The following is a 72,089-nucleotide window of genomic DNA, read 5'->3' as shown; positions in this document are numbered from 1 at the left end:
TGCATGTGTGCTTGCTTTTGATTTCAAAAAAGCGTTTGATTTAGTGTCGCATGACTACCTGTTTGAGGTGCTAAAGGCATATGGATTCAGTGATAAATTTATTCATATTTTGAAAGGTTTCTATCAACCGGCAACATCTCGGATAATGGTCAATGGATTCCTGTCGTCCCCAATAAATATAACAAGATGAATTCGGCAAGAATGTCGGCTAAGTATGCTCTTGTTTGCTTTAACCCTGAATCCTTTGCTGCAATATACCAGGAAAACTACTCCCGACGAGATACACGCCTTTGAAGAAATCCAAGTGTTTGCTTTCGTAAATGATCTATCTGCTTGTTTCACCACAAACGAGCAAATGCAAAAAATGATGGCAGCGATACATATATACTGCCGTGCTAGTGGAGCCAAAATAAATAATGAAAAATCAAAGGCGCTGATGGAAGCGGCCCCTGCGCCCACCCAGCGTCGAATAACATGGGTACTGGGGGAAACCCTGGGGGGTAAAGGCGGTCAGGGGCGTGATGCTGATCACATCAACCCCACTCACGACCGAATCAAGAAAGTGTGAGGCGTTACCCCCACACCCCCTATACGCCTTTATGGCGTGGTGCTATGCACAGGGGAACACTTTACTTTACTTTACTTTTACTTTGGCACATGGGCTCAAAAATATCCAGATATAGGGATCCCATATGTACAGGAAATTAAAATATTAGGAATATTTTTTCGCAGGGATGAGGAACAAATGTTAGAATCCAATTGGCAAAAGATAGCGAGAACCATTCGCATACAATGTTATCAAATGCGCAGAAGACAGTTGAACATGATACAACGGGTGTGGTTTTTGCAAACATATATGTTTAGTAAATTAAACTATACGGCCCAAGTGATCCCAATCAATCAAAAATACCTCAGAATAATGAATTCAGGAATTGGTTGGTTTATGTGGAATGGACATTTTTTTCCAATACCACTATCAAATCTATGGCAAATGAAACTAAAAGGAGGATTGGAGCTCACAAATATTGAGATCAAATGCAAATCCCTATTCCTGGCAAGATCCTATAGGCTCTATGGCATTGAAGACTCCATTACATCATTATGGATACAGTTATGGACGGAGGAATTTCCACCCCAAAATCCGCCAGATCTACGCAGATTAAAAAAAGGACCGTTATATCTCCGAAGTTTGATGCAAGAATTCAGTTATGTGGTGCTTCCGCCAAAAGGCGAAGATGTAAAGCTCTCTCAACACTTATATACACTGTTTCACGAACAGTTGCAGATACCGATTCACCGCATTGAAACACATTTTCCCAATAACAGATGGCAAAATATTTGGAAAAATTGAAATAAGAAATTTCTAGATACAACAGTGTATAGTGTTTGGTACACTGTAATACATGATATTATACCAACTAATGAACGCTTTCATAATATCAATAGACTAACAACTAATAAATGCCACATATGCGGAGAAATAGACACCACTGGACATAGAATAGTAACATGTATAGGAGTACAAAGAATTTGGAAATGCCTAACGACATATCTAGGACAAATATGTCGAACAGCACCCCAGTACTTTCACCCGTCGATGTGAACAAGACCAGATTTCAATTATTTTCCAGAAAAGAGAAACAATGCAGTAATTTGGTTAATAGGTAATACAATATATTATGTATTTTGTAAAAAGTATGGAAGCAATAGCATTTTGTTCACAAAGTATTTAAAAAGAACTAGATGGAAATAGTTACAATATCCAAAAATGTATGAGTATTTTGGAAACTACCTCAGTGTTGTTTAGACAACAATAATTGTATAATTGTGGTGTGAAAGTCTAAAAAAATATTTAATATATGAAGAAACGTATATTTGTATTACAGGTACAACTGCATGTTTAAGCCAAAAATCTGGTATCAGATAAAGAAATGGGACTCTTATTAATTTACTTAATATGTTAAAAATTCTATACAATACTTTTAACAGAATTTATGTAAGAAAGCAGATCTATTTTGTATATATGCTGACAAAATAATAGTTTGTTAAAAATATAAAAAAATAGTCGGTAACGCGTCTGATTACAATGCTAAAGGTCCCGAGTTCGATCCCCGGCCGGTTCAAATCCGGGAACTTTTCTAACGTTGGAACCGTCCCCGGCGCCCACCCAGCGTCGAATAACATGGGTACCTGGGGGAAACCCGGGGGGGGGGGGGTAAAGGCGACCAGGGGCGTGATGCTGATCACCTCACCCCCACTCACGACCGGATCAAGAAAGTGTGGGGCGTTACCCCCACACCCCCTATACGCCTTCATGGCATGGTGTTATGCACAGGGGAGCACCTTTCTTTACTTAGTAGTCAGAGCAAGAGACCTTATCAATAAAGCATAAATTATAATCAAAGCTATCTTTTCATTCTTTTGGTTTATTACAATCAACGTATTAACATTAAATATTAGAACCAGTAACAACAATTTTAACATCAGTCATGTATACACGGTGAACATAAACTATAGGGACAAACTTCAGGATGTGATTCCTGGCAGGCAAAGGAACAAAAAAGTTCATATCAATATATGTCCGGAAATGGACGGTGAGTCTGCAATAAAGCAAATAGTACCGGTACACATTACATGGCATGACTTTCATACATGTACCAACAGGTGTTCTAGGTGGCCTCCATGGGATGCAATGTAAGCGTCCACACGTCGCATCAAATATTGTCTCACTCGATCGAATATTCTATCATGTATCCGAATAGCATCACAGGCTACATGCAAGCTGTTCAAGGGTCTTGCAACGTTCGTGCCGGAGCACTGCAGTGCACACTACTAGCTTTTTAGCCAGCCGAAGACATGAACTCAATGTATCTCAGGGCTTGCGGGGTTTAGTATGGAAAGGTCAAAGTCAACTAGTAAAATTTATTTATATTTATACACGCATGTAAATAACCAGTTTAGCACATACGCTCATACTTCCTCTCAGTGAGGTACCTGGGCAGTATTAGTAACATTATCTAATTTAGTGGTACCCAACTAGTGCAGGTAACCAACAGGGACCTTGGTAGTCGCCCCTTGCCACGCCGTCTGGGGACAACATGCGAAAGCGTCCAATCAATTGCGAGAGACGGGCCAAGAGTCCCACGGTTTCACAAATGTGTTGGTATGAAAGGACGCCGCAAAGTCAATCCAGCTACTGGAAGGGAACGGTTCGGTCCCTTGGTATGTGCAGTCAGTAGCAAGAGACGGCAAGGTACAAAGGGAAGGTCTGGAAGCACCCAGGAGACTTGTGCTTGGGCCGTCACGACGTAAGGGTAGCACACCAAGCTCGTATGGGGCAGACCAGGTAGGTAGGTAATCTGCTTTTCTTATTCTCCTCCTTCCTACTTGTTGCTTAGCTATTGGATCCTGGTAGGAGAAACTTCCCTACTAAATCTGGGAACCAGGTCTTTCGCAGCCGGCATCTGGCAGTCGACTGAGCTCCGGGGCGGTACTGGGCGGTAATTTTACAGTAGTTTCAAGTTTATTTTACTACAATTTTATTTCACAAGTACAATGGGAATAGACATTCTGGTTTCCCCTTTCCCCCCCGCACTAAATGGCGAAGTCGTAAGAAAGGGGGGAACCATTTTTACAGCAATGGCACACCCCCAGCGAGCCCTCCCGCAACTGTGGCAAGACAGGGTCAGGAAACAATTATAACATTAATACAGACGAGCACAAGAAAACACATGGTACCCTAAGGTGCCAGGGCGTCGACGAGTCGGTTAAGTTCCGTTCGCCGAGTCGAGCGATCCGGTGCTGCCCGGATGGTTTGGAGTCCCTGTACGAGCTGTGGCAGTCCAGGGATGACATCAGGCTGCGCCAGTAGCCGGAGTAATTCCAGTAAGGATGCGTGGTCCACCTGGGTATCTGGTGTCGAATTCTCAGCTTGGCTGGTAGTCCGTCTCGCTGCAGGAGGAAGTTGGGCTCCCCTGCGTGGTGTCGGCTTCTGATTGGCCGGTCTAGAAGTAAAGCGCGGACGGTATTCCCGGGCGGGTGTCTTGACGGGAACGTCTGGTCGAATGGTCCTCGGTGGTACTGGGCGTTGTAGGTGAGATTGGGTCCTAACCTCTTCCTTGATTCGTTTAAATAGGGCACATCCCCTATAACTGGCATAATGTTGCATGCTACAATTAGCACACTTGGGTGGTGAGTCCAGATCCTTCTCTGGACAATCAACAAACTTGTGCGGCCCCGCACACTTGACGCAGCGGGGCGTAGTAAAGCAGTGCCGCTGTCCGTGCCCGACCCGCTGGCACGCGTGGCACTGCAGAATCTGGTGGGAGCGGTATTTTTCCACTCGGGTCAAATATGGGCCGATGCAGTCGATTTTAAAAATCTGTCGAGATTGCGGAACATTAGGCAAGACGACCATTATTAAGGGTAGTGGTCGCCTGGTCGTGCTATGACTCGAACTCTCGTTGGCTTGATTCTGCCGGTTCCGATTTCTGGTAGTAAGTCTGCTCACACTATGGACAGGAACTCCAAGTGTTTTCGTCAAAAATGCTTGCAGTTTCGTGAAATCTATGTCGATCGGGAGGTCTCGAAGGACAACCTTCAGTTTCTCCGCTGCGGATGATCCATAAGCGAATCCAATGTGTTGTTCGCGGAGGAAGTCACATACTTTAGTGAATGCCTCCTGGTCGCGGGCAGTGACTCTACAACTCCCTCGAGTGTATCGGTAGTGACACCCGTTATTGGTGAGCGCACGGAGCATATTAGATATCTCTGCGCTGGTCGTATTGAAGATAGTTATGCAGGGGAGCCTGCGTGTCTTCTTGGGCGGGGAGGTAACTAGCTCGTTACCACTAGTCTTACTTCCATGCTGGCTGCTGTGTTGCGACGCGGGCTGGCGGTCGCTGTCTGGCTCGCTACTAGTGGCTGCATCCACCTCTAAGGCGATGTAACGTGGTTCTTTGCGGGCTCTCTTCGTCCGTTTCCCCTGATCCATGACTGGGGCGTTCGAAATCGTACCTTCCCCTGTCTACCACGGCGTATGCAAACGTCCGAGGTCTTTACTCCTCGGCATCTCTGGAAGGGATGGAGCTCCGGGACTCGCTGCATCGTTTATATACTGTTTGGTGGCAGCACTGAATCGGGTGGAGAAGATCGGAACTAAGCCGGCTGCAGCGTTGCAAACTCCTTCACTTCACGAGATGCAACTCATGCGTTATGAAATTTTCACATTTTACATTGTAAAAATTACTAACATAAGAAGTTACTAATAGCACATGGTAATACAATCTTAACAACTATTGTGTGTGAAACAACAATTACAGAAATGTTCATAAGATTAGATAAAAGAAAAACTAAATGTGTATGCCTCGCAGGACATTTTGCATGTTTTATTTACCAAAACATTGTTAACAAAATATTTCAAATAATATGGTGACCACGTAGGATCGTTAAGTGTGGCGACTACACAGGGTCGCAAAATGTGTAGATCACGCAGGGTCGTTACATATGCCCCTCTCTCGGCCAAAAAATTTCATGAAATTATAAAGTTTAAATTTCAGAAAAAAAATTGTAAACCAGAGTCTTTATCTCTTTTACTCTTCAATCACTAAGTCTGTTCTTCTTTCACTATTTCTCCTCTCAGTTCGGAGGAACACCTGAAAAGTCGTAGGTTGTCGAAGTTCATTCTGTCGACTGGGTTCTTGGTAGTCGGGTTCAACAGCAGGGCAGTGCTGCTTCGAACAATCCGTGGCGACGTAGGGGCCAATGTGTACCTCAAACAATTTGGCGATAGTCCTATTCTTTCTGGATCTTAAGTTGTGATTCCTGACATGAATCAAGTCACCTTCTTCTAATTGAATAGCGTTTCTTTACATCTTAATTCTTCTTTTCTTACTTTGGTGTTTTCCTTAGTCCTCGTCATGATTAGTTTCTGATTCCAATGAGATATTTGGGAATCCTTCATTGATGGGCCAGTTGAAGTGGTCCAAAACTTCATTAGGCACAGGTCTGTTAAAGAACAACTCGGAGAGAGCATCACCTGTCGTGTAGGAAACAGAGTTGTCTAAAAGCCAAGATATTTCGGTTAGGTATTTAGACCAGGACTGGTGCTCTCGATGACAGAATAACCGTAGTAATCTTAATATCTCCTGATTCATCCGCTCGATGGTGTTGCTGCTAGGATGATAAGCGGTTTTGAAATACTACTTTATTCCCTTTTTATCCAGATATTCTTTCCATGAGCCTGACGTGAACTGCGTTCCTCTGTCTGATAGGATGGCTCTTACTTTTTGAAAGTGGGAAAAAATATCCTTTCTCCATCACATTAATGATCTCTCTGGCCGTGCCTCGCCTCAGGGGATAGACGGAGACAAACTTCGTTCCTACATCAACCAAAGTGAAGATACATTGATACCCTAAAGACATAGGTAACTTTCGAATTAAGTCTATGGACAAAATTTCATGCGGGTCTTTCTGGTTAATATGTAATTTGTCCTTTATGATCCCAAGTTTATCCATCTTGGTCTTCCCACAGGTCAGGCAATCTCTAACATGTCTGGCTACGTCTTGCTTTAATTTAGGTCAAACATATCTTTTACTAACTCTTTTCAAAGTTTTAGTCATGCCAAAATGTCTTAACTCATCATGGTTCTCACGCAAAAACCTTCTCTTTTAATTTCTGAGGAACACACAATTTCCAGGAGACTTCGTCGACAGTAGTTTTTCTAAACAGGAGATTTCCGTACAACTGATACAACCTTGTCATCTTAGACTCAGCAGGGGATTCTTCATCGTCCTTCTGTCTCAGCACTTTCAAAATGGAAAAGCAGAAAGAATCCTGCTCTTGAGCTTGGACCCAGTTCTCAACATTTTCTACTTCTCCCCTTTCCTGCCAAATACAGGGTGTCCACGCTAGAGGGATCGAGAAATAAGTGATAATTTTTAGTGAACAGAATGTATTGGTAAGATAAACTTTTACTTTTACTTGATACAAAACTCACCGAATTTCAGATGATGTTCAATGCAACTCGATATGTGCACCTTTGGTGTCTCTGCACACATCTAAACGGTATTCAACTTCCCGCCAAGTGTTCTCTAGCATTTGGGGAGTCACAAGCGCTACGGCATTTGTGATGCGGCCCCTCAGTTCCTGCAAATTTCTTGGTCTGTCTCCTTGATAAACAACGTCCTTAACATATCGCCAGAAAAAAAAATCCAAAGGGACCAAATCGGGTGACCTGGGTGGCCAGGCAAGGGGTCCTTCTCTTCCGATCCACATATCGGGGAAACGTTCATCCAAGAAGTCACGCACCTTTCGATGATAATGGGCCGGTGCTCCATCTAGCTAGAAAATCGATCCTGGGGGAAGTTGGTCTCTGGCGAAGTTCTGCAACATCTCCAGATACACATGTCCTGTGACTGTAGCCTCTAAGAAGAAGAATGGTCCAATGACAGAGTTCCTCGTCAATCCACACCAGACATTCACTTTAGGCGTGCCTCTCTCATGTTCGTGAATAAGATGGGGAATCTCTAAACCCCATATCCGGCAGTTGTGCCTATTGATTTTGCCGCATAAATGAAAGTTGCTTCATCCGAGAAAACAATCTTGTCCAGATACGAGTTGTCATTTTCAATTTTCATTTCAGCTGCAAAATGTGCCCTAAGCGGACGATCATTTGGCTTTATGTGGTGATGAAGGTCGATCTTGTAAGCAGTCAAATGGAGTCGCTTGTGTAAGACCTTGTGAATAGTCGATTTAAGAATTTGAAGTTCGGAACTAGCTCTTCGGATAGACTTCCTTGGACTCCTTGCAAATGCCGTTCTCACACGTTCGATTGTTGCCTCATTTACAGACACTTTCGCGTGTTTGCCGGTTTGCGGTACAAAAAAAAAACCTGTTTCTCGGAGTGTTCTGTCCCATTGGAGAATCGCTTTATGACCAGGTGGATCCACATTCCACGTACGACGAACACGGCGTTGAACCCGAGTAACAGATTTTTCTTCTGCTAGCCATAACACGCACTGAACTTTCTGTTGCGGTGTCCACATGTTTTCCACTGCGCGATCGACTACTGAATGGCGCCAGGCTTCCTTTCGAGACAAAAGTTATTGACGCGCATGCGCGACCGTGTAGCTGTCTGAAAACAGTGTTGCACAATCTCGGAGGGTTTCCCTTTCCTGTCATATGAAAAATTCATCAATATCCTTATCTGGTTTTAAATGGCGAGCATTTATTTCTCGATCCCTCTAGCGTGGACACGCTGTATAGTTAACATGGAAAAATTTTGCTTCCTCATCTTCCTTACTGACTTTTGCAGGATAACGACTGAGTACATCTGGAACCACGTTTTCCTTCCCCTGTATATAGATAATTTCGAAAGAGTAGGATTGTAATTTGAGAGACCTCCTAGTGAGGCGACAATTACAATTTCTAGAATTTTGAAGCCAGACCAAACCCCGGTGAACTGTATATATCTTGAAATGCCTTCCTCGGAGATAAATCTCAAATTTACTTACAGCAAAAGTATGGCCAGGCATTCCAGCTTGTGGATGGAGTAATGAACTTCATTATTTTTCAGTTTCATGCTGGCATACTGGATTACAGCCTTATCTTAATCTAGTTCCTGAAACAGGACACATCCTAATCCCTTGGTAGAAGCATTGCGCTGTATGCAAAACTCTTGATTTAAATATGGCTGAGCTAGGGTAGGAGCGGTTGCTAATTCTTGCTTGAGCAGGTCGAAAGCTAATTTTTGAAACGTGCTCCAATTTCACTTAACACTTTTGGAAAGCAATTTCAGCAAAGGTTCTGTTTTAGCCGAAAAATCCTTTATAAATATTAGCCTCCAATTGGCAAATCCTAAAACGTTTCAGATATCCTTCTTGTTCTTTGGCAAGGGAAAATTCAAGATGGCTTCATTCTTTTTCGGGTCTATTTTTATCTGGTCACCCGAGATCACATGTCCTAAATACACTAGTTTACTCTTTACAAAATTACACTTTCGAAGTTTTACGTTTTAGTCCTACTTCTTCTAGTCTGAGTAATACTGCTTTTACATGTTGAAGGTGGTTTCTGAAATCCGCATCAAAGATTTGAAGATCATCTATGTAAACTGTCAAGTAATTTTGTGTTTCAGCACCAAAAACTTGATGCATGACAGATACGAAAGTATACAGCGTTAGATAAACCATACAGCATCTTCAAAAACTCGTATTGGCGCCCTTCGTATGAAAATGCAGTGTACTTTCGGCATTCTGGTTTCAAAGGAATTTGCAAATAGCCAGAGGTCAGGTCCAAACTCGTGAAATAGTTCTGTAAGGATTCATCAATGGGTGGAACCGAACTTTTGGTAACTATCATTAATGCATTCAATTGTCGAAAATCCAGGCATGGTCTCACACTTCCATCAGGTTTGTCCACGACTAGCAATGGATTCAAGTAGTGTGATACAGATGGTTGAATACTGTTCCTGGTCTTCCATAAGCTGAGCTCTTCCTCTAGAGCTGTCCACTTTGAAAGCGGTACTGGATACGGCGTACGATGAACTGGCTCGTTACTCTTCGGAAGGATTTCACACTCTGCACCCTCCATGGTTCCGGGCTTCTCTGAGAATACTTCCAAAAATTGAATCAGCACGTTTAACAACTCCTGCTTATGGGAATCTTTTATAATATCTACTGTGTCGACCATCTCCCTGAGATCCGAGGGTATTGAACTTGTGAGGTATATCCAAAATGTCCAAGAGAGAGACAAGAAATGGATGTACAGGTTGTTCCAAAATGAATATCGGGGTTTAAATGAAGTTTATCTTCTATTACATATACATTACAGAAATGAAACATACCTTAAAAGGAAGAGTAACTCAAACAGTTTTTGTTTCTACTTCGCAGGTGATGTTTCGTAAATCCGCGGCAGCACGGCGCTAGTAGTAAAGATGGAGATGACTCCTGAGCGTAAGGCCTTCTGTGGAATCCGCAAGGTGTAACTCAGCAATTGGAGTGCAACGTGCTTTTCGGCGGGAATATGAATGTGATCCCCCATCGGATAACAGCCAATTTAAGAATACGGGATGCCTGAGCAAAGGGAAGAGCTCCGGAAGACCACGTCTACCAGATGAGCAAGTGGGACAGGTCAGAGCAAGTTTCGGTCGAAGTCCCAGGAAATCTGTAAGGCGGGCGAGTCGAGAACTGTCGGTGCCGTCCACGACTATTCGGAGGGTGTTACGAAATAGACTGCATGTGAGGCGTACCGTCTACATCTGTTACAGTCTCTAAAGCCTGAAGATAAAGTGACCCGTGCCAACTTCTGAGAAAATGTGCTGGACATGGAAGATGATTTTCTTACACGTGTGATCTTTAGTGATGAAGCCTCATTCCATCTTAGTGGACGAGTGAATACGCATAATGCGCGTATTTGGGGGGTCTGAAAATCCACACCAAACAGTGTAGCACATGAGGGATTCGCCAAAAGTGAATGTATTTTGTGCTCTATCCAAAGAACAAGTGTATGGACCTTTCTTCTTTGTGGAAAACACTATCACTGGTACTGCTTATTTGGACATACCCCAGCAATGGTTCTACCCTCAACTGGAACGTGAGCAAAAAAGGAACATCATCTCCAACAAGACGGCGCACCCCCTCACTTTCATCTTGAAGTACGGAATTGCTTGAATACTTTTTTTTCGTAAACGATGGATCGGTCGTCATTGTGACGATGACGTGGCCATTCTGCAATGCCCCCAAGATCTCCCGACCTCACTCCCTGCGATTTCTTTTTGTGGGGGTATGTAAAGGATAGTGCATACGTGCCATCGCTACCTGCCGACCTCCCTGAATTGCGACGCAGGATTGATGCAGCTGTGGAGTCTGTACACCAGATATGCTAGCTTCAGTGTGGGAAGAAATTGCCTACAGATTAGATGTGTGCCGTGTCACAAGGGGATCCCACATTGAACACTTGTAACTTGTGACAAAAGAACTGTTTGAGTTACCCTTCCTTTTAAGGTATGTTTCATTTCTGTATTGTGAATGTAATAGAATATACACTTAATTAAAACCCCGATATTCATTTTGGAACACCCTGTACATCCATTTCTTGTCTCTCTCTTGGACATTTTGGATATACCTCACAAGTTCAATATCCAGTGGATTCCCTTCCTCATGTTCAGAAGTTTTCCCGAATTTCAGCTTCACAGAGTTTTTCCTCAAATTTATCCCTGCCTCGTGATGCCTCAAAAATGGCAAGCTCAAAAGAAGATCCGTACTAAATCCCTTCAATATAAATACCTCAGTACTGAAAGTCATTCCGCCAATTTCCAGCTCCACTCGCCTACTTTTAAAGATTTACTTCCTGTGGGTACCAGAGAAATCAACTAATGTTATGTCTGGAACCTTTTGTACCTGAATGCCTGGTATTTGGTCCTTCAGCTAAGTCCAGATCTTATGACGTAGAATCGAACACTCGCTCCCGGTGTCAATTACACAATTTATTGGATTTTCCATTAATCTCGCATACACTGCTGGTGATTTATAACTTGTTTTTGATGCTCGTGCAGATTTCAGATCACTTTGCAAATTTATTTCCTCTGTTTCGGACAATTGAAAATTTACATTTTGTTCCTGGATAGATCTTAATGGCCTCTCCTCCGAGGTCCCTTGCCTAAATGGGAACGAAGAACCTAGACAAGGCTCTAGTTTGTTTGACTAGACTCTGACCTTTGGTTATGCAGGAAGTCCTGGGTTGTCTCTAGCGCTTCCTTCTGCTCAGAGGTTAAGTCTTCTCTTGTTGGTGACTGCCTTCTAGTCTGTTCTTCATCCCGAGGTGAGTATCGTCTAGAGGAACTGGGACTGCTTCCATCCTCATAATTCCTTATATCAGGAAAGCTTTGACCTCTTTCTGGATTTGGTCGAATAAAATTCCTCTTTCCATCCTGTTGGCTGCGGTCCGCTCCTCTCTAGCCTTGTCTTCTATAAAACTTTGGAGTCCTCGCAACATTCATTTCTCTACCGCTAGTTCTGGTCTCCATGTTGCGGACGTTGAATCTCTTATTATTGATACCAGGCTGGGTCTTCCTTATTTCTCCAGTCGTTTGGATCGTCATTGATGTCAAAGTCCTTGAGAAGGCTAGTCAATTTGTATACTGATCTCGGAGCATGAGCAAGGCAGAGGTTCCGGATACTATACGGAAGCTGTCCTATTATTAGATTCAGCACTTCACTTTCGCCGAAAGTGTCACTCAAGTTTCGATAGGCAGCGTAGATGCTCCAAGCGACGCTCTCCATATTCTCGTGGACTGGGCGAAAATGTCGTCGATTTCTTACGGCAGTTAACTGTCTCTGTTTGGATTTCTCAGAGGAAAAATCCTCCTTAAATCTCACGCAAAACTCGGCATAGTTTACAAAACTATCTATGTTTCCCGCCAGCTAATGTTCAGCCTTGCCTGCAAATACTCAAGGAAGTAACTCAAGTCTATAGTGCTCAGGTATCTGCATAAGTTCGAAACTGACATTGAGCTCTCTAAGCTACTTCTCTGTCGATTTGGCCTCGATATCGCCTTTGAATGTTGGTATGTGGGCGATGTCAGCCATCCTAGGCGTCTTGAAATCCGTTCTACGTATAGGAGGAGATCCATCAGAATTGTCTCAAACTCTAGGTCGCTTGCGTATATCTCTTGGAACGGTTCTCTCGACGAAACATGGACTCTGCATCCCTCTAGGAGGTTCAAAAGAGATCCCCTCCGGGTTTAAGCTTCCTCCCCGTTTAATAGAATCCGGGATTACGTCGGAAGTGGCTTCGGTTGTCAACTGCAATCCTTGGAACTTATCTTGCACCTCACCAACTCTTCTAATTATAGTCCCAGTCTGTTCATGCATCTCCCTTCGAAGGAACACTTCCAGTCTCTTGGTCTCTTCACAGAGAGAGTTCACCTTTTCTCCTGCTGTTGTTACAACTTCAGCCCGGAGATTCCTTGTCACTGCTCCAGGATCGTTTTCTCCACCCGCTCGGTCCTTGCACCAAGGGTTTTTACTACTGATCTCATTGCTTCAACAGAGACTTCTATCTGTTTAAACCTCTCGGGTTCTTCACTTTCAGTTTCTTTCCTACACTGGACCAGTTCTAAGCAGGTATCTAGGTCTCTCTTCATCTGTTCCTGCTCTTGTTCTATCTCTCCACGCCACTCAGCTAAGGGCTCTAGTTGTTCTCCTACCACCCTTACTACCTTCTGTTGGCAAGAAATCTGGATTTTCTCCATCTTTTCTCTAACACTTTCTAGTTGGTCAGCGTTAAGTTGAGAGAAAAGTGCTCGCAACCCTTCTCTACTTGTCTAAGCTTCTAGCTGCGTCTTTTCATTTTCCTCATCTTCCTCTTTCATTCTATTTTCTTCAAGGCTTTCTACCAGTGCCCGGAGAACTTCTAACTCCCTTTCTCATGTCTCTTCAGCTTCTCGCTTTTCAATCTCCCTTTTCTCTTCAAGAGAAGAGTCCTAAACTCTTGTACTTCTTCTTTTCTTTTAGCTTCTTATTCTGCTTTCTCTCTTGCCCTTCTAGCTTCTTCTTCTGATTTCCCTCCTCTAATACGGGCTGTCTCTTCTTCCATCTCAAGGAGTCTACTCTCCTCCATGGATTCGACCACCTGTCTCAGCTCGATCAATTCTATCTTCCGAGGTCTCTCTAATTGAGCCATGTCTTTTCTCCGTAGCTTTTCATCAATCTGTCTAAGCTCTTCTTCTTCTTTCTTTTTTTTCTTACGCTCCTCTTTATCTTTCATCAACCACTCCAGCAGCCAGTGGTCAGATTGGGTCTTACTCGGAAGACTTGGTTCAAGCAGAGACGCTACCAAGTGGAAGCTGATGAGCATGTTTTACACATTGCCTCTGCATCAGTCTCTGAGGTCTCTTCTTACCAATCACATCGCCAATGGAATTTTTGGAGACACTGGCAACACTAAAAGTACTCCATGTCGGTTCCAGGATCATCACAGCATCTGAACCCAGTCTCACCTTCCATGTCCTCTGCTCCGTAGACTCATTCCGTAAGTTTCTTTTTTCCATTTTGTCACACTCGTTTATGTCACAACACTTTACCTTCGTGAATTCTATATGGTTTCTCCAAAAACACTTTACCTTCACCACCTTCGTGAATTCAATAGACGAACACTGTCTCTAACACTTGCACTTCAACCAGTGAGCCATTTGTAGTCCACATACGGCTTCACTATGTAACCAATCTGTCCCCACGTTTTACATGTCGAGCCCTGTGTTTTTGCAAATCGTGCGCCACGTTTTACAGGTCCAGCCCTATGTTTCTGCAAATCGTGCCCAAGTTGGGCGCCAAAAACTTTTGCAACGTTCGTGCCGGAGCATTGCACACTACACCATGAAGCGGTGCAAAAGTATACCCATATATGCTAGCTCGTAGCCAGCCGAAGATATGAATTCAAAGTATCTCGGGCTCTTTCGGGGTTTAGTATGGAAAGGTCAAAGTCAACTAGTAAAAGTTCATTTATATTTATACACGCATGTAAATAACCAGTTTCGCACATACGCTCTTATTTCCTCTCAGTGAAGTACCTGGGCAGTGTTAGTAACCTTACTTAATTTAGGGGGAACCAACTAGTGCAGGTAACCAATAGAAAACTTGGTAGTCGTTACATGCCACGTCGTCTGGAGACAACATGCGAAAGCGTCCAATCAATTGCGAGAGACGGGCCAAGAGGATCGTGGTTTTGCAAATGTCTTGCGGAAAGTCAATTCAGCTACTGCAAGGGTATAACGGTCAAATATTGAGTAACAGGTAATTAATCTAATTGCCCTTTATTAAGAATTAATTACAATTGGTAACATTAACATCCGTCGCTAATAAAGGTGTCTAGCGACTGCCTTAGCCAATGCGAGCTTACTCAACCACCGTTTTTCGCCCGAATCCGGATTTACATGCATTCATATGGGGAATACCAGGAATAGAGCAATTTCTAAACCAATGGACCGAATTCACATCATGAAAGTACAGATTCCAGAATTTCAGCCTAATCAGAACAAAACTACGGGAGTTATGAATTATTAATGATATATCGCTGGATACAATGAAGACGATATCCTGTGGAGATGGACCTTGCTGAACGTGTCGAACACAATAGCCGAGGATTTAGCCTAATCTCTGCACGAGGGGCTGCTACCGGAGGTTAAGAACCGGACTGAGCGTTGACCAGAATAGGGGGACAACGGTCAAAGCACCAGAAACAATAAATAGACATATAAACACAGAGGCTAGAGCGTCACCACGTTCAAATCTTGAATAAAAGGGATGATTCGGAATAGCGAGACACAGTTTGCCTAGAATCGCCACCGGAGTGTGAGCAACGCGCTACCTAGCTCCGAGTCGCTATCAGACCCGTGGTCTGGATTTGTCTTTTGACTCGAGTGAGTGTTTAGAGCCATGGAGTAGAGCAGAGTAGACACAGGGGGTCGTTTCCCCTTCGCCGTCAACGCATCCGTGCACATACGTGTGGTTATGTGAGGATAACGCCAGACACGTCCACCTGTGTCGATCGTCCGAAACAACGTCCTAAGTTAGCAGAAGTTAATAACGATTGATAGCAAAGTTAATACCGAAGTGCATAACAGCCAATACTAAAGTTAATAACATTTAATATCCATGTGTGTCCATGTGAAACCACTAATGGCTTATTGCGTATGTTCGTCTCATCGCCCAAGCCACGTATCTCTACGTACGAGTGACCGCAAAGGGCTGACGTATTGCTGCGCTAGTTGTCGTATGGAGTCGACAGTGTACGTGTACTGTCATGGACGTGCCAGTGAAGTGGACGAGTAAAGCCAGGATCCAATGATGCCATACGGAACTGCCGGGAGATACATTTTCGCCAACCAGGCTAACCGCGAAGTACAACACTGGAGTGCGGACGTCTTCCAAAACTGTAGGACCACTTTCACCCTACCCAGGTCAGAGGGAATGCAGCGAAGGTAAGATCCAACCATGTGCGTGTGTGAGAGAGATGACGCAAATCTACCGCTAATCTGCGTAAATCAAATCATTGCATAACTTAAATCAGTGCTATGGTATAACTAGACATCCTTATTCCGTCGGACTAATCAACGTTATAGATCAGAGTTTATGTCAACAGCCAAACAGTAGTACATTGAAATATATTTGTACCTTCAGAAAAGGTAAAAGGGTTTGCACAAATAACAATTATTCACATTATACTTAAAACTCTAAACGGTAAATTGTAAAAGGCAAGGTAGCCAAGAAATAGCATGAGTATAGTCAAAGTATTACTTAATCTAACCTTTGTAATTGCCATATTGTCACAATATGCCATGGAAGGTGTGTATGAATGAGAGATCGAGTGAAAGAGGGCAAGATGTACTGTATATTTATCTGTGCTTTAATATATGTGTATATTCAGAACCACCGTAGTATTATGTCACGTCATTTCAGGTGCATGAATCAAATCCTCCTAGGTTTATTCTCTGTAACTCCGACTGTAGGCACTTATCCTAACCGTATTATAATTCATGTAATGTTTAATCCGCGTGACAGGTGTCACGGGGAGCGATTCTGCGTTGTTGCGTTGCTTTGTCGTCGTTGCTTAGTTTAGTTAGTCAGTTTGTTAATTAAGCACGTAACCAGGGAACGGTTCGGTCCCTTGTTATGTCCAGTCAGTAGCAAGAGACCGCAAGGTACAAAGGGAAGGTCTGGGAGCACCCAGAAGACTTGGACTTGGGTCGTCACGACGTAAGGGTAGCACAGCAAGCTCTTATGGGGCAGACCAGGTAGGTAGGTAATCTGCATTTCTTATTCTCCTCCTTCCTTCTCAAGGAAGCTATTGGATCCTAGTAGGGGAAACTTCCGTACTAGATCTGGGAACGAGGTCTTTCGCAGCCGGCATCTGGCAGTCGACTGAGCTCCGGGACTCGCTGCATCGTTTATATACTGTTTGGTGGCAGCACTGAATCGGGTGGAGAAGATCGGAACTAAGCCGGCTGCAGCGTTACAAACTCCTTCCCTTCAAGAGATGCAACTCATGCGTTATGAAATTTTCACATTTTACATTGTAAAAATCACTAACATAAAAAGTTACTAATAGCACATGGTAATACAATGTTAACAACTATTGTGTGCTAAACAACAATTACAGAAATGTGCATAAGATTAGATAAAATAAAAACTAAATGTGTATGACTCGCAGAATATTTTGCATGTTTTCTTTAACAAAACATTGTTAACAAAATATTTCAAATTATATGGTGACCACGTAGGATCGTTAAGTGTGGCGACCACAGAGTGTCGCTAAATGTGGCGATCACGAAGGGTCGTTACAGTCTGCACATCAGGAACTGGCTCAGCATACAGAACACTTTTCAGATGTCCTCTCAATTAAAAATCAGGAGGGTTTAAGTCCGGTGATCGAACGGGCCATGCCACAGGCCCTCCTCGCCCGATCCATCTTCTGGGAAAGATGTTGTTGAGGTGTTTACAAATAATACTGCGAAAGTGTGCTGGCGCTCCATCATGCATGAGCCGCATTACCTGTCGTATTGCCAAAGGGACATGCTGAGGCAAAGGAGGCAGAGTGTTCTGCAGGAATTCCAGATACGTCTGTCCGTTAAGGCGTTGTGGAAGAACAAATGGTCCAAGTAGGTTGTCGCAAATAATCCCTGCCTAAACATTTATGCTGAACCGTTGCTGATGAGACGATTCAACCATTCCCTGAGGATTGGCTTTACCCCACAGATGACGATTGAGAATGTTGACGATGTCATCTCTACAAAGGTCGCTTCATCGGTGAAGAGGACTGACGACAGAAATCCTAACATGGTGGTGGCCTGTTTAAAAAACCAGCGACAAAACAGTTCCCTTGGATGAATATCCGCTGGTGATAATCTCTGCGCACGTTGCAGGTGATTGGAATAGTAGCAGTTTTCATGCAGGATACACAACACCGTCACTTGACTTACACCATGCTGGCGGGCCACTTGCCTGGACCTTATACTGGGCTTGTTCTCAATATCGTGCAGCACATGTTCCTCCAGGTCTGGTGTACGCACATGCAGCGGCCGCCTTCCATATTCCTGTATGAAAGGACCCATGCTATCAACAAACGCCCAAAATGGCTGTAAAGGTTTTGTCGTTTGTGTGGTGATGTCTGTCCGGGTACGTGGCTCGATAAATCCGTTTCCATCTGCTTGACCGTATACGAAGACCATCTCGGCTTGCTACTGGTATGAATAACAGACCATTGTGCTTCGACGTAGCTCCAATCACACAATCTGCAACACAAAAAAGCACCGTGAGTGTTTTTATCAGAGGAGGACGTCGTTCTTGAGTGCCATCTACCTTGACAAATATGCGTTTTCGGACATATGTTTGATATGAACTTTTTTTTTCCTTTACCTGTCAGGAATCACCTCCTGTAGTTTGTCCCTATACTTTCTGTTCACCCTGTATTTACCTATCCAGTAAATATCCTTGAACAATTGTCACCTAGATATAGTGTTCCCCGCGTGTGTATGTTAAAATAGATCGATATTAATTCTTGCATTAATACCCGTACTGTTATCGGCCATACAAATCTATGAAATTTTAATTTAAAAAAAAATAATTCTAAACCCCCAAATTAATTTCGTATGTTAATTTTAGCCCTAATGGCCGATAAGCTGACTAAAGCGGTTTACGTTATTAATAAATTCATGTTTTTTTTTTCAGATACTTAACTACAGTGAAACTTTTCCCCAGTGTAACTTCGCACCCCAAGACCAAGTGGGCGAGCGATTCTTCTGGATCGTACAAGAGGCCTCGATATTACGTAACGTGACGTCATACCATCTGTACTTCAGAGATCGTACTGTATAGTGAACCTTTTATGTTGTACTGTTAGTATACGAAAATTGTTTTCAATCCATTTACTTATTTGTAGTGTACAGTGGTGGAAAAAAGTTCTTTCCCATAAGACTTTAATGGCAGGAAATAATGCCGGAAATGCAACACACATTGCACTTTTAGGTGATCGGGTGATTCTATCTGTCTCAAGGAGCAACTCGTCTTTCATGAAATATCCAACAGACACAAGAAATGTAGGAAAGTCACGTGACTTGTCAGGTGGAATGTTGTTCGTCATAAAATCGCCTTTTCTCAAGCCAGGTCACAGAACCGACAAGAGTTATAGCCCATGTCCGAAAATGATTCCCCTAAAACCGTTGAACGAAACGCTAAAATAATTCTTGCCTTAATTACAAAGGCTACTATACTATATGTGCCGCAGTAGCTCGGTCGTTAGGGAGTTTGATTACCATGCGAGAGATCTGAGTTCGATCCCCGACTGGGGAGAATTGGAATTTTGTCCACCTGTTCAAGTGGCTCCGGCGCCCACCCAGCGTCGTATAAAATAGGTACCTGTAGGAAACTTGGTGGGAGGGCAGGTAGAGGCGGCCAGGGGTGTGGTTCTGATCACATTATCCACACTTTCGGCCGTAACAAGAAAGTGTGGGACCCTAACTCCGCACCCCCTACACGCCTTCATGGCTTGGTTCAAAGCACAAGGTAGCACTTTGCTTTTTCATTTACTATACGTCCCGATTTTGTCGGAACAGAACTTTCTAATTTCTACGTGGACTTTCATCCAAGTTCCGTAGGGATGTGAATAGGCTCCAGTTTTTCTTGACACAATTCATCCATGTTATATTTCGTTAGAAAAACCACGCCCGATATCCTGTGTGTGGGGCTGGGAGGGTGCGCTATAATTCAAACATGTGAAGTGATATTTTTCTCACTACTCCATTCTCCGATTCTTCGTATCAAAAATGAATCTTAATTCCACACACTGAAAATGTAGCACTTCCTACACCTTAACATGCAAACATCTAGCAGCAAAATAATGTGTAGGCACATAGTAGTTCGGATACCACTTTAAAATTTAGGTGCATTTGCGATTAGTCTTACTGTGCATAAAGTGGACTTAGACACCAAATCAACCAACCAACACAATATCTTATTGTCCAGATTATCGAAACCAGAAGCTTTGTCGCGAATAACATAACCAGGAAGACAATGTGAAATTACCGAACAGAAACAGAACATAAAACCTAGAACGGCTACATTGGATTAAATCGACGATACAGCACGCGTTCTGAAATGAAGAAGAATACGAAAGTTGAAGGACCTCGATACACACACACACTTTTCCTCCCCTCAATGGTAAAATATCTTTCTTGCAGAGAAGCCTTTACGTAGGCCTTCAAGGCCACGACGAGAAAGTGTTCTACATGCAATGACGGGACCAAAACATACGTCTAGTTTGATATGAAAGCTGTGTTCCTCCTTATTTCGTACGTTATTGATAACAGGAACACGGGCCTCGTCTGCTAACCATAGTTTCGTAGAGCAGACGCATGTTTGCCACCCTTTGGTTCAGTGACCTTCGCTCGTAGTTAGCAAGAGTGAATGACTCACCAGATACCTGTTGCCTGTGAGCTTATACAAGAATAGATATTTCGTTAGGGTCTGCAAGCATTGTTTCATCTGCAGTTATGTCAGTTAACGTTCGAATTGTTTCCTAATAGTTATGTTATTTATAAATTAGTTCTCGAGAGTGAGCTTTCTATCTATTTGCACGGAGGGGGGAGGTATACAGCCTGCATGTATTATTTTTTTCCTGAAACAAGAAGAAATTCCAAGACAAAAAAGAGTTGTAGAAGAGTAGTTAACAAAAAAGGAAGAAGAAAACGAAAATGTAAATTTTTAAATATATTATTGTATAGATCGAGTGAATAATATTTTCTCACGGGGCCTCCACGATGGCGTAATGATGACGTCGACACCTTATAATCAAGGAATCCCGGGTACGATACACGGTGAATGCACGTAGTAGTTCGTATGCCATTTTAAACTGAAGGTCTAGTTAAGATTAGGTTATCTGTGCAGAAAAACTAAAAAAAGAAATTGTCACAGTGTATGATAATTTCATGTTCAACCACATACAAAAGGGAATAATTTATTCCATGTTGGAGTTCACATTTATAGCATCTAACCAACACACGTGCATGATAAAATAACAGAAGTTGAGGAAAGAGAAAGCCAAGCAAAACACAGATGCTTTCTCCAGAGTTTCAAATCTCGTTACGTAAGGTTCTGGGTTGAAGTCCCGGGCAGGCATGACTTTCTTGTTCTTGCCGTTTTATCTGCTTTATATCACCATAAATTGTCGTTATGGTTTACCTACAGGGGAAGAATAATGACAATTGCCAATACAAAACCAATTAAACAGAACAATACAGTAGCTTACGCAGGATTTCATCAAGGGGGTAGGTTATATCTAAAACTTTCTCCAAATTCACATTACCATTGTTTTATTATACTTTCATTAAATAATAATTCTCATAATTAATTAATAATACTTATAATTAATTAGTTGAATTACTACTAATAAAGTAGTGTAATAGTATATAATACTGGGGCGAGAAAGTATGAGGTCTTGCCTGTACTAAAATTAGGCTATGATGCCTATAAAAACTTATTGCTCAAGTGTCCTCCTCTATCAAATTTAAGATTTTTGTACAGAAAAAGTTTTTGAGAAAGTATGACCCCCCTCTTAGATTTATTTGGCTACTACTGTATCTGTCAGATTGTTATTCATAATCTTGTTAAAAATATGTCCCTCTCAACACTATTTTGAGCTTCACTTAAAACTAATCCAATAAGCTCATAAGAGCTTTTTGATTACACAGTAGTACACTGTAATATAATCTTAAATACTTGTTTAAAATATTTTTGTACTATTATGTTAATATGTTGACCTGGAATGTTCTGAATATTTTAATTTAGGACCGGGCTTAACTGATATATCTAATACTAAGACAATGCATTGTGCAGAGGTCTTCTAGAATTGCTCTGTTTGGTTTTGCGTAGGTATTTTTATTTTGTTGAGTCTCTCAGTTTCGTAGATACAGCGTGTGGGTATTTTTATTTGTTGAGTCTTTATTGCCCTATTTTGTTAGGTATAAGTTGTATTTATATTTTTACTTATCACCGAGTGCACATTAGAAAACAGCAAACAGAATTTGATAAGCGACAACAAGAGAGCCATCTATGTACAAATGTCTGAACTCGATGAATGCTTGAGGGGGACAAGTTATTTTATTTTTCAGTACGTCAATATTTTTAACTCTTCTCGCTAGTGAATGGGTCAGGTGACTTGCAACGATGAAGGCCTTCTAGCAATACGAACTTAGCTTAAGCCGGCGTAATTTGCTAAAATATCTTGAAATTTGCATATTTCTCATGCCGCCGTATCTTGCTCTATTAGACCTCTTCAACAAAATTTCCAATTAGTGGCACAACAGGTCCTAATAGGGGGCAAGCATACAGTGATATGGGGATATAGTAGTAATGCACCCGCGTTCGGGTCGATAAATCAATTGATTGGAAAAGATCGATAAAAGATCAATTGATGACGCAGCAGTTTTTTTTTTTTTTTTTTTTTTTTTTTTTTTTTTTTTTTTTTTTTTTTTATGACGTCATAAAAGGGGCGGGGCTTATTTTGTAAGGATGAATTTGATTGGTCGTGACGTCATAAATGGGCGGGGCTTATTTTGTAAGGAGGGTTCTGATTGGTTGGAGGAATTCGGGTTTCTCCCGCGGGAGTTTCCGGCGTCTGAAAACAGATGGCGTTGATGTGTCAGAAAGTCTGGAGGAGGAAAAGTACGGGGTGACGGTTGGTTTTCTCGGAATTGGAGTACGTGTTTTCGGGGTCTGAAAACAGATGGCGTTGATGAGTCACGGGTTTTTCCAGTGACGGTTGGTCGGTAGTTTCCGGTGTCTGAAAACAGATGGCGTTGATGAGTCAGAAAGTCTGGGGTGGGGAGGAGGAAAAGTAGGCGACGCGGTGACGGTTGGTTTTCTCGGAATTGGAGTACGTGTTTTCGGAGTCTGAAAACAGATGGCGTTGATGAGTCACGGGTTTTTCCAGTGACGGTTGGTCGGTAGTTTCCGGTGTCTGAAAACAGATGGCGTTGATGAGTCAGAAAGTCTGGGTTGGGAGGAGGAAAAGTTTTTGTTATGTTATTTTGGCATGTGACGTCATATATAAATTGGAGTACGTGTTTCCGGTGTTTGAAAACAGATGGCGTTGATGAGTCATTCTAGGGAATTCCAGGAATTGGGCGTGTCTGTTTTCTGTCTGAAAGGAACATGTTCGAACATGTTTTAGGTTGATGAGCCATTCTTGGAAATTCTTGGAATCGGGTGTGGTTATTTTCTGTCTGAAAGGAACATGTTCGAACATGTTTTAGGCTCGGTCTTCTAGAGGACTATTTGAAGTGTGTTTAACAGAAATCGTGACGTAGAAAAAAGAAGGTATAAATAGAAGGGATACATGATAATAGCGTCATGCGAGGATGGATGTGTGCGGTACAAGACTGTCTGATAATGGCGTGAATTTCTACGAGGTTAGCTACGAGGAGTTCTGGGAACTTGTTCGATCTTGCGGCGACCTGGACAACGATCGAACGGCCCTGCATCGGGTGCTGAGTTATTTCCCGTTTATGTATGTAGCGATACCTGAATCTCCCTGGTGTGGATGTTACCTGTTCAACGGATTAGGAAAAGGAGTCCATCATCACTGCGAGACGTTGAAGGAGATAGAAGAGAGGAAAAGAAGAGCGGACGAGAGAACAGGATTTCCAAGTCACAGGTGTATGTGCGAACTACGTCGCAGGAAGGAAGAGGATAAGATCGGTGAAGCTTTGAAGGAGAGAGTGAAAGAGTGGCTGTCTTTGTTGGCGAACAGAAATTCCTTGTGGTGTTCTGGCTGTGATCGTCCTTTGTTACGTAAATTAGAAGGACATCCCTGTTTCCCTGTGGTTCCTGCAGAAGGTTTCGGTGTCCGCAGACGTCTGTTCCCCGACGATCCTCTGGCTGTTCCTTTATCGCCGATACCTGGGACGCCGTCACCTACAGTATCCGATTACTTCACCTTTTATGACGTATGAAAGTGTTTACTTATCACGTCTGCAGGACTCACGCCGAGCCGTATGTTATCAATTACTTATCAGTGAATTCGAGATACAGAACATACAGAAAGTGGCCTATAGGATTACGTCAGACTCCGGAAGAATTAGTGACTGCAGGATTTTACTATTCAGGCTTTAGCGACAGAGTATTATGTTTTCATTTTTCGTACGGACTTTGCGATTGGACATCCAAAGATTGTCCGATTCTAGGACATTACATGTTGGTACCCCAGTGTCCTTTTATACAGAGTGTTGCGGCGTTACATCGTAACTCCAAGAGCTGCAAGTATTGCGACAGTATAGAGACTCTTGAGAAAACGTCCGATAAACCTAGTGTGGATTCTGTGTGCAAAATATGTTTTGAGAATCCTAGCAGTGTTGTAATTCTCCCGTGTCGACATTTTGTTTCCTGCGGATCCTGTGCTTCCCAATTGGACAAGTGCGCCGTATGCCGGGGTAGCATTGAAGATACGTTGACAGTTTTCACCTGATGAACAAAATGGATGTCTGTTTTTTGGACGTTCAAGGTCTTCGAGGAGCAGGAGGAGAATTTGTGTGGAAAGAAGTCGGAATTTTAAAATTTCCTTTTGACAATGCATTTGATTGTTTAGTGAAATCTCCATATGGTTTACACTGTTTGAGTGAAAAGTATCGCCGAGTGAATTACTGGCTCCGTGCCAACAAACACGGTCTCAACTGGGGAGATGGATGGCTGCCGTATGAGAAATTAGGAGATCTGTTATATGTTGTGCTTGTGAATCAAATAGTGTACGTTAAAGGTACGGAGAAAGTGAAATGGTTTGAAAAATTACTTGGAAAAAAAGGTAAAAATAAAATATCCGTACGTAACATCGAAGAACTTGAATGTCCAAAATTGAATAGTGTGAAAAACATTTCAGGAAGATGCAAAGAACATAGCAAATGTGAAAATGTAAAAAAAACCTGTGCAGTTGAAAATGTCTGGAAGATGTACAGTTTCTATTGTAATAAGTACAAGAAATAAAAGAGTTTTTTAAAATATACAAATGTTTTATTTACAATCGGTAATATGGGTTTAAATACATAGCATAACACAAATGTTGTATTTACATTTGAATATGAAAGGTTTACAATACCTGAAGGGTTATATTACAATACATAAAATAACAGCGGTTGATGTACAATACATAAAAGAACAATGATTCATTTACAATGGCTACTTACAACATCAGATACATGAAAGTAACAGAACTTATTTACAATGTCAATGTCTGCCCAAGATTGTTCTCAAGATATATTTCAATCATCAGTTCGTTGTACCAAAGAATATAAAAATAGTTCACTAAATTGGGCACTTCTTTTTTTTCTGAAACCATATTTTTCTTGATGCAATATACAAAAGCCTCCATTTCGGGTTGCAATTTATGATAACGTTCGTTCTTTAATTTCTGCAGAGGCCAAAAAAGGTTACACAAAAATAAGTGTAGTTCAGAGGCTGTGAAAATAAAAGCATCGGATGAATGATGCTGATACATCGAGATACAACGTTTCCCGAAAAAATTTACAGCACTGACGGTGATATTTCCTGTAACCAAGTAATTGAATCGACGACCTGTTTCGACGTAATTCAGTAAGTCAGATTTCAAAGCCCACAGTTCTCTAATCTGCTTAGAATCGATGCGTACGGGTGATCTCCCCTGTTGCGAAAACTCCCACACCAAATTGAAAGGGGATTGCTTTTCGAATCCTATTGCCACGAACTTGTTTTTTTCCTTGTTCAGAAAATATGTGTTAGCAAGATAGAGATCTAAACACGCCTCTACGTTGTGTAGTCCAGGACATTCGATTGTATCTGGGGAAAAGCCGATCTCCCTACGACGTTTCATGAAATCACAGTCTGTAGTCACATCTACCCCCTCGTCCATCGGTTCGTTCTTGATAGGGACAGTTTCGATTTTGAGGGGCTGCACACGTTTGCGGGTTTTACGTTTGGAAGCATCATCCTGATGGGTCATGCGTTTCACTAGTTTATTGTGTTTTTCCATTGTAGAATCCTTAGTAGGCTCCATGATGTTTTCACTAGAGCTGTCTCGACGACACTGAGAGAAAGCTACAGCAGCACACATTTATATAGCTTTTTGCATAACACGACACCGGATCGTGTGGATGGAGCAACACGATTGATCCCCTCTCGGGCACTTGGAATGGGGTAAACATTTGAAGATCTGACGAAAACGGTGTAGGATATATCCATCTTTACTGACACCGGGCGGAAATGCTTGAATGAAATCCTTGGTCGTAACATGGCGTGCTTTGTAATAAGCATACACGCAACAGTAATGTCCGCACGTCGTGGCCAATACCCCCTGTAAGGGAATGTTGTTGTAAGTCCAGACCGAGGAATGACGATTCAGGAAAGTTACGAATTCTGGATAGAAAGGATGAAATCCGTATGAATCGAAATATTCAGCAATATTGTTTTTGCCAAAATAGAAGGCCACCCAGTGTGTACCCTGGAAGTTGGAAGTGTCAGTGTTTGCGATTATCAAAGCAGGGGTAGGAAACGTCCGAGGTAAAAGATCTCTCGAGTAAACACCGTAGAAAATGTTCTTGGTGGAACAGTTTTGAGATAGAATCTCCCTGATCTGCGACGTGTTCATGCTGCCTATGTTTCCGAAAACGTAAAATGAGAGTAAGATGATATTCTTCTAATATTTTGGGGGACGGTTGCGTGTCAACAGGTTTGGCGGACAGTACTTCCGAAGAATCACTATTATAAATATCATCACAGGTTAACAGTTCGATGAGTTTTCCCATCTCACGTTACATATGTTTTCATATGTTTATAATAATATTTCTGTCTTTGGTTATTTCTATGCTCCCAGGGCTGTTGTCAAGTAGTTCGGGAAACGATTGTATGTTCACAGGTTTTGAAGTTGTCACTTTCGAAGAAACACTACTATGCTTAATAGTACGGGTTATCACTTTGGTAGGTTTCTCCATCACAGGTAGTATAATGTCTACGTCAGAACTGTCTCGATAACACTGCGAGCCAGAAACACAAGCACACATATTTATAGACAATTCGGTCTCACTGATGGAGGATAACACTTCTGTCTTTTGTTATATCTACTGCACATTCGAATTCAGCATACAGAAGGCATGTTATATTTTCCGACAGCTGGGGAGAAAATTGCATCTCGGCTCCGATGATACCTTGTTCCTGGAGACTGGTGTGCGTGTCGTTTCCTGAAGAGTCAGGTGTTATGTCGAAAATCAGGAAAAAGGATCCGTTCTCGAACATTTTCCTTGTGATCTGGTGTCCGTAATTGGCGTGGTGAATGCCTGTACCGGAAAATAGAGTTTGATAGGCACGTGTTATCAATCCTCCGTTTCCTCCTGTGGTGACCCGCAAGGGTTCGTAAGGTACGAGTTCTCCATTTTTCACAAGATGGAAAGAAGATAGATTGAAACTTCTAAAGTCGAACGGATTTTTCTTAGAGTCTCCGAGAAAGCTGGCGGTGGATACCATAGCAAAAAGAACAACATTCGGAAAAGCACCTTGAAAAGCATTATCGATCGAAATCTGCTGCGTTCCGGCAACGTAAGAATAAGCTTTGATGACGCTTCTGGTGAACGGATAATGGGCTGGAGCGTAAGAGAGTGCTCTGTCTATGGCCAAACTGGTGGTAGGAGTAGGAATGATGTGATTTATTTCGAGAACAGCCTTTAAAATTTTTATTCTGGTGGTTGGTGAAGTCTGATCTCCCCAGATGTAAAAAGCATCACGTGACCTGGCTAGATCGATACGTACTTCAACGCCGTTGACCAGGTATTTAGGCTGGTGGAAAAAATCTATGTGCAGTTTTCCCATAAGTTCGACTACGGCAGACACTTCCGTAGGACTTCCGGTTGTCGGAACGTGCTGGAAAAAGTCTTTTCTGGTGGTGAAACCTTTGTTGTCGGCTGTGATTGCATCTTGATGTCCAGGTGTGTCCAAGTACCACAAGGCATTTGTAAGATGCGTGTTCGCAGCATCGCTGCCGTAATTGATTTCTGCTTCGAAGATTGATTTATATGCGTAATTGTTATCGGCAACTGTTACAGCGATACCGTTGAGAGCCACTGTAACTTGTGAAAAAAGTGAATGGAGAGGATAATTTACGACCCCGCAGTTTTTTGTGAGGGCGTTGGAAGGTTCGGAAGCACTCATGGGAGACCCATCTTGATTGACCATCTGCGTTAGCAGACGGAGATAGGCAGATGAAAGATCTAGAAAATCTGTTCCTGCCGGCGGAACGGCAAATTGAAGTATGTTCTGATTATCGATGGAAGTGATAGGCTTGTAGGCGACCGTGTAAGTTTTTTCGACATTTTGCTGAATAGGTTTTTTGCTGAAAAGATCGAACTGTGAGATCATGCAAGTTTTATTCTCCATCATTATCCAAAAATATCTTTTCCTGCCACCTTCTGATTAATTTTCCTTTTGCGTGTTGTCCTAGATTTTGTGGATGTTTTTCTCCGCTTTTTGGATGCGCTTTTTTTACGGATCGCAGATGTTCTAATACGGGTGGCTGAACGTTTTAACATCGACTGAGCAATTTTTGTTGCAGGTTTTGTTCTTATACCGGAACCTACCAGAGAGTCGATTTTCCGTTGTGCTTTACTTTGAAGATTTTGACCCGCTTCACGTACACGTTGACGAACGATAGTTCTTGGAGTTTGCTGGCTTGTTGCAATGTCGGTGACAATGTTAGCGCCTGTTTTCAAAGCTTCTTTTCCGATCGCTTTTGCACCACTCCAGAGTAGAGGTTTCACCATTCTAAAGAGTCCTGCGAAGAGAGACCCCAATCCTCTCCCTTTTTGAATTCTAGTTGAACGATAGATGGGTCCAATTCCCCCACGGATCTGATTACTGTAATATTCGGTCTGCGAATTCATGGTGATTCATCAGCTTTTCGACATAGACTGAGCAAAATGATTCCTTACTGTTTTTTAAAAGGACTTTGCTTTCCTACGAAAATGTAAAACAGCTATTGTAGGTACGGAGCCGTTTCTCAAAGGCAGAAAATATCCTTTTCTATCATACATCGCAATTTCTATTGTTTCGAAAGAACCTTTATCCAGAGAAACGTAATGAATCGGATTAAATGTATGATGGGCTACGGGTACTGTGCAAGATGATTCTGTTTCCGAATACTGTTTTCGGGCAAGACGTAAAAGACGTAGCATTTCTCCTCCGACCAATTGCTGTTTCACGAGATCGGAATAAATGAATATGTAGGGGTTTTTATCCACGACGTTATTGGACACTACGTGCGTAGAATAAATAGATTTCAATACGTCATATCGAAATTTAGCGTAGTCATCAGTTTCGTCTATGGGTGTAACAGTATTTGTTGGAACACCTTCCAATTCAGGATCGGGAACCCCTATCACGGACAGATGTTTGTTCACAGCCTCTTTAAAGAAAAATCTGAGATGAGTAGGAACAACGGCGTTAGCAGGGTTTGTTTTCAGGAACTGAATGAACTCCTCTATTGTATATGTTGTTGCAGGAAAATAAAATGGCTGCTCGTTAATATAGAGTGTATTATCCGTAGAAACAGAAGATCCCGATGCGTCCCATTGCGCTTCCAACAGAAAATGCCAGAATTGCTTAAGAACGTTTCTCCGTATTTCAAGGTCGTTGGGGAGGGATTCTTCGATGGTAGAGATCCTCAGCACTTGCATACGTCCGAACAGGAAAGGTTACCGTTCCGTAATCTGTTTCCAAAACATTGTCGTATAGAGTTGAATAATGCAGTTCTGCTAATCCGACTTCCCACAATTCTGGAGACAGATCAATCCGTTTTGCAAGTTTTACGTTGAAATGGGTCAGCGTGTTGTTCGGAAAATAATTCTCCGATGCAGATGACGGAAGGTAAACATAGAAATTATCGTCCATTCTCGTCGAACACAAAGAATTCACTGGATCGTGGTGACGATATATTTTGATATAAATATGTTTTGGAAATTATTTTTCTGATAACTGTTTTACGGAAGATGCCTTGATCCACGAATCGAAACTAGGTGGATATCCGAGCCAGCGAACCAGGTATTCCAAATTTTTACCTTTTCCCCGGCTGTTCAAAATCTTATCAATTTTATACTCTTCGTCAGGATCCGAATAAACTTTTTGCAGTTCATGTTTGTAAAATGTACCTTTTACAGGTTCTTCATTTAAATCGTCTAATATGTATACAGGTACAGGTGATCGCTGAACAAGGGAGTGGATTTTGAAAAGTTCTCGTGACCACGATTGTTCGTATCCCTTCTCGAAATGTCCTTTGACGACGGAAATTCGTACGATATCACCAACATTCAGATCTGAAGATGGCTGTGAAATATGTTTGTCAGCTTTGTTGAGACGTTTCCACACGATGTAAACGTTAGACTCGTTCACATCTCGAGGTGCCATTCCTATGGAACTGTGGATAGTTGTATTGTAACCTTCGAGAAGTTGCGGTAAAATGTCTACGTAACGTCTTGTTTGTTTCGACGTGAAATATTTCCACATTCGTTCTTTCAATGTTCTGTTGAATCGTTCCACTACACTTGCTTTCACAGGATAATTTGAAGCGATCGAAAAATTTACATCTTCATTGTTTAAGAACTTCTGGAATGTAGAATTCGTGAATTCCGTTCCTTGGTCGGTCTGTAGTGTGACGGGTTTTCGTCTGCTTCGTCCGAAAATAGTTTTGAAAGCTTCGGTTACCGAATTGCTTGTTTTATTTTTTAGCGGTAATGCAAAGGCATATTTTGAGAATACATCGATCACTGTCAGAAGATATCTGTATCCATCGTTATGTTTTTGTATCGAAGTCATATCGTTGAGATCAGCTTCCCAAAGCATGTCTATGTTCCACACATTGTAATGATTCCGCAGGAACCTTTTTCTCGCAGGTTTGTGGAGAGTGTACGTTTCCTGGTGCATCAACCATTTTTTAACCGTATTGCGGGATATATTTTTATCCCGTACCGCGTTCCATAAACGATCTACAGATGAGAATGAAGCCCGGTGTCGGGGATCGTAATATATTTTGGTGAGGATTTTATCGTGTTTTAACTTAGGGACTCCCATGACTGATCTCTCTGTCTACGGCTTTTTCTCAAAGGAACCAGCTTGTATGCGTCAGGTGTTCTCAGAAAAGGTGTAGTTTTTCAGGAAACACGGACAGCCACTTTCTTCTTCTTTTTCTGTTTCTGTCGATGAGACGGTCCAGGGCTTTCCGTTGACGACGCTGAGAAGTTCAACGTCTTCGGATTAGGAAGTGTTTTTTCCTGACGTTCGTCTATCAAATGTTGAGCCGTAGATTGGTACTCGTCGATGATATTTTGTAACTGATGACGTGTATTACGAGGTAACGTCTCTGCTAGGTTCGGAGGAAAATACGTCGATCCTGGCGAAATAGTAGAAGAACCGTCGTTATCTTGAACAATAGGAATTTGTAATGGTTCTTGGGATTTTCGACTCAGATATAAATACTCGTCCAGTTCTTTTCTGTAAAGCCGCCATTTTTGATCGTCTGTTATATTTTTCATTTTCAGAATATCATTCATTTTCTTATCCAGAACGGATAATTTTTGAGTTACGGACAAGTCGGAACCGCGAATACGTGCTAGTTGTTCCGGTGAAAGGACGATCATCTTTTTGTACGAAGATGCCATTTTTCAATGAGGAATGAGAGTACCGAGAAGACGCGATAACAAAGACCCTAGAAGTAAGGGTAGAAATCCTCCTTTCTGCACAAGAAGTTTTCTTCTTTTTTCGATGTTCACTTTCGGTTTCACGAGATTGCGTAAGACCGTCTTGTAAGGTGCCAGACGACGTTTTGTGGACGGTTTAATCTTCACGTTTCCTTTTAAAACGTTCAGGCAGCATTCGCTGATGAAACGGATTGTCTTCTTCGGAGCACTTTTCAATAATGATTTACGGATTTTGGTCGGTGAATTTTTCAACACGTGCAAGAAAGGTGAATGTTTCTTGAAAGAAGACGAATGTCTATTCCTGTTAGAACGTGATTTGGTACGTGTCTTCCTCGTTCTCCTCATCTCGATGTTTTAAACATTCCTGAGGTAGATATGCAGTTGAGTAATTCTGGTTAAAAATGTCTGTCTGATAACGTAAAGGATCCGGTGTTGACTGTGAAAGATCAATATACAAATAACTGAAAGGTTGAGTGGTAGCATCTATATATACTTTTTCGAGTTCCTTCATGCGGTGAGGATGAAGTTGTCGTGCAAACACTGTGAATTGGTTCATATCTCGCGGATTTTTAAAAATAACAAAATGCTTCACGTTCAGCGAAATGTCTCTGCAATTTTTCCCTTGATGAAAAAGATTCTGTGTTATGAACACCACCGAAATGTTTTTGTGATGACTGCCTTTTGTGAAAAGGTCGGCGACTTTTTCTCCTTGAGCAACCATCATAAGATCATCCAGGATTATGAGAGTAGGGGTTTTTCCGTTCCACGTCTGCCAATCGCCGATCCCTTTATGATATTGTATATCTCGAAGATTTTGCGGAATACTGTTTTCCTGATCGTAACACCATACGATTTTCTTGACGGGTCCTTCGACAAGATGAACGATGGAGTCGACCATATTTGGCACAAAAGTAGTTTTTCCACTTCCTGATGCTCCGCAGACCATCATGGTGAAAGGATGGGAAAGTTTAGGAAACATGTTTTATACTGGAGATTTGAAGAAAAATGAAGATCTGGCACATTGTAAACACATTTTATACACTGACTGTCCGAGGAAGGGTTCAAACTCTGGACCGCTACAGACATATTTTAGTCAGCACAGTATCCGAAGGGATACGATAAATGTTCATCGTCGAAACGTCGTTTCAACAGTACCGGCTGAAACAGCTTTTTTTCATATGTACTGATTACTTGGAACTGTTTTGTTCTTCTGATCCTGAAAATATTTTCGACCATAACTTCAGGTTGCTCATTGTTTATCATGTCGCACATGGTATCAAAATTGACCAATTCCGATGTGGAGGTATTCAATGTGATTCCTTTCACTTTACATATATATTGCGGTTCGGAGAACGGTTTTGTTATTTTCATGCTGTAACTTTTCGGTCCCGTTGAAACAAACTGTTCACAAACTGCATCGGGTCCGAAATCTGCCAATTCATCGGTGAGTTCTCCTAGTGCGTCACCTGTCTGGGGATGATATTCCATTTCAGGACTATCTACGTAAATTACAGAATCTGTATCACAATAACATATCCTGTCATTCAATTTTTCGAGAAGTTCATACAGTTTCAGACGAGCATGGCATGTTGTGAAGGCTCCGATAGGAACATTTACTTTCCTGTTCAGACTGACAGCCTCTTCAACATATTTCCAGTTCACTAAAACGGTGTCCTGATTGATGAATACGACTCCTCCAATCATTATATTTGGATCAGTCATTTTATCGAGAAAATCTTTCGATTCCTTGATGATGGTCGTCTGGGAAAGGTTGTCCCGTTGACAGAACTTGCCCCATAAAGAATTAAGGCAAAGTTTAGCCAGAGTACGTTTACCAGGATTGACTTCGATACTGTTTTCTTCCAATAGAATACCCTCCTTATCGAAATATTTCTGTATGTACTTCTTCTTATCCTCGTCGTTCTGACACCATGAAGGCCAACCGCTCGCTTCCTGTTTTATTTTCAAGAAGGTGTTGACATAACCAGCAAAAAGTCCTCCAGTTTTTGTGACAGGGTCGTACTTCGATGTTTCATACTTCCACACTTCCGACACTGACAGTACTCTGTAGCCTAAACTGTACGCTTTACGCACCTCGGCGATGACCCAAGTCCCCGAAAGTGTGCGTTGTTCATCGGAATGGCTGCATGTACCTTCACATTTTAATCTGATAGCACATTCGTTACACAAGACAAACATCAGTTATCCATGCATTTTTGTAGGTAGAACAGGATGTAAAAGGGCTTTTGGTGGCAGAATAGTACATTTTATGAGCCCCTCCATGTTCAGAACCTCATTTACCGAAGGAATAGAAGTTCCTAAAAATATGGTAGGATGTCCGACAGGATAGGCACAGTATTTGTTCACATAAGGGTACAAACTTGTAAAATCATAGTACTGTAATTTTTCATTTTCCTTGATTTTGTAATACGTCCTGACTGTTTCAACTCTTCCTCCATATAAGGCGTCTCGTGGATTTAAAGGAATGCAGCAAACGATAGGATGCGTCGATAGATGTCTATCGAGTTCAGGATCGGCTTTCAATGTTTTGTTAAAATCACATTCCCACATTGTAACGACACGGTATCCTTCAGAACGTAGAGCCTCAAGTTTACGGCATGTTGTCTCGTATCTGAAGGCTGCTGTGTTCAACATGTCGTTATATTTCTGACTGTTACTATCCTGACCTGTTTCTTCTTCGTCGTCGTTTTTCGGATACATATCTCTGTTAATTGATATGCAGCGTTGACAACCATGCCAGTAGCATCCAAGCGCCTCGTACACTGTCTGCGTCTCCTCGTGATAGCCGTCCACTTTGTAACGCCCTCCTATGACATATTTTTCACGAGTACGTCCACCGTGAAGAATTATTAGATGATTCTGTTCTTCCACGTAGGTTAACCATTTCAATGCGAACTTGGACATCTGATCTGCATGATGGAAACCTCCTTTAGGGATTATTCCAATAGTGTTAGACGGCATAAATTTCTGTCTGTAAATTAATGAACAGACAGATGCTATCGTGATGCAGTCCCTGAAAATGTCTATTTTGCATATGTCTAGAAAATTCTGTCTCAACTTTAGACATCCTTGTCTCAACAGGGTCACATCCTTGATACAATATTGGAGAAGTTCGTTTTTGTTGTTAAAAGGTATATTTTTTTCACATTCATTGTTGTACCAGGACATGAAACGGTGTTGATCTTCAACCGTTTTCATATATTCATATCCGTATGCAGAAGGAGGAGGTGGTGGTCCTATGTAATTTCTATTCTTGTAAGTGTTCCACAAATGCGGATAATGTCCTTTCTGCACAGGTAAACCAAACAGTTTTGAAAATCCTGCAAGATTTGACTGAACATAGTTGAGACTGTCTACAAAATGGAGATTTTCGTATGTCATGCAGACAATTTTGGTACCATCTAAGATAACACGAGGTTTCATTTCTCTTTCCAACATTCTCCGTAATAGAAATGTACAATCGTAACCTCGTGCATTGTGTGCACAGATGGTTATGTTGGAAAACTTATGTTGCAATTCCAGGTAGGACAGGAATGTATCTACAGGGTCATCCCAGAATATAAACTGCCTTGTTCCACAAACAGAACATGGAGCTGTTAAATCCTCTTTTTTGTGACATGCGTGACAGGCTGTTTGCACCACGATAAGATTCGGAACATGAAGAAAAGTTTTTTCTTTGTCAGAATAAGGAATATCGGTGTAGCATTCGAAATCGTAAAACACAAATAGAAATTTTGAGTTCTGTTTAGGTTTCGGTATAGGCATGTAGCAGAAATGATTTACAGGTTTCACACAATTACACACAGTACAATATTTCATGTTGCATCTATGTACTTTCTCATATCTATTGTTTGTGAGAATAATTCTGAAACATCGGGGACACTGTTGGATTTCGCTACAGACAGTACCGTTTCGGAATGGTGTAGAAACATGATTTGTGAAACACTGTTCATTTCTGAAATTTCGGTGACATGTCTGACATGTTCTACGGACACCTGGTTCAGGTACACACGGTGGAGTTGCACGGCACATACAACATAATTGCTTACACATGTGACTATGAGGTTTACCAAATATGAGCTGGTTACACCCATGACATTCTTGCTTTGCTGCAAATGCTCCAACACGGTTCACTATCACATCATAATGTTGTCTGGTATTATCATACAGAAGGTATATAAATTTTGAAACATGTTCAACCTGTCCTTCAAACAGAACATCTTTAGCATCATGAAGATTGTTGTATACAATAATTTTATGATCTGTGAGAACTTGCTGAAATTTTCTCAGTTCAGGAATTCCGCTTCCGGCACACGCATTGTCTGTCAGATCTACTTCTGCTTTCCGCATAAGTTCGAAAACAGGTTTAAGAAGATTTCTATTTCTTCGATACTGTGAATAGGACGGATCATTATCAGCATGGGCTTTTCCTATTACCAAAGCTTCAGCTAAACAGAGTGGTTTTTTCCTATTCGGCACACCGACGATGCTCTTTTTTTGCGTGCTTAACATGTAATTAGGTAAACAATATGTTCGTTTACCTCCACCACCTCCGACAGGTATATCGACATGGTCGGCTCGCAAAATTAACCGATCTGTAGCCGTGAATGTTTTCGCACTCTGCAATATTTTATACATGATGTTCCACACCATATCACTGTGTAACTGGTCGCTTCTGTGCCACCCGATATAAATATCTTTCACGGTTGGGTCAGATATGTTAGAGAGAGTTAAACCTATCTTGTCTTCATCCTTGGTATCTTTCTTAACGTAGGTGAGAAGATTTTCAACACCTTCACGGATCCATGTGTGAGGATCGACATTTTCTGGAGGGTGCGAGAAACTGAATTCCACACGACGTCCTTTGGAACGGAATTTGGGATATTCACGTTCTTGAATGTTATGTAATATTATGTTCCCTATTTGTTCACGAGGCACTGTATCACGTTTTCTTTTCTTACCTCTTCTATCTGATACAGAAGCACTTTGGGATAACGGTCTCCATGACGGTCCTGGTAAAGGTTCCGGGTCTGATCCGGATGCGGTGTTTCTGGAAGTTCCTGGTGATGTGACGGCTAAATGCTTCTCCTCGGCAACTCTGGATACAGGATCAGGTGTCGATGACAGGGCTGGCGACTCTTCGGAAATATCTCTCCATCCTTCTCCGGTAAGATCGGGTACCAATGATGTCACGGTCTGTAGTAGACGGTCATACTCCTCTACTAGGGAGATACTTTCTCCCGCGATGATTTTTTGCGCGATGATCGTCAACACTTCCCGCAACTGTCCATGTGTTGTGTAATATCCATCACGATAACGTGCTAACAGATCGTCAGCGGATAACTGTACATCCATGATCGTACGATGACTGTTTCACGAACACTGTGTTGTGGAGAGAACGCCTTTCTTTATATACGCAAGCATGACAAAGCAGTTATTTCCGTTCCTAACGGTTCTACTGCGGCTAGTTAACCGTCTTCACCAGATGGTTTCCTGGGAGATATGACAACTCATGTAAAATCCTCAGAAATCGTCAAACGTCTTCAGCAGATGTTTTTCTGACTGATACGAAGGCTCATGTAAATTCTCGGAATCAATTAACCGTCTTTACAAGATGGTTTTTAGCAGTGACACATTCTGTTATTCAACGCAGATGTCTTCCTGACTCATATGAGTTGCAAAAACCGAAACGTCGAGACCTTTCGTTAGAGAGGTCGGAAGGTGGGTCTACGGTTGAAAATAAAGAAAGTAGGAAACCGCCGGTCCTAGAACAATGAAACCTGGTTCACCGGGAAGAGGACTTCACTCCGAGTCCAACAAGCTATGAATCATCCTCCTAGCTCAATTAGGAGGCGAGATACAGCTATTTTAAGTTTTAGCAAAAAAAAAAAAAAAAAAAAAAAAAAAAGGAGTAAAAAAAGTCGAAATTTTCAAATCGCTCTAGCTCCTGCCCTAATTGACGTAGAGCGAATCTGATTTCATATTCGTAATCTGCACGTCGAGACCTTTCAGTAGAGTGGTCGGAAGGTGGGTCTACGATTGCAAATAAAGAAATTAGGAAACCGCGTTGCAAAAAATGATACCAGATGTCCGTCTCTATAAGGAAGTCTTGTTCGTAGAACATGTGCTGACACGGAACAAGGAACTTCTGTGAAATTCATCAAGGAACTGTTGTGCCTCACAAAAACGTCGTGATCTCATATGCAGACTTCTAACGTACGTTGCAAAAAATAATTGCAGATGTGTGTCTCTATAAGGAAGTGGATAGAATTCCTTCTGCAGGCATCCTTCCCTCCAGTTAATCTCCTTTTCATCTGGGCCGCGTTGCAAGAAATGATACCAGATGTCCGTCTCTATAAGGAAGTCTTGTTCGAAGAACATGTGCTGACACGGAACAAGGAACTTCTGTGAAAATTATCAAGGAACTGTTGTGCCTCACAAAAACGTCGTGATCTCATATGCAGACTTCTAACGTACGTTGCAAAAAATAATTACAGATGTGTGTCTCTATAAGGAAGTGGATAGAATTCCTTCTGTAGGCATCCTTCCCTCCAGTTCATCTCCTTTTCATCTGGGCAGCAACATGGATGGCCAAGATTTATTACATGTTGTAAGTACTCTTTTACATTTCACAACCATACCTGAGCAGAATCAAACATGTTTTTAGGGAACCTTAGTTAATTGCAGGATTCGAATCCAGGGTCTCCGTCGAAATTCGCAACCATACCTGAGTGGGATTCGAATCCGGGTTTTCTTTATGCAAACATTGGCAATTCCAGGATTCGAACCATGTCCGGAGAGTTTCGAATCCGGTACCTCTTTTATCAAAACATAGTTAATTTTAGGATTTGTGGTACTTTTTTCATTAAACTTTTAGGGTTTGTATCCTGTCTTAGGTATTCTAATATAATACTATTTATATACAAAAACAATATTGTTCTGTACAAAATCTTTTATTAACACATTGAACTTCTACAGAAAATTACAAGTTTTCTACATATACAAACTTTTTATTTCAACTCGTACTACAGGTTATTAGATATTTTTACATATTTTGTTACACTACTGGTAGATGTTAGTGTATTAGTATGTGTTTGTTACTCGTTCAGTTTTCTTTTCTTCAACATCTCCATCATTCGTTCATGTATATTTTCCCCTGTTTCCCCTGTCTTCTTATTTTCACCCTTCTCATTTCTCACACCTTTAAACACCTCCATCAATTCGAAACATATTCTTAAAGATAGATGGGAAGGTACATATTGCGCTCTTTGTATATTCTCTACAAAATCGCCAAACACTGGCGCATCTCGTTTCTTGTCAACAATGTAAGTAAATATTTTGACCAAACAGTCCACCGATACCTCGATATCTTTACATGCCTCTTCTAATTTTGCCAATAACTCTTCCGCCAGTCCATTTTCTTCACAGAAATTCACATAATTGCCGATGTGTTTTTCAACCTGTCTTGCCTGTGTTTTGCTCCATAAGTTCCTTCGTTCTGTCGGACTTGCTGTCGTCTCCTTGACATCGCCGTACACCAAACTGAATCCAAGGGGAAGTGTCGACATCTGAAATTAGACAGAAAATATGTTAATTATGTTTTACACAAATTAATCACTTTCATATATTAATTCACACATATTTTTAGGAACACATAATCCATCACGGGGAGGCTCTGCGAAATGCATATTATCGACATCAGGTAGGCACTGAAGGCGCTGCGCATTTCGCAGAGGCTACGAAGTACATTGAGCGGTACCTGGAGGAAGAAAATAGAATTGAGGAGGCCCAACAGCGTGCCTCCGCTACTTTTCCGGGATCGACGTACCCGGAACAGGGAAAGGCTCCACGCCAATCTCCGTCGGTATAGAGCCAGGTAATTATTTTTTCAGTTTATTTCTGATAACATCGTTTATTCTAGCATGCTGTTTTTCCGATTATATATGCTACATATCTGATAACTTTTCTTTCTAGCCGATATCTACATGGAACGAAATATATTTTAATTCTTATATTTTGTTTTTCAGAATGCGTAACCGAAATGACGCTAGAGCCAATCGGCAGCGCCAACTGGTGCCTCCTGTTTCTCGTTCTATTTCTCCTACTGTTTCTCCTGTTTTGTCAGAGCAGGAAGAAGAGGACGACGTCACCGATGTGGTTCAAGAAGAGGAGGAGGATGGACGCTATACGCCCCCTCTCCCACCCCCAGCAGAAGAGGACCGGGAGCCGACCCCGCCACCATCGATCACTGATAAACGTCATCCTCTTCTGCATTAAACTGTTGATGACACAGGTACCGTTTTTATTTTCACACCTTTCAAGCTGTCTGCTTCAAAAGAAAGATGTATTTATGTTTACGATTCTCACTGTGTGAAGGTGATGATAGTCTTTGACCAGCGATTTGCATTGTTCTAGGTAGAACATTAAAACTAAATATTTGTCTCTTACCTTTTCAATTTTCTTCACTCTCGCAACAGATGTGCCAGTCTCGGTTATGATCTCCGGTCGGTAGACTTCGATCAACAGTTCTGTGGTACGGTACACAATTTTTCTTTTTATATAGTACTGTCTCCGTGACGTATTTTCGAATTATATTCGGTACGCATCGTTTTGCGCAGAGCATCCAACGCCCACGTGCCTCTCCTATCTTCTTCCTGCCCTGGTACACTATGCACAGTCACCCCCTCCGTGAAACCTACTTTTTTTACTCTATTTATTTTCTTTACATCTAGACGCTCTCTCTCCTTTTTCTCTTTTTGCCGTTTCTCCATCACTCAAATTCATCAACGACCGCCCGAGAAAAACATCTCCTCCCCAGAATGACTCATCAATCTAAAACATGTTCGGGCATGTTTCAGACCACACCCAATTCCTGGAATTTCAAACTCATCAACGCCATCTGTTTTCAGACACCGGAAACACGTACTCCAATTACGAGAAAACCAACCGTCACCGCGTCGCCTACTTTTCCTCCTTCCCAACCCAGACTTTCTGACTCATCAACGCCATCTGTTTTCACACACCGGAAACACGTACTCCAATTCCGAGAAAACCAACCGTCACCCCGTACTTTTCCTCCTCCAGACTTTCTGACTCATCAACGCCATCTGTTTTCAGACGCCGGAAACTCCCGCGGGAAAAACCCGAATTCCTCCAACCAATCAAAACGCTCCTTACAAAATAAGCCCCGCCCATTTATGACGTCACGACCAATCAAATTCATCCTTACAAAATAAGCCCCGCCCCTTTTTCAAAAAAAAAAAAAAAAAAAAAAAACTGCTGCGTCATCAATTGATCTTTGATCGATCTTTTCCAATCAATTGATTTATCGACCCGAACGCGGGTGCATTACTACTGATATGTGAATTGCGATCGATCGAATTAACTAGGATATTTTGCATTTTTTAAATATGATAGTTAAAAAAACAGAGATTTTGATTGGCTAATAATTTATACGTGGTGTTTTCTGATTGGTTTAAGTAAGCAAGATTTTTATTGGCTCTATAAATTTATAAAAGTCAGAGCACAGTGCTGTTTTCTCATCTTTGCTGGATTGGCAGAGGAACCCATATTGCGTGGGATAGAACCTGGCTCTGCCGGGCTTCGCCAAAGTATTGATCCACAGAATCACTGACCTACAGAAGCAATACATAACACATGCTATTAGGTCATTGTTTTCTATGCCCGTGCAGACATGCAATTGTACTATGTCAGTGCTTCTGTAGATCAATACTTATTCTACCTTTGTGCAAGTAGGCTATTAGCTTTACAATCTGTTATTGTTTTTTTTAAGTATAAAATTTTGATTTAAACCCCAAGAAATCTGATATTTGTATGAATTTGTATTTGTATTGAATTTTGATTTTTTTCCCGAGAAAATTTATATATAAATACCAGAGCTGAAAAAATATTATAATTATAATTATTGTTTTTAAGTTATATTCTATTAATTATTGTAAGTTTAAAAGTGTCTTTTTTCTAGTAAATAGAATCTTATTAAATTTTAACTTGATTGTGCATTTTGTATTTTTCCCCGAGAAAATTTATATATAAATACTGAGAATCTTCTATTTAAATAACATCTTGTAAAAATGACAACTTGTATAACCGACTTACCACTTGAACTGCTGTACAAGATTTTTGAGTACACAGTCGACGGAGGTAAGGATGTTGCGAGGCTTGTTGAGTTAAGCAAAATAGTGCCTGAATTTCGTCCACCGTGCGAGATGATTCTTATGGACAATCTTCGCAAAATAAGCCTTATGAAAAACTTGCAGAATCGTGATTCTCTTTTTCGGACTGCAGGTAAAAAGTTGGCTGATAGGATGGACGAGCTTCATGAGGCGAGGGACGGAAGGAGACGATATACGTTGGATTGGTATGAGTCGAATGCGGAAACAGACAACATCATTACACAACTTATCGTATTGACTGAGGTGCGAACTTTTTTTCTAACCTGACATGATATATAAATAAAATACTATTACTAACAAGGAGATAAACGGATTAACTTTTGCAGGCAACTAAATCTCATGAAATATTGATGAAAGATATGCTTTCTATTAAAAATGTAATTACTTATAAACATGGAATGCGTGATATTCTCGAAAAAACGTAACTCCTCTTCCCTCTCTTCAAGAAGTCGAATCCTTTTAAAACAAACAAAAAAAACATCAACACGGACAACAAACATGTATCACAAGAAATAATATCATATTAACAAACAGCCTATTTTGTTTAATTAAAAAAAAACTAAATTTAATATCTAATGAAAGCACATGATAACAACTTATTTGAACTAGTTTCCAAATTCAAATATTAGGAGTAATATTAACAAATGAAAATTATATTAAAGAGGAAAAAAATAACTTGTTTAGGAAATGCATATTACTTTTCTCCAAGAAACTAAAAGTTAAAATATACAAAAACAGTAATTCTGCCTGTAGTATTATATGGATGTGAAACTTGGTCGAACATAAATTGAGAGTATTTGAAAATAAGATTGTTAGGAAAATATTTGGACCTAAAAAGGATGGGAAGACAGGTTAGTGGAGAAGGTTACATAATTTAGAACTACATAATTTATATTTATGTCCAGATATTATTAGAACAATTAAATAAAGAAGACTTAGGTGGACAGGCTATGTGGTACAAAGCCCGAATGGGAGAGGAAAGAGGAGTTTACAGGATTCTTGTTGGGAGACCTGATGGTAAGAGGCCTAGACGAAGATAGAAAGATATGACCATCCAGAAAGCGGTTTCTCTAAGGATTACCCACATTTCTCATGACAATTTCAATTGTATGCACACAATTGCTTTGCGTTGCTATTCTTGCCATTCCAATGGAGCATATGTGCTACAGACTTAACTTGCCTTTACTGTCTTTTTGTATAATAACATGTTTCATTCAGACAATGCCTTTGTATGAATACTTATGTCCATGACTGTATACACATTTTTTTTACATAAATTCCCACAGAAACTCTTATCCAATAAAATATCCCTCTATACAAACATTTAATCCCACTTATACTAGTTCTCTTCACAAGGCAGTCCCATCCCTGTTTATATCTTTCTCCTTTTTTATGCAGCCTGGCAATAATCCTGATTTGTATTCTTCACAAATCAAATCCTAAAAACTCACTCACTCATTTACACACCTTTTCTTGCAATAGCAAAAACATTAAAAAGATCTGTATACATGTTATGCATGAAAGAAAATCAACCATACTTACACTCAACACACGCACCAATCCGTAAATAAGTCACCAACTGATAACACCTTTAATCCACGTTAAACTGATCCGTTCCCTCGGAGTGAGAGAATAGTCCACAAAAGCTAACAGACTTCATTAAAAAAAAAAAATCCCTGATACTTCCAATTACAATATCGCAACCAAGAATCTTACTAAAGAACATTATTTTACGTAGGTTAACAAAAAAATTGATTTGAACAAAACCCGTGCTAAGTATATCCGTTCCCGTTACATAAGTTTAGCAGATTCCAGTTACCGATGGAACGTACACTGTTCAAGCGAAAACATTGCCAGCCACTTCGGTGTCTTTCCAGTTACGTAACGAGAGGGGAGGGAAAAGTCGGGCTGCTGATCCGAGAACTTCTGTGTGTGTGAACTTGGACTCTCGCGCTGGCACACTGGCGAACTTTAAAAAAAATGTCTCCCTCCTCTTAGTTAGATTGGAAGGTAGTTAGAAACACTTCATTACTTCTGTATGGGATAAGAAAGTGGGCGAAGGCAGTTGCAGACAAGGACATCACTACCCTATGCACACGTAAACTTCTTTCCGGAAAGCTTTCTGTTGGAGTCTTGTCAGGCATGATCTGGGCAGTTTGTGGAAGATTCTTGTGTTCCTACCCACCCCCACCCCCACCCCTCTGTCTGTGTGTGCGCGAGCACGCCAACACCTGTTTCTTTTTAAGTTTGGCGTATTTTTATTAAATCGACTAATTGCTGTTATAGCTGGGAATGAACCAGTTAACAATGGGCAAATAAAAAAGTGTAAAAAATAACAAAATATCTGGCATGAGTAGTTAGTAATAGTAAAGGTTAGTTAAAGTTCCTCGTGCGTATAGCAACGTGCCATGAAGGCACATTTAAGGGATGTGGTAGTACGGCACCGCATATTCTCGAGCTCGGCCATTTTGGAGGTGATACGATCATCACCACGCTCCAGCCGCCTTTTTTCGCCAGGGTTTTAGTAGAAATGAGAAAATAGAAATGTTTTGCATTCTGCGTTTGTGACAGTATTCTTTGGATATTGTCCCTGAAGTATCTGTTAACATCCTAATCCGCATTTTTTTTCAGGATGAACTAGTTGAAGGCCGCGAGTGGTTCCTGAGAAGTAATGAACATATCACAGAATGTGCACTAGTTTAGCTCACATTTGTTAGGTGCAGGGGGGAGAATGATATACAAATTTATTCTACGAATGCTTACGTCATTGTGACAATGGAGTATATCTTGCAGACTAACGAGAATCTGGCGTCTAGACACAAGGCCAGTATAATGGTCTGTGAAGTTTTTGCTGTGTCCTACGTTTGTGATTGCCTTTCACAAATTTCGTCTTAATACACATTTCATCCTTATCTGTGTGATTACTCAAAAGTGAAAGAAAAGCGAAATAAAATAAATAAATCAATTGGTCATTGTGTCCCTGCGTTTTTCAATATTTCTTCCTGAACGAAAATTATTGTTTCACCGATGTAATGCATCACTATAGTCAAGTGAATTATTATTTTCCGTCATCATAGTGTGCTTAATCATTCCTTAAAGCATAGACTTTAACGCTGTTGTCCTTGTCTTAACTGTGTGGAAGTTTTTATGTAGGCAAAAAAATGGTTAAGAGTAAATCCCAATTGATTGTTAGAAAATTAAAATATTATAACTCTGACGTGACACATATTATCTGTTCTTATTTCGCTGTCAAGGAACGATTTCTCCTAACTAAAAATGATTCCTGCCTCCGTGGTAGAGTGGTTAACACAGCTTGCTTAAACACCGTCTTGGCATTGTGTTCGTTCGGTGTTCATTGTGACTGTCCCTTTATCAATTTCATCATTTCATCGCTCATCCTCATCGTCGCGTTTAGCCAAAAGTGACAGAAAAGCGAAGTAAAATAAACCAAATCAGACATAAATAAGAAGCTGAAGGGAAAAATATTCCATTACCAAAAATGAAATATATAAATATACAGTAATTACTTTCTTTACACTGCAGTTTTATTTGGCAGTGTGTAGCTGCCTTAGGGTTGTATGTTCGAATTAGCTGACCTCAAAATATACGAAGAGTGAACGATTAATGGAAATGGGAATGCACATTTCTATTACTTTAGTAAGCGTTCAGTCGTAAATCCTGTGGACACAGTGTGATTTTTGTGCAAGGAAGGGTTCCTGGGACATCAACTAAGTCGACGTTTACTTATAACATTACGAGGGTATGGATTTCTCTCAACAAGGGCAACAAATGTTTATAGTCACGGAAATTATTTATACAATTTGTTTGAGTAACGTCGTTTTCTACCTCTTGAAATTAATGGTTCGAGATGGAAAGACACACTTGGCAGATTGCAATGTGCTTTGAAGACAGAGGCCTTAAGTTCGAACCATGATTAAGACATTTTTGCCCCATCACATCCATGTTATCAATTGGTCAATCATTCTCATCGCCACGGATTAACCAAGAGGCAAAAAGGCAACGTAATATATCCAAAATAGAAAAGAATACAGAAACGGGGCAAGGAAATGCACATATCGAGCCGAGTCGAGGTTGTGTGTTGCAAGACGGAAATGTGTAGCTATTATCGCAAGAGCACGTTCAATTATATTAGGGCAGAACCATATATCACACAATACATGTGAAACTGTTGTGGGTTGACGTGAATTGTTAATCTGCCTAAACTCTAAAAATACTCTCATATCAGGTTTTTTGCTCCACTTATTATTTCAATTTTGAGGGTCTTCATGACCGAGTGCTTTGTTCGATTGATTGATTGATTGATTGATTTTACTTCCCTTCTTTTGCCACTTTTGGCTAAGTTGTAAATATGGAGGAGGCCTCCCCGATGGCGCAGTAGTAGCATCGTCGCCTTATGATCACGGAATCTTTTTTCGAAGCATGGGTAATATTTAAGAGCATATTGTGTTCGTTCATTTTTTCTGGTTACTTCAACATTCGTCCTTATCATTGAAAGTAAACAAGAGAGATATAATATGGTCGTAAAAGTAGCAAAGTTACCACATATGCCTTTCACGTGCCGAAAGAAACAACTTTCTTTGCTCGTTTTATTTTTATATTTGTTTTAGAGCTAATGACAAAAGAGAGAAAAGAAACGAAAAAATGAACAACCTATTTTCATTCATGAAGGAAATAAATCGCCAGCTCAGAACCTGATTTCTTGAGAGCTCAAAATGGACAACAATCATCCGAGGCCGAATGACCACAGAAAGAAACGCAGTGCTAATTCCTTGATAACTCATGGATAACATTGCTCTTCTGACAGCTGTGAAGCCCTTATTTATCTTGCATAGAGTTTCTTCATTGACGCTGGAGTGTTTCCAATTCAATATCGTTTTTTGTTTGTTGCTTCCACTCTAAGAGGAGGGACACCTTTTTCTAAAGTTCGCCAGTGTACTTCCATCTGGTCTCTATCGTTACAAGCGCAGCTCGATCGGCGGAAGAAAAATCACGCATGCGCGGTCAAGAATATCGGCAGAAGGTCGAGACCTCTACCGAGATGTGCAAGTGAAAGTAAGCATTACGTAAAGGAAATACTGAACTTTTATGGTGACTTACAGTGACTCATAAAAGTATTCAACTCACCACAGGCCTCCCATAGAAACATGTACAACAAGCAGAAAACGAACGAAGGTGGAAGTACATGTGCACAGAAGTTTAGTGCATACTATTGAGGTACAAACTACACAGATAAGAAGCACCTTTAGTAGTTGACAGAAGGAGGGCAGAAAAATAAAAGACAAGATGCGTAATTGGAGGTCAAAAAAGTATTTAACTGTAATACTTTCGGCATACAATATTTGGTGTGTGTGACATCCTTAATACCTGCTTGGACCCCCTTTCCTCTTGATGATTTCCTGCAACCGTTGTGGGACTGATTTCACCAAGGTATCTGTTGTTTGTCGGGTAATCTGCCCCCATTCGTCCAACAAAACGTGCTTGAGATCGTTTTTGTTGAAAATGTTGTGTCCTTGGATTCCTTCTTGGAAAATATGCCATACATTCTCGATAGGATTAATGTATTGGGGAGCTGTTTGCATCCAGCACGACGAGTTGTACAATAACCAGAGCTTGGTGTTGAGGGCTGAAAGTTTCGGGTCATTCTCCAGAGTGAACATGTAGCCACCAGTACACCCGATAATCTTCACTGAGTTGGATAGGTGCGCCTTCAAAATGTTGATGTAACGTGTGTGGTCCACTGTACCATCAATGAATTACAAATTACCAACATGATTGGCACTCTTACAGTCCCACATCATTACCCATCCCATACCGTATTTTGTTGTAGCTCCGAGATTTTTTTCATCTAGTTCACAGATCTTATATTGCCAAGCAATCATGAGCCCATTTGACGCCCCTAGACTTAAATTTAATTACAAATACATAACATTACAAGAATGAATTACAAATGGGACAATGGGCGTCTGATGGGCGTTTAATCTTAGCATTTATCTCCAAGTTGCTAAGCAGTCGGTTATGTGGCTAAATTCACAACGCCAGCCCAATACTGGGGATCACAGCATAATGTTGTATGGTGTTTTCATAATTCAAATTCTAATTTTCCGATACAGAATATAATGTTGCTTCATTAGAATTTCGAGATCTTGAAGTGTATGAAAAAAATAAGTTACTGTTTGGCACAATTATTTTGTTTATAGTTGGTTTGCTAACTTAATTTTGTAGTTTATAATTGTCAGAATTTGGTTTAAATATGTAATCTACAACATTCACCAAACGCAATACTTGTTAGATCAGCTCTCGTTTGGTTGCACTAGCTATCAAGAATAAAATTAGCCTATGAAAAAACTAAATATATCAAATTAACATAGCAGTCATAACCAAAATTCTGTTTACATTGAAGTGCAATTATAAACAAAACAGACATGATACTGGCTTTAAAAAAAACACAGCCATCTGAAAGTATCAGTATGCCATGACTACTAGTAGTGTCACAGTGCCCAGGCTATCAAGCTAGTGTTTATATAACTACTTTGACCTGTCTCATTATCCACTATAATGTGAGAAATTCTTGTTATGAAATACATGCAAAATCAGAATATATTTTGTTGTATACTTTAATGTTTTCAAGCTGTTTATCAGGTTAGGTAGATAATTGTGCAAAGCTAGCTTTTCCAATATTTCCAGCCATCAATCACCACATGGGTAACATTTTCTGTGACAAAACTTAATTCCTAATTATATTCCTCTCTTAATCACTTACGTTAATCATCTTTCTCTCTCTCTCTCTTCTCTCTCTCTCTCTCTCTCTCTCTCTCTCTCTCTCTCTCTCTCTCTCTCTCTCATCTCTCTCATGTAGTCTTGTATAGTTTTGTTTCTCATGAGGCTTGTGATGCCCTCCATATACTTTATTCATAATTTCTTCGTAATTTGGTAGGTAGAATTAAAAGTTATTGAAAAAAATAAAAGGTTAAAATGTAATTATGATATTTCACAAGTTGCAGATGTTGTTTTTAACTTGACATGCTAAGAGAAAAATGAAACATGATTTTTTTCTGTGGAATGCCGAGCAATTTTCTAAAATAGTAGATGGTAACACTCATTTTCACTAATATTAACGATTTGGATGTTACAGAACATATTGACCATTCACTAAAAATATTTTTGCTAGTTCTGAGCAAATAATATGCAGTAAAAGAATTTTTTGCCAAAATTCAATCGGTTTTACGGCATTCTCCGAAGTTACTTTTATAAAAAAACTGAATGGTGCTGACATGAAGAATGTGGCTTTGCAATTTTCTTCAAGGCTAAGATGTTTGGACTCCAACAATTAGTTTTTATGCAGATTTAGCAGTAATTAGGTATTTTCGGCTGATTTAAGATTAGTTCCTCTCGCAAGAATGATCATTTTTGGACAAAACTTGGATTTCAATTTACAATAATTCAAAACTATGAAACAATACAAGTTTAATATACTAGATTTAGGTCATTTGTGGTTCAATTGTTATTTTTAAGTTTCAAGAGGTAAACAATTGGTAATATTTAGTTGTTTATATGCTAAAAATTAATTCAATCATCATTTCTTCATAATTAAGTAGGTAGAATTATAGATTATTGACAAAAGTAAAATAAAAGGTTAAGACGTAATTATGATGCTGCAAGATTTCACAAGTTTCAGATGTTGTATTTAACTTGGCATGTTAAAAGAAGGATGAAAAATGATTTTTTTCCTAGATAATGCCGTGGAAGTTTCTAATAAGTAAATGGCAACACTGATTATCACTAATATTAACGATTTGGATGTTACATAACATATTGAGCATTCACTAATAATCTTTTTGCCAGTTCTGAACAAATAATATGAAAGTTAAAGCAATTTTATTTGCCAAAATTCAATCGATTTTACGGCATTCTCGGAGGTTACTTTTATAAAAATTTAAAAAATTAGTGGTGCTGACATGAAGAATGATGTTGCTTTGTAATTTTGGTCAAGGCTAAGATGTTTGGTTTACTTGTGCAAAATACTGATTTATAAAATGAAAATTCTGACCAGAATTGATATTATATGACAATATTTCCTTTCAGGAAAAATTGAATGTTACTGCACTCCAACATGAGGTTATAGTGGAGAACCTGCAATGAAATACTTCTTACTAAAGCAATTGTATTTGGCCAATTTAGACAAATAATATATTTTATGAAAATAATATTTTTATAATTATTTTTCTTAGAAGTGATGCATGTCCAATTTTTTAGAATTCAATGGTGACATGGATAGTGTCTGATCACTCGATTGCGTAAAAAGTGTATGAAAGTATGCTTATTTATATTCATTTGGTTCTTTGAATTGGTGTTTCAAGTCCACTTTACGCACAAATAGGCTAAACCTAACTGGACCTACAATTCAAAATGGGATCCTTATCACTGCAATGTGCCTGTACCACAGTTTCAGAAATCCCTTGATTACAAAGAGCTTAATAGAATTTCTGAGTGTATTCTGAAACTGACCAACCCATCCTAACCACCATAACAACGTTGAAAGTCAACGCTGTGTGAAATATAAATGATAAAAAAATAATATAAAAAATGAGAACATATAATTATATCATTGAAGTAATGATTCAATGGAAATTGCTCAGAAGTAACATTAAGAGAATTACTTCTTCTAACTAGTAACCACACCTCTGATACACACTGCACATTTAATATTATAGAGAATGTCAAAGCTTTTAATTGATTTATAATTTTTTAGTTATTATTCAATTATATTATTCGTATTATTACTGCCTAAAAATTGCTAAAGTTAGGCTTATCTCTACTTTGCACTTTTGTGGTCAATGTGTATCTACATTTCTCCAATTATGTAAGTATATAAGATATTCTTAGCAACTTAAAAAGAAAAAATGCCAATTTAGGTTACTTGTAAGGCCGTCTGATTGATCTCTAAAAAGTTTCAAGTAAGGTGTTTACAGAATAATACATTATATTTCAGAATTAATATTATTAGAATCTAAAATGTAAAGAGATTCCACTAGCTTTGTACAAGGTTTTGTTAAATTACAAATATTCAAGTTTGCTATTTAATTATTACATTCATTTTGAATTTTTTATTTGAGATAAAAGGTGACAATGTGACATAGTACATTTTAGTATCCGAATGTTATTTTTGAAGACATGTGCTCAATTTGTGATGTTTAAAATTAAAATTAAAATTGAATATTGCTGTGTATGTCTGAAAGTTAGAACACCATATAGGTTGAACACTATACATGTGAAACATGTAATCTTTCCAGGAAAAATGTTTTCATTCATACAGATATGATATTAGAGTAGAATTTTCAGATAACCGTGACTCATAGAATCATGAATGAATTTCATACAACACTAAAATGCTCTATATGTTTACAGCCTCTCATCTATTGGTAAAGGGGACGGGAGCATATGCTGAACACATCACTCAAATCCCACCTTCTTTGTGACAGGATGCAACAAACCACGGAGAGCTTTATTATTGCATGTAAAACTTTATACAAATTTTAAGGTAGTTAAAGTTTGGTTGCGAATACGAGTATTTTTTTATTATTATTTATAACTGTTGTCTGGTGTGAATGAATGTGTATTTCGTAATTTTGCGCACTTTTTCTCCCCTCGAGAATAATTGTAGCAATTGAGATACGTGGTCATTTGAGGAAAGGTAAAATTAAATATCGTTACTAATTAGGTTTTAAACATTGTGAATTTTATTTTCAGGAAATGATTTACAATTTAATATTGAAATATAGGGGTATAACCCCAATAAGCCCCCTTAAATATGCCACTCATAAATTAAGTACTGTTGAGGTTGTTGGGTTATTTTGTTATTTATAGAGAATGATGATAAGCGAAAGGTCACTTACCACGTACACAGATGAAGGCAAAGTAGGAAAAACATCGTTACAACCCGACCCTATCTAGGGTTTCGCTTGTGCTTGTTACATTATCTTGTAACGCGTGAGCTTCACTTATGACAAAGCGCACCGCACCGTCTTATCTCGCTTGGACATTTGCGGAAGTAACTGTCCGCTTTCTAGAATATCAAATAATGTGCATTTATTTAGTAAGTCATACTCGACTACCCGTTAACTGGGGTATAATAAGAGAAAAAAATGTCACTTTTCATTTTATTATTATACCCTGTTTTCATGCTTTAGTGCTAAATGCTAAATCAGCAAACACCAGCCAAGTCCACGGTGAAGAGAGGTCGCCGGGAGGGTCAGAAGTGACTGGCTGAGAGAGTCGGAAGCTAGTAGCTTAAGTGATGCAACTCGTGGAGTTTGTCCGTGCAAAGGTTGGCCAGTGCAAAAGGAACACACCGTCAACGGACCACACGGCGCCGACGCGACCAAGCCGAAGGACCATATCAGTTACGGTGATGACACTATTAATTTAAGTATCAGTGTTCAGTTGTTCAAACCCATCTCAGGTGTGTTCACCCCCTTACCTGTTCGACCTGTGCATAATAAATAGGAGAAGGACAAGGGAGCATTAATTAGGCAATCACATTTAAACCTATCTCGTAGCCAAGCTGTTAGGCCAGCGAACGACCTAACGCAACATTAGATCGGAAGATTTTGTATCAGGGTTGTTAAAGGTCCAGAAACCCAAGCGTTGTAATGGGTTATATTGAGTTGCGTAACAGGAGCGGATCCTTTCTTTCTCGCACAATTTAAATTCGATCCACGTTACGTATTGTTTCATTTCAATAGGAAATTTGGACCGCATTTAAATTTACCTGAAAAGAAATGTTCCGTAACCGTATTTAAATTCACCCGGAAAAAGGGTTCCTGGACCGTATTTAAATTAATCCGGATGAAAGGTTCCTGGACCTAGTTAAAATAATTTAAACATAAAATGTTCTTTACGGTCTAGAACCCATTTATACTTGCTGATTTTCTCTTTCGAAAAGTAATTGAATTTATTTACAATTCCAGAACATTTATTCAACCCTGGGATAGTTAAAGATCCAGGAACTGATAAGTATTAATGGGTTTTATTGGGTTCCGTAACAGGACCAAAACTTCTATTTGTCGCACAATTTAAATTCGGTCCATGTTACATATTGTTTCATTTTAATACGGAACTTGGACATATGTAAACTGATCAGGAAAAAGGTTCCTCTACCGTATTTAAATAGATCCGGAGAAAAGATTCCTGAACCGTATTTGAAGTAATCCGGGAAAAACGTTCCTGAACCGAATTGAAATTGTTTACAGTTGAAGAGGTTCTTTACGAATCCAGGACCCATTTACGCTGATTTTCTCTCCTGAACCGCAATTGAAATTATTTAAAATTCCTAGACCTCTAACAACCCTGTTGTGTATTAAAAATTCTGGTAGTTCTGTGTAGTTGTTGAGGAAACACACGTTGAGTGGTCGACTCAAGAATAGACCACTAGATGTTCATGGTCAGAATTCCACACTGTACAAGGGTATTACTTCCTGTGTCTGGGTGTCTTTTATCAATTACGTTCAATCACCATTCATCCTCAACGCCGCAACTAGCCTAATGGTAGGGAAAACCTACTAAGTACAAAGAATACAAATTATGTGTTTCAAAGACCGCATACATACTTTGTTTCCTTGTATTTATGCATTTAAATGGCCCGACTGTCGCGTCGAAGGCCATGGAGATTTCAGATGTAGGAAACTGAGCCAGGGGTGGGTGCAGGTGGGTGAAAGGCCACCCAGAAGTTTCTTTGCCCAACGTATTACACACCAGAACAAATTTAATAAATAAACATGTAGAAAAATGCGAGTACTTAATTAAAATATGTATTCTAGTCTTGATTCCATGTGTATCTTGTAATAAACACTGTCGATACTACTAGAATGGTTCCTAAATTACCAAGATTTTTAACTGTCTTTTAGATATAGTTAACTGATGTTTACTAAGGAAAACCTTAGCAAAAATATGGCGATGCTTAATATTTTTCATGTATAGTTGAAGACTAAAATTAGTAAACGCTGTAAGTCCCACAATAATTCAAACACCCTTTTCCACGTTATACTGTGAAATATGCCATGCTTTATAATGTGGTAAAAGTGAAATGTGGCTGGTAGCTCTCTAAGTAGTTCAAAGGGGGTGTAAAGAGGTCACAAGTGTGCACGTTCGTACGGGGAACGATGCGATTTCCCAACACTTTCGCTTTTGGTACTTACAACGTTTACCACATTTATTTCTCAGTGAAGTTCCTATTTGAAACGCGAAGCGCTGAAACCGTTGCGCACGTTTTATGAGGTGGGAGGTTCAGATATCATATGGGATATGACTTTTGAAAAAGTATCTAAAACAAATTAATAATATTTTCTTTCTTCCTCTGTTTTTCCCTCCCCTCCTCTTTCGTTCATTCTTTCCCTATCATTCCATCCACTTCTAATTATTTTTCTATCTGCTTCTCCTCTCTCTTTCTATCTCTACCTTTCTAACTTTCCTTCTTTTTTCTTCACCTTCTTTTCTCTCTCTCTCTCTCTCTCTATCATTCTAACTTTTATTCTTGCCTTCTTCTCTCTATTTCTCTCTCTCTCTTTTTCTGTCTCCATCTTTTTCTAACCCTTTTTCTTCGCCTTCGTCTCTCTCTATCTTTTTCTAATTCTATTACTTCACCTTCCTCTCTCTCTCTCTCTCTCTCTCTCTCTCTCTCTCTCTCTCTCTCTCTCTCTCTCTCTCTCTCTATATATATATATATATATATATATATATATATATATATATATATATATATATTTCTAACTCTTTTTCTTCGCCTTCTCCATATTTTTCTATTTATTTTCCTTCACCTTATTCTCTCTCTATCTCTTCTCGTATTTTCTGCACCTTCTTCTCTCTCTCCCTCTGTCTAACTCTTTTTGTTCGTCTTCTTAGCTCACTATCTATTTGTAAGACTTCTTATTCACCTGTTTCTCTCCCCTTCGTTCCTGTTTATTTATTTTTCCTAACTGCGTAAATTTCTCTGCTTTTCTTTCTATTTGCTTGCTTTCTTTATATTTTTTACCCTGTCTTTCCTTTTTGTGTTTTGCTAGCATAAATAAGAATAATTTCTTATTTATGCAAGAATAAATTCTCTCCCTTTGTGTGTGTGTGCGTGCGTGCGTGTCTCATTCTTTCAGTCTCATCATCTATCTATACGCGCGTGTGTTTCCAGATATAGGTGAAAAAATAATTGTTACCTTACATAATTTCTGTGCAAATACAGTAGAACCATTACTACGTAAATTAAATTCAAAGCAGATAGAAAATTCGTAGGTATATAAGGTAACAGGATTTTATTGACAAAAATACCTAAATTTCTTACATTATTTCTACCCTAACGTATGAATGGCATTCAATAAAATGCACATTCTACACATTCATATTTAACATGTAAGCAGTAAACTTTGATTGTCAGCTTAACGAGAGGAATCGAAATCAGAACAATTATAACACCATTAAGCCTTGTTTCCATGATATGAAAAACTCAATATGCTGACCAAGGCAGAAATTTATTTTATTTGAAAACATAAAATAAACATAACGTTTCAACCTTCTAGCAAGGTCTTCTTCAGACTTTGTACCAAGTAAAATAATAATAATAATAATAATTTAGCCAACCTTGGTGAAGTTATTTGGGAAAGATATAAGTTTTTGAATCACTTTTTTACTTTTGCAAAAATCTTATTCAGTAATTGAAATCGTTACACACACTTACATAACGTTTGCGATTGTACCGGAGTCATTTAATTAATTAATTTCATCGTGCCATGAAAGTATCAATACCTTCAAAGTGTACATAGTTTTTAAATTCTGAAAATTTTGAAGGAATGGAACATAAAAATGCTTAAGTATATTTACACACGTGACAGTTGTCGTGTATGATACGGGTAATAATAGTTTCCCCTTCTCATGCCTCTGGGGATATTGGGATTGCTGGAACAGAGAATGGGCCTATATAAACATCCTATCCGATATCTGTGGAAACACACAACGTTCAGCTCTCGATGATCGAAATGTTTTCAATTAAGAGTGTAATGAGGAACGTCGAACGAATGCGGACATTCTGTCTATGCAAATATGGAAATGGAACTCATTATAAATTCCGTTTGCTTATTGGTTGTTTCATCAACTTGGAAAATTCTGGTCTTTATAATAAACGTGTATATTTTACAGAGGGAAACATTATAAAACTTTACAGAGACTGTATAGAAAAAAAATCTTTGATATAGTCATCTGCTTAATATCTTCCATAAAGTAAGAGTTTACTTTGTACATGCGTTTCTGTAACTTAATTATGTTAAGGGAATGAAGAAATCTGGAATATGATGTCAAAATTTTTTGCATATTCATATATTGTGATTCTCTGAATTACATCCAAAATACATATACGTCGTCAATCATATTTATAGTGTGAGAAAAAGTTTTTTTTATTTTAAGTTTTATACATCATCAGGCTTTTCTTTGTTAGTTTGTTGTTAAATTGGAGTATTCATGATGGAGACTGCAAGTTGGAATGTTTGACAGTAAAATCATTATTGCATGTAAAATAGTGGCCTGCTAATGTTTCAAGTAAAGCCAAGTGTAACACGCATGGGTATTAGTCTTCACATTCACCACAACTTGAAGTCCGCTTTAAGCAATATAAGTTAACAAGGGCTGGACCTAAAGTTTAAAGTAGTATTAGAACCACTAGTGCCTAAACCGGTATCGAATATGATACCAATTATATTTATAGTAGTAAATATATTATTATTGTTATTAATATACCTGTAAAACGATAGATGGTCCTATTCTTGAATATGCTAATGAATTATGGTTTCTGATAGCCACCAGTAACATTCAAAAAGTTGAATCAGCTCAAAAACGTTTTATCAGGTTATTATGCACAAAGTTTAAAAAAATTACTATGATCAACATTACTCTGAGTGGTTACCAGAGTTGAATATGTTTACGTTAGAAGAAAGAAGAAAAATGAAAAGGATAAATTTTGTACAGAAGATCTTTACTTTCCAAATTGACAGTGAATATTTATTTTAATAACATTTCTTATAAAATTCCCAGATATTAGCATATCTCAATTCTTACATGTCTAGATAAGGCTAGAGGTTTAGTAGCTGATCTTCTTGAAACCTACAATTTGAATTTATGATGATTTATGATTTATAAGATTGAAGGATCCACTGTATTATTTTAAAATTATGTATTCAATTCTGTAATTGTGTATAACCAATTTTGACATAGTGATGTACCTGGTTGTAAAATCGTGCTCGAAACTTAAATAACTACCATATTACATTATTATTATTATTATTATTATAATACTAGTCTATTATTAGAATATGATTGCGAATTATAGAGCTCAGCAGATAAATGTCAAATAGAAAAAATAGAATCAATTCAGAAATTCTTTATGAGATCATTGTGCATGAAAACCAAAATTGCTATGTAACATTAAATGTGAGGTGTGGTTGGAATCTATTTAATTACAAACGTTGTACTTAAGAAGAAGTAACAAAATGAGTGTATTTGTACATAATATACTATCATCAAACATCTACAGTGACATTCCATAAGAGCTGTAGCTTATGAGGTTCCCAAATATAGCACAAGACAAAATTCCTTTATATTAGCAAATGGTAAGAATGGTAGTGAATTAATAAAGAACAGTTATACATAATTTAAATGATGATATGTTCTGAATTGTAGAAATTGCATCTGTATCTGGGCATTATTTAATTATTACAGGTATATTAGAACTTGTGGAAGACATTAACTTGAAATGCTAACATTACTCTCAATATATTAGTCAACATTATACATATTTTATGCCTGTAATTTTTTTTTTTTTTTTGCAGGACTTAGTGCAGTATTTGGTTGTATACTGTGCTCAGTACTTTAAAAAATCTATTATTATTATTATTTTTAAAGTAGAGAAGGCAAAGGTAAGGTAATGGTACACAAGCCAGCAAAAGGCAACGCTGTACTCCATCTAGCATTGTTACTTAGCAATTCGGAACTCGTGTTAATCGTATACCGATTATTGATGAAGAAATATATCTCCCAACAATGCGGTATTTTCATTGTTCATGTTTTTCTCCTGCAAGGCTTTTGCGGGATACATTTCTGTCTACGTTAGAATCAATTTAATAGAGTACCAAACAGGAACGTAGCTAGGTTGATCAGTTTGGGGGGGCCCAAAACGTAGGAGTTTTTCTATCAAATCATTAAAAACTAATGAACTATTAATATACCATATAGGCCTACATATATGTACAGTATGTGTGTGTGTGTGTGTGTGCTTTATATATATTTATTTATATATATACATATATATATATAAATTACGAATATAGACTCGGGAAATCCACGGCCATTATTCGGGAATCTAAATGCAGAATGAACTCATTAACTTAACGGCATCTACACAGTCTTTAAAAATCCATATATTATCTCTTATGTTAGATTTTAGACACCAAGAACAATGCCATTACTCCTTACTATTTAGATATGTAAATTTGATCGGGGTGTAAGGGGTGCTTCTTCCACGTAGTGCACCCAATAGTCAACCTCACTTCCACGTAGTACACCCTGGACTGCAGACTAACGAGGCTCTGGCGACTGGCCCCATGGCCAGTATAATTTTGTTTGTGTTGTCCTGTGTTTTGTCCTTATTTGTGCTGAGTGTTCTTTGCATCCTCGGCTTTTAACGAAAGTCAGAACATTTTAATATTTTAACATTTTATGATTTTAAATAAGCAACGTTAGAGTTGTTATGTGAAACGGTAAGGGGCTGGACCCCGTATAGTGTGACGGGTGCAAAATAGCCTTAGTGCTGACGCACCCAAAATTCTAAAATCAAAATCAAAATCAAAATGTAAATTTGATCGAAGAAAATTGAGAAGTAGAGAACACCGTGGCTTTTGTTTATAGCAGAATCGAATCTGGCGCCCTTTACTGCAAGGCGACAGCGTTAACCACTATTCTATGGGACATGCCCGAGTCTTCTTGGCGTCGTACTGTACACATTGGAGAATGATGACGATATATAAGATATTTTATGCACACTTCTAATTTCTTAAAAGTAATCATCTTTGTACGTGTAAAACTGAATATGTGATGGCAATAGAAATAACATAATTCCCGCGCGCTAAAAATATTGCGCTCTCGTCTTTAGTACGACAGATTCAAGGTTCGAGCCCTGGTAGGAACTCCAAAATTTCTGTGATGGGCCAACATCTTGAGGACAATTGGGAAGATACTTGAAATCAATATGTAAGCGAATTCCACTCTCACAACTAGATGGGACTCGATGTGATGACCACGCGTCACCGAATGGAAAAACACTTCGCCGGCTTTGTCCTTCAAAATTAATTTTTATGAATAATTGTAGTTTTCTTTAGAGGACCTAAACATGGCTTTTTAGCACAGTACAATGTTGTTTTCTTCCACCCTACTTTTATAGTTATACATTCAAAGGATTCCGCTCCCGAAGCATGAGCGTAACGCGCTACGAAACCATAGGTCCCAGTTTCGGACCTTGGACAGGTGTGGTTGCATCATGTGTCTCGTATCGCTATTCCTTCGGATCATCATTTAATCTCATCGTCTCATTTAACCCAAGAGGTAAAAAAGCGGCGTAAAATAACGAAATAGAAATGATTGATTCATTTTTACTTCACTTTTCTGACCCTTTTTGCTAATCGTGAAGATGAGAATGAGTTAAGATTAAATTGATTACAGGACCATCACAAAGAAGATACATGCTCAGGCCGGGATTCGAACCCGGGAAACACTGCTTCCTAGCGTAACCTGCTAACCACTCCACCACGAAGTTGTCGGCCCAAATAGAAATGAAAATTAGAAAATGCCGTCTTGAATTTGCAGGAACAGAGTTCTCGCTCCGACTAGGACAGGTAAATAACAGAATATGCTTTCTAAGTAATTTGACTCTCCATATTTCATGATATTATTATGTAAGTATCTCTCATTCGTTATAAAACTTCCGATTGATTATATTTGTATGTGTATTCAACTTTCCCGCCTAAGCAGCAGCCACAGCGTCTGCATTTGCGGGTGGAGGCCAGCGTTTTTAAAGCTCCAGGAATTTTAAATACATTCAATTCCCGTCCAGGAGAGAAAATCAGCAAGCGTGAATGGATTCTGGACCGTAAAGAACCTTTTTGTCTTATTTCCTGATGAATTTAAATACGGTCAACGAACATTTTTTTCCGGATCAGTTTAAATAGGGTCCAAGTTCTGTATTCGCATTGAATTTCAATTGTGCGAGAGAAAAGGTTCCGGTCCTGTTACGGAACCCTGTAGAACAAATTAGAATGTATGCCTTTCTTGATCTTTAACAATCCCAGGGTTGTTAGAGTTCCAGGAAATGTAAATAAATTCATTTCCCATCCGGGAGAGAAAATCAGCAATTGTAAAAAGGGTTCTAGGCCTCAATTCAGTCCAGGAACTATTTTTTTCGTATGGATTTAAATACGGTGCAGGAACTCTTTTTCCGGTTAATTTAAATACCTTCTGGGAATCTTGTTTGCGGCTGAATTTGAACACTGTCCAGGAACCTTTTTTTTTCACGGATCAATTAAAATTCGGAGCATGATTCTTTTTCCAGATCAATTTAAATACGATCCAGTAACCTTTTTTTAATGGAACAACTTGGACCGAATTTATATTGTGCGAGAAAAAGCTTCCTGCAACGGAACCCAATAAAACCCATTAGAACCCATTCCTGGACCTTTGACAACCCTGGTGGACACTAAATGAAGAAAAATCAGAAAAAAGTCATAAAAATGTGCAGAATTTTGAAACGTAATATTTCTGGAGCATGTACACTACTATAAAAAGTTGACTACATACCTCGTTTCCTTCCATAAATGAAACGTGACTTATTCTTCATCACATGTGAGATCAAACATGTGGTTTATCAGTCGACCCTACTTCAATTTTTTCGAGAGGAAGCTGGCAGCTTCGCCGGTCCCCGTGGCTGAGTGGTTAGCACATCGTGCTACGATACCAGCTGTCCCGGGTTCGAATCCCGGACTGGGCATGGGTGTTAGTAGTGTCCATTGATCAATTTCATCATATCATCACTTATCCCCATCTTCGCAATTAGCCAAATGTGGAGAAAAGCGACATAAAATGAACCAAATCAAACGAATTTTCACTCGCAATGTATGAAACGAGATCTCAATCACTCCGTGATCCTACTGGAATCTCGCGTTTACAGAAGATAACTATGAACAACTTCTCGGATCAAACTGTTCTTCGAACTAGCTGACAGTTATCAATTATCGACCAGTCAACACAGTAGGTCAAAAAGAAACAGATGTTTCTTGAAAATGAGTGGAAAGTTACCAAGGAAGGATATAAAGTTGGTACATTACAAAGGCTTATTATGGCCTTTCCCTTCATTGCAGGTTATGAGCACAAGGGTTGAATGTGGGAACCTGAAGGAACACGACATCTTTGTCATTCATCTCCCGCCAGAAAAGGGACAAACAGTAGAATTTTGTCTCTTGCAATTTGAAAAGCCTATGTCCAGGGCTCGAAAAATCTCGGTCGGCAAGTCGCCATGACGACTAAAATTTTCAGCCTGGCGACTGTGATCTTTTGCTGTAATATGTACGAAATTTTGATGATTCTAAGTTCAAATTGCAGTACAGCGTAAGTTAGTATTTTTTTTTTTTTAATCAACTTTTTGAGCATTTCAGAGAGTCCGTAACAATTTCTTACTCTTTGTCACCCAACACCCCATTTCCTGTTTCTCAAATAATTTAGCGATGTATCGAATACCGTGATGCTCAGCATCTTATACTTAGTGATTCAAAGTTGCACAACCCAAATTTTGGAAATGTCTATCATGAAAACCGTAAGAGATATTTACACCGTGTTTTCTGCATTATAAAGCATCATACATTGAGATATTTTTCAATGCTCAAAATTGTCAGTTCACTCCGTACAGAAAATTATATAAATTCATAACTGACGGAAAGCACCATTCAATTTTGTTTCCACAAATGAACTTCTGAGTAAGAGAAGTATGTAAGAAATTATCCAAGGGTCATAATTAGACATTTGATGACTGATGCCATGTCTGTCTGTCATTTGCGACAATCTATCCCATCTTGTTATTGATTTTATCTTTTGTTATCTTTGTTTCTACTTTGTTGATTCAGTGTAAAATGGTCAAATAAGACTGTATCTGAAACTCTGAGTAAATAAATAAATATTGGTCATGTGCACGGACGAGTTGCACCGGCTTATGGCGATGCGTGACAAAGCGTACACCAAATATAGGAAGGGGATCAAGGTTGGTGATCATAACACATCCATCTTTGAAAATTACAGAATCCTGAGGAACCGTTGCACCCAGGAAGTACGAAAATCAAAGCGCCGATTCGCGTCTGAACTACTAACATACGAAAGCAAACCTGACGTCCTGTGGAAAAAATTGAAAATACTGGGAGTTGGGAAAGGGAGAAACCACGAATCCATTAATAAATTTCCACCGGAAGTATTGAACGATCACTTTTGTGATCTTCCGATCGTCGATGATAATGTGAAACACGAAACGATTCGTAACATTGAAACACACTCCACAACTGCTCCAAAATTTTGTTTTTCTTATTTTTCGCCAGAACAGGTCAGAAAATCGTTACAGAAGATAAAGTCATCGGCCGTAGGAGTAGATGAAATTTCTATCCTCATGATTAAAAACATTCTCTACCACGTACTTGCTCCTATCACTCATATTTTTAAATTTTTTTTAATTACCGGCGCATTTCCCTCGTCTTGGAAACTCGCCCTGGTACGCCCTATACCTAAAACAAACAACATAATAAACATCAACGATTACCGACCAATCAGCATCCTCCCAGCCTTGTCTAAAGCCCTAGAGCATCTCGTCAGCGATCAAACCAGGGACTTTCTAACGCGAAATAATTTAATAGATCCTCTTCAGTCTGTCTTTCGAAGTAACCACAGCACTTGCACGGCTCTTGTCAACGTAACCGATGACATGAGGCTAGCCATGGACAATAAACAACTTACGATTCTGGTACTTCTAGACTTTACAAAAGCTTTTCAGACAATTGATCATGAAATTCTACTCGCTAAATTATCATATTCATTTTTTCCAACTCCGCGGTTAATTGGTTCTGCTCCTATCTACAAGAACGTCAACAACGTGTCGTTGAACTATATGAAAATCGTCGTGGAAAACCATTCCATGTGGTGTCCCTCAAGGCAATGTACTCGGGCCCCTCTTATTTGCTCTGTATATAAACGACCTCCCGACGGTGCTTAACTGCTGTAAATACCATATCTATGCCGACGATTTTCAGTTATATTTCTCTTTCCCCCCGCAAGAAATACTGCATGCAATAGAAATTGTGTACAATGACCTTAAACAAATAAGTACTTGGTCTGCACACCATAGCTTACATCTAAACCCGACTAAAACCCAGTGTATTCTTGTAGGTTCCTCCAGAATTTTGAGCAAAATAGATAAATCTAGCCTCCCTAGACTCAACGTAAATGATATTCATCTGCCCTTCTCCACTACTGTTAAGAATCTGGGTGTGATACTCAACCACCATCTCACCTGGGCAGAGCAAGTTAACTCTGTATCTAGAAGAGCTTTCGGTGCATTGCATTCGCTCTATCGGCTCAAAAACTTCCTCCCTGAACGCATAAAAATTAAATTGGTCCAGTCTCTTGTATTTCCCATTGTTGACTATTGCGACATTGCTTTCTTGGATGTCAATCACGAGCAAGCTAAACGACTTCAGCGAATTCAAAATGCCTGCATTCGTTTCGTTTTCGACCTAAAATATTCAGACCATTTGACATCGTACTTTGCGAAGGTAGAGTGGCTTAAATTAAGCGATAAACGTAATTTTCGTAAGTTAATTTTACTGTACAAAATCCTCCAAATAAAAGACCCGCAATATCTCTATAACCGATTTCAGCATCTTTCCGACTTTCACAGCCACAACACCAGATCGCGCGAAAGGTCTTTGCTGTCCATTCCACTCCACAAATCCAACTTTTATGCAAATTCTTTTACTGTTACCTCAGCGGCCTTTGGAACAAGTTGCCACCTGAAATTCATGTCTCTTCCTCAATTGTGACGTTCAAAAAATTGTTAAAGTTACACATATTATGCAATGAAAATTAAATGTTTGATTTCCCTAATAATATGGCGGGTGCAGAGAATGATAGAAGGACGTAAGGCACAAAAATTATTTAGCGTAATAGTTAAGATGAATTATCGTCAAAGTATATCGTTTTGGACTGTGTTTTAAGTATGTGTAATATTGGACTGTGCTTAAGTGTTATGTATATGCTTGTACGTGTGTAAGGGCAAAAATATGTATGTGTGTGTGTGAGTGTGTGTGCCCGTATCTATAGGTTAGATTACCTTTCTTATATGTAATTTTTCTTTGTATTTTTTATTTCTCTGTAATTTTTATATTTTTTCTTTAATTTTGTTCAATATTTTAATTATTTCATATTCAATTTTTTTTTTTTGTAAACATGGTCAAGTGGAATAAAAGGCTCCACAGCCTTAACTTCGCCATGTAAAAGAAGACGAAATAAATAAATAAAATAAATAAATAAACATTTGATTGATTTTTGACTGGCGATTTTATGGGTTGAGTTAAAAGAGCCATTTTTGAGACATATGTCCATATATGGCAATACTAGCAGGTCGAAATATTGCCAACAGTCGCATGCAAGATGTGTCTAAGTATTGGCTATACATTTACGTGAAAAATCCTAAATCAAGATTTTGTGCCGAAATTTGACTCTTGAGAGAATCCTAGGCTGCCCCTGGTTACATTGTTCTCTTCCCTCACTTTCGCCTCTACTGTGCCTCTTTTTTAAAATTGATTCAGCATGGCGTATTCATTGGAGCAGTGCGTGTGCATTGCTGAATAGTATTTTACTACTCAATCTTACACTCATGTGCAACAGGTTTTCCAAGAACAATCCCCTGCTTCTGCTGTACCTCACAAAGCAAATGTTTTACAACCAGGCAAACACCAACAAATGATCCCACAAATTGTTTAAGAATTGGTGTTTATTGTTGAAAATCAGTTCTCAGATGTTTTCAGCAAAATAACAATGTTTTTTTCTTTTAAATAATGTAATTGCTTTTATTTAGATAAATGCTAACATAAATTTATGAACCCAGTGATAGCCTACAGGATTAGTTTAGTGCAAAAAAACCGGTATAAATATCTCTTACGATTTTCATGATATACATTTTCAAAGTTTGGATTGTGCGACTTTTGAAAGATACTGTAGTATGTACAATTGCTAGTAGGTAGTTTCCTGGCGCCTAGCTTTGAAGACAATTTTTCGAGCACTACCTATGTCCATCCTGAACCATAAACTAATTAACCCTTTGACGCGGCCGATAACCAGAGCCAGATGAAGAGACGATTTTGTGGGAGGGTGTGACCTGGCTTAGGCCCCCTGGTGTGCATGAAGGAAAAGTGTGTTTACAAAAGGTCCCCGACTTCCCAGAAAGGGACGGCCCATAAAATCACTGAATTTCCTACCAATGCATCCGTTTGTGTTCAACCAAAGTGTATGTCAACGTAGGATCCGAGCCATTGAGTTCTGTCTGTTGCGGGGCTTCTTGAGTCTTTTGTCAACATGGTGAAAATCAGAGATTCTTTCTGCCAAGGTCGTTGCACCTATGAATCGGCTCTTCAGCTTGAGTGCAAAAGACATGTTGGACGAAGGAAAGTTGCTCCGGAAAAATTACCTTCTTAAATACGATGAAATCTGTAAAACATCCACAGATATTTATTCGGGGGTGGTCCCTTTGACAAAACATCAATATTCTCAAAATTCTACGAACGGACTGTGTAAAACATTGCAATACTCCAAAAACTGAACCTGCTCTGCAACAGAAGGAAAATGCCCTATTTAGCAATCAATGTGCCTTTGTTAAGTTGGTAAGTTCAGTATGGCACTACATTTTAAATAATGCTGGTGGAATAAATGAATAAAGTTTGTTAAATGATAACGATTCCTTACCACAAGAATATAATTATTCTTTACGGATATCCCCTATAACGGTTGGTGGTTAGACGTGCTGACCCCACGTCACCAAATTACAGGTTAAGATCTCCACCAAGGAATATAGAAGTATTTTAGGAAGAGCATTCCGATACACGGAGCTCTCCCATTGGCCAGAAGCCGGAACGAGCTCTGACGTGCCCAAGAGGATCTGTCAAGTGGCGAGGCTCGGGTAGCAATGGAAGCTTACGGGAAATATTTTCATTTTTAATTGTCCATATCTTGATTATATTAACCATTTGCAGTAGAATAATAAGCAAAACGCAAGGAATAAGACCTAGGCAATAATATGAAGAAGTTTACAGCACGCAATTACAATAAATGGCGTTATACAAATGAAACAAAAAGTAATCACGACTATCCTCTTATATCACCGCTAGATTGAAATCTGAAGTTGCGTATGGTTAATAAATACAATTTTACGTATTAAATATTTCGCTACCACACCAATACTTATTATCCTTCATACCTTCAAATTTTCACAGATGTTTGTTATTAATAATTTGTTCATTATAATTTATATATCTAGTATACATAGGATGTCGCTGTCGCTGTTGTTATATGACGTCGCTTTTCTACGTGTTTAGGGTAAGCGCAACAATAAAAATGAATGATGAAATGATAAATTTGATGGAAGCGTAGTCTAGATGAGTGTGATTTGGTTGATTTGTTGATTTAAGTCCACTTTATGCACTGTAAGGCTAATTGGGACTGGACCTACAGTTTAAAGTGGGATCCGAACCACTTGTGCCTCCACCGGGTATCGAACCCGGGACCCCTTTCTAGATGAGTGTGGCAAGCACTGGTGTACGCAGGGGGGCTTAAGGGGCTGCAGCCCGCCGAAATCCTTAGAAAATAAAAAAAATCATATGAAGACAGTAATGAAGTAAAAAAACTTTAAAATGACCCCCGATAACTATTTTTGTGTTTGAATAATTTTTAAAACGAAGGATTAAAATGGTAGTTGGAGCTCGTATCCAATAAAAATAGAACAGCGACAACGGGGGCCGCGGTAGCTCAGTCGGTAACGCATCTGACTGCCATGCTCAAGGTCCCGGGTTCGATCCCCGGCCGGTTCATTTCCGGGAACTTTTCTAACGGTGGATGCGGCCCCGGCGCCCACCCAGCGTCTAATAACATGGGTACCTGGGGGAAACCCTGGGGGGTAAGGTGAGGGGCGTAATGCTGATCACATCACCCCCACTCACGACCGGATCAAGAAAGTGTGGGGCGTTACCCCCACACCCACTATACGCCTTCATGGCGTGGTGCTATGCACAGGGGAACACTTTACCTTTTTTTACCTTTACAACGGGATATCAGCGAAATTGATTTCCGGCGATACATTCTATGAACCAATCTCATTTTGTTCAGTAAAGGTTAGATTCATGGCACTGAACCCGTGTACAATTCGAATTGAATTAACATAATCCTTGAGTGAGGTGGAAATGGGTTTGGGATATTTTCTTTTTGTAGATGTGAAAATCTTTAACTAGTGATGCAAAGATGCTTTCCCTTACATTAAAGTTTACACTATGGTAAAATTGCAGAAATATTCTACCTAAACTGATTTGTGTTTAAAATACCGTAACATCAAAATATGTTTTTTAGAAATTAATAAATAAATAATAAATGCATAAAATGCAATGTCGTGGGAAAGCTTAATCCCTTAATAAATTCAAAGAATCTCGTGCCAGCTCGATGGCGAATCTGGTCAACCGCGTGTTCGACTTTGAATCCCATCACTGAAGTTCCCGACTTGGAGTCACGTCGTGGGCATTGATGTTCTTTATGCCTGCCCTTTCTTCAATTTTATGTGATCAACATTCATCGCCGCGATTAACCAAAAGTGGTAAAAAAGCGACGTCAAATAACAAATACAATAGGTCTGGCCTCTGTCTTGGTTTAGCAATGTGATTTGTTAATCACTATACGGTGGACGCCGAGGCGGAAATAAATATCAGTAAGAATAAAAATTCATTACAACTTACCCTTCCTGGAGACTTATGATTTTGAAGACGATGCTACCCACTGTCGTATTTTTCTCGCGGCACTTGCTTCCATGGACTTGAGTTTCATTCGTTTATTCAAATGTCGAATTCTAATAAAAGTTCTTGTTCTGACATACAGGGAAATCATATTTTCATTAACGTCAGGAAATTTTGACAGAAGTACTGTCTTTAGAGTGTCCATAACTTTATGTTGCTTGGAAACAGTTGACCCATGGAAGGATGCAAACACAATCTCAAACTGAATAACTTTTTCCATATCCGAACAACTACGTGCCTCCACCGGGTACCAAACCCGGAATCCCTCGATTATAAGGCGATGACGCCACCACTACGCCATCGGAGAGGCCCTCAAACTAGAAATAGATGTGGTGCCAGATTCCTTAAAGCCCCAATTGGTTAACTCTGCAACAGCACAAGAATGTTTACCTTTGGCACGCTTATTCATGGTACACGTAATACGACCTAAAATTACTCGCTTTAATATACTGGACCTGCAGATTTTTCTGACATCTGGGAGAAATCTGTGCCTCGAAGTTGGCTTATACCTAATACCTAACAATGAAAGCCATGTCGCTTTCGGAAACTGGAAGCAATTACTTTCCATTTGAATGTTCCCAACTGCAGGTATGAACCCCTCGGTGTACGTCAAATCGTCTATCGTATATCCCTTACCTGGAGGAATCGCTAGCGTAACGCTCTATGGACTCAGAAGCGAACCTTGGTTGAGGCATGGGTGTGTATCATTGTGTGTCTTATCTATTTCATCTTTCATTTTCATTTCATTGCCCTAGTTTGCTCTATATGTCAAAAAGCGACGTGAAATAATAAGACAGATTGATTGAATTGCGTTTCAAGTCCAGTTTATGCACATTGAGGCTAATTGGGACTGGACCGACAGTTTAAAGTGGAATCCGAACCACTATGTGCCTCCACCGGGTATCGAACCCGGGATCCCTTGATTATAAGGCGATGACGCCACCACTACGCCATCGGGAGGCCGTCAAAATAGAAATAGATGAGACCGTTAATTGGTTCAGTAACGATCTCGCTACCCAGCGAAGGTTTAAGGCTCGAGTCCCGCCTGGACATTGTGTCGCTCTATTTCATCTATTCATTACTCATCCTCGCCTTCCAATTAGGTAAAAGTTACAGGAAAGCAACCCAAAAATAAGAAAAAAATATTTGCCTCGTAATGACGCAATTTGACAAGGACGCCCGCAAGATTTTTTCACAGGAGAGGCAGCAGTGCTCAAAGAGGGAAAGGTTTTGGAATGTTATCTCTCTAGTTAAGAAAATCCTCTTAAAAAAAAATCCCCCACTAGGATAAATTGCATAGACATCCTCCACCCACTGCATTTTGTCTATGATTTTGCAATATACTCGTACTTATTATTTTATGCAGCAGTAACTTCAATTAATTCTTCTAAACAATAAGTCGCCCCTGCAAAGAAGTTGCTGAAATTCTACTGCTGGAAATTTTTAAAATACAACACTACCTGAATATATGTACAATATATTGACATAATCTGATGCATGTTTCTTCCGTATCAAAAAAAAAACAAAAAAAAACTACGTGTTAAATAAAAATTAAATATGAAGGATACTGTTATAGACATTCGTATTATTGAAACTGATGGCAATATTTGCATTCATACGGCTTAGAAGTTTATTATTGCGTAACTGTAACTTCATAATAATAATAGTTTTACTCACATACACACAACACCCACATTTTGGAGCTTCCCGTGGATGCAACTCGACAGGACCCAAAGACTACAAAAAAGCCTAAATATTTGGTCGTTACACACACACAATATATAAATATATATATATATATATATATATATATATATATATATATATATATATATATATATATATATATATATCCTGAGTGCCCAATTGTATTAATTTCCACGTAGTACACCCTGGACTGCATTTTACATACTAGTGACTAGCGAGGCTCTGGCGTCCGGACTCGTGGCCATTATAATTCTTGGTGGGACTCGTATTGTGTTGTCCTTACATGTTTATGATTGTCCCTTCATCCGCCTCATCTTATCACGATTCATCCTCATCTTCGCCATTAGCCAGAAGTAGCAGAAAAACGAAATAATAATAAATCAATATGTATGTATGTGTCGTTCATTTAAATACGAATTTCTACTGGGTTGATCGCTACTATGAGGATGAATGATGAACTAATGAGTGGAGAATGAGACAACCATTGCTTTTTGCCTTACTATGGTTCAAACTAGGGCCTCTGGCTTCCTAAAGCGTTATGCTGTCATGGAGACCCGTTATATACATGTAGAGGGACTTACTTAATCCTTTCCGTTCAATCTTACTCTCTCGATCCTGTTGCAGTTATGTCCATGCTATAATTAATTAAGTTAGTAAACTATTTGCATGAAAATATGAGCACGAGACTCTACTCCCACCCCCCTCCAGCACACACAGGCATTTCAAATTGTTTCACTTTACGATTTTTCGGGTGTTCTCTATTGTGCTCGTCTCAAGATGAGACTCTCATCTAATAATCATTTAACTTCATTGCTGTGTCTCGTAATCAAGGGGTCCCGGGGTCGATACCCGGTGGAGGCACATGGTGGTTCGGATTCCACTTTAACCTGTAGGTCCAGTCTCGATTAGCCTTACTGTGCATAAAGCGGACTTAAAGCACCAAATCAACCAACCAACCAACTTTATTGCGGCGTGTAGAAGTGTAGACAAATAGTGTTAAAGAACCAAAGACATGGATTCCCTTTTAGCTGAATTCAGCATGAATTTGTTCGTTTGCCATCTTCAGTTAACTTATACGGGAAAGCAGTGAAGAAGAACTACATGTTATAAACATTGCTTCCCAAGAGTTATAATCGCCTCCATGATGCGATAAACTTGTATGATTTTACATGTTATTAAGCGGCCCGCAGCTGAGGGATCCCCTTTTTGACGTCACTCTAGCAGAAGACCTTCACGTCTCGCCGTAACGCGGGAAGCCGGAATAGCACCCCCTGTATCTCCACACCTCTAGGTAGGATTGTTGGAGGGAGACTGGCAGTTGGGAGATAGGGCAAGGCCCTTCCAGGGCTGTCGAACAACGGGTTATTATTTATTTATAGATAATATATATGTGCAACCAAGGGGTCCCGGGTTCGATACCCGGTGGAGGCACATAGTGGTTCGGATCCCACTTTAAACTGTAGGTCTAGTCCCAATTAGCCTTACTGTGCATAAAGTGGACTTAAAACACCAACTCAATCAATCAATATGTGCAACCACACATGTCTTTCCAGTGACTTATTGCAAGGTTTGCTTATTGTACTTGACTCAATAAAATAAACTTACTGTGTGAGGTAGATTCATACGAACCAAAAATAGCCATAATAATAATAATAATAATGATTTATTTCAAAATGTCAAAAATGTATTTACTTCTTCTTTGTAGCTACTCAGTGGTGATTTATTCATCATGGAGTTTTTGGACTATTAACCACTGTTAATTTTTACAAATAAAATATTTTACCTACGTTTCGGAGGCTGAATCTGCCTCCGTCTTCAGGGTATCGTGTAGTCTGTTACATAAATGGTTGCCTAGGAGGAATTGTTCAAAGTGACCTAGGCTTCACCGCGTCTGCAGTTACAAGGACCTCTATATACGAAAAAAGTGCCGGGTAGATTATGAGTGGCCCAGGCTCCACTATGTCAAATGACCACGTCGAGGTCACGACTGACCACGTGAAGGTCACAACCAAGGCTTCGTGTGGCACCGTTAGGTTTCCACCTTGATCTCCGGGGACTGGATTGCCCCGGATTGCATGATGACGTGAAGCGGGGTTGATGTGTAACCATTTATGTAACAGACTACACGATACCCTGAAGACGGAGGCAGATTCAGCCTCCGAAACGTAGGTAAAATATTTTATTTGTAAAAATTAACAGTGGTTAATAGTCCAAAAACTCCATGATGTATTTAC

This window comes from Lepisma saccharinum, chromosome 16, assembly GCF_977018435.1.
Source record: "Lepisma saccharinum chromosome 16, izLepSacc3.1, whole genome shotgun sequence".
NCBI classification, from domain to species: domain Eukaryota; kingdom Metazoa; phylum Arthropoda; class Insecta; order Zygentoma; family Lepismatidae; genus Lepisma; species Lepisma saccharinum.
This window is presented reverse-complemented; position numbering follows the sequence as displayed.